We start from the raw sequence: 72,089 nt of genomic DNA, 5'->3' as shown, positions 1-72,089 counted from the left end.
TTTAATAACTACCCACCTCACTAGTTATCAGTGTTAGTGTTCCTATAAGGTCTTCAATGGACTTAAAAAAAAGAAAACCATTAACACTTGTTTGTAGTCAGTGTGTGTTCCATGATGTGTGGAGGACAATTTGTGGGAGTTGGTTCTCTCCTACCATATGGATTCAGAGGTAAAGCTCAGGTTGTCAGGTTTCATGACAAGTACCCTTACCCTCTGAGCCAATTCACTGACCCCAAAATGTATTCTCATTTTTCAGACTAACAAGTTAGCAAATGGGAAAAGGTATTTACTGTATTTCATAACTAACGTGTGCCAGGGTAGTGGTCACCTCCAAATCTGCCCTAGTATAGGGTTCTCCTTCTGTCCAAGTGAACTTCAGCAAAGGTTTTGCTCTAGGCCCTCATAATCTGGTTCCTGAAATGGCAGGCTCAGTCTATTGTTTTGTTTTGTTTTGTTTTGTTTTGTTTTCAATGGCCTTGTTCTAAACCAGGGGACAATGATCTATGGTGGTCACCCTTTCAGTTCTGAATGAGTGATCTTACTGAGTATATAGCAAGCCAAATGGGAAGTGGCAGATAAAGGCAGCAGATAGTAAAACATCATCACATTGAGTGCTCAAAACACCCAGCAGAAACCAAGTAGGGATGTCCCATTCGCCGTCAAATGGGTATCTTGATAGTGTCCTGGGCAAAATTCCCTCAGATGAACCATCCAAACAAAAGAACTGATACCAACAAAGATGACATTAAATCAGGTGCTTGCAACATGCCGCAGAAGCCGACCAAAGTAGCTGAGGCAGTTAGCTGGAGTTTCTAATACACTTTCTATTCACAGAGGAGCATCTCCTGACTGAGTTTCTAGCGTCTCTTTTCCCACTGTAGACACAATTTCATCCTGAAATAAGTAATCTCTGCAGGAAATGGCTTGCCTTCTGGTCATCTGCAGGACACAATGCCTTACCCTTTTTCTTCCCTCCCTGTCATAGGGTCAGGGGGTTCAGCCTATCCCTTGACCAGGGGCCTTGGAAGACACTTTGAGACAAATATGCTTAGGTTTGAAGAGGGAGGAGAGACAATATGACTTTCAAAGTCAGCTTCTTCTCAGTGAGCTCAAATGACATGCCACATATTGCAGAGTCTTTCATCTGTTAGCTAAAATTATTGCATTCTTTCATGACTGGTATTTCCACATGAATTCTCCATGTAAAAAAATGAATATCGTTTTCAATTGCAGCCTCTCACCCATAAAAAGGTGACTGGTAGGCATTATTACAAATCTTAGAACCTACTTCAGTAACTTTCTGATTTCCATCTTTAAATGTTGTTCCATCTTTATCCACTCAAAAACATCAAGATTTTTTTTTCTAATAAGATTGGAAAAAAATCAGTAGCATAGCATTGTTGGAATACCATCATTGCTCTTGGCACACAGTCTTTCACAAAGAATTATATTATGCCCTTTCTGTGCATTGTTCAGTTTAATTCTTGTCATGATTATGGGGAAAATATTATTACTGCTACATTATTGGAACACAGAGTTTTAAAAAAACTTAAATTACTTTTCTGTAGTCTGCTGAAAGTACAGAGTGTATCACGGAAGTACACATCCTGGCTACTCGTGGAGGGACTTCTTTCAATTAATGAAGAAATGTGAAAAGCAAAAATAGGATTTCTATGAAATTAAATTTGAGTTTTTATTCATTGACTTATACAGATAGAAACTTAATAGTCGACCCTACCTACGTGTGGTGCAAACAAGTACCTTTCATTGATGAAATGATGGTGACACTGGGAGAGTCAGTAAATCTCAATCTTTCAAAATGTGATTGGCCCACAAAATCATATTTTATGAGAATAAATGTGGAGTGAAAAAATAATACATTTCTGGACCAGTGTATGGTGCAGGCTCTTATTACCAACCCTGACAACCTGAGTTTGATCTCTGAACCCATATGGTAGGAGAGAAGAAACTCGTAATATGTCTGAGAGCCACTGCCACCCAGGAGCATGAAATGGCCACACAGGTGCCTGGTGGCTGTGAGAACGGCATGTATGCCCTTTGTGAATTTGTTGCCAATTGAGGACAGCCATGTTCTACCTTCAGAGCCTGACTCAGTGGCCAGAGGGAAAGAAGGGAGTTTTCTGCCACCCCTTTACCTAGTCACTTCTTTCATTTGTTACAAGGAAGAAACAGAAGCTGAGTCATGGCAAAGGGAATAAGGCCAAAGCAAGTTCAACTAGGTAACCAGGAACCAAGAACCTGTCCAGTAATAACAATCACTACAGCCTACACTCTAGATTTATGCAAATAATAGAGCAGTAATCATTCAAGAACACCTCCATGTTCACATGCATCAAGAGGGGCCTTTGCAAATCCCCCAGAAGGGAAAAAAGAAAACAGCAACAAAAAAGTAAAAAGGGAAAAAGAAGGCTTGTTACTAGATTTAATGTTCTTCCCTTCAAAGTATTATAATGTCCACAAGATGTTAAAGCATAAAATGTCAAATTTATGCTAGCAACATAATTTTTAAAAAAAAAACCCAAGAGCAATTTTACTGGAGTTTGAGAGAAAAATAACAGGACAGGAAGCTGTAAATAAATATCAGCAACTGCCAGGAAGAAGGAGATGGATAAGAGGAAGAGAGAAAGTCAAGCTCTCTGAACCAGAAGTGAAGGAAGCAGGCAAGGTCATCACTGAACACCTGATGATGAGGAGGGTAAGAGAGTAAGAATTTAAGCAGAGAGTGTTTTTTCCCATATATGAAAAAAAACTTGAGATACTAGGAAGGATCTGCAGAGCTTTTCATTTGTTAAATGTACTCATGAAGATTTTACTAACTCGATCAGTATGAAGGATTAAATATACCCCAGTAAACCACCTCTGCATTCTCAGATGGCATGTAAGTATCCAAATAAGTAGTTTTCACTTCTCATGTGGATTCTTGGGGAAAATGGCAACGGCTATATACCTGAACTTATTAAAATTAAAATAACAAATTGCAGAGTTATTTACAAAATGGCTGCTAGATTGTGGGGCTTTTAATTCCTGAGGGCCAAACTATAGTTTACATCCTGATCAAATCAAAGTCATTAATAATGTATCAATATATAATGCAAATGAACATCTGTATTCACAGTCTGTATCCTAGTAAACAGAGACTCCCAAGACAAACCAAACTATCACTGGATGTCTTAGTGAGGGTTTTACTGCTGTGAACAGACACCATGACCAAGGCAACTCTTGTAAAGTCAACATTTAATTGGAGCTGCCTTATAGGCTCAGAGGTTCAGTCTATTATCAAGGCAGGAGCATGGCAATGTCCAGGCAAGTGTGGTACAGGAGAAACTAAGATTTCTACATTTTCATCTGAAGGCAACTAAGAGAAGACTGGCTTCCAGGAAGCTAGGATGAGGATCTGAAAGCATGTGCCCATAGTGACACACCTACTCCAACAAAGCCGCATCTCCAAATAGTGCCATTCTATGGTCCAAGCATATTCAAAACCACAACACTGGATGACCTTTCACAGCTTTAATGTGGCTTGAAAAGGTGCCCACTGTTATGTTATTTTTATTTTACTTTCAAACATTGGTAGCTTTATATACCACCCCCATCTCTCTCTCTTGTGTGTGTCCCTGAGTATCCTACAACTGAAGTGAAAGAAAGGGAAAACAAACCAAAGAGCGTATAAAGTTCATGAAATTTTTAATGTAGTCAGAGTTTTGGCTACTTTATGGATTCCTTTTTCTACCACTCTTTTCTACCTCTACTCTACCTTCCCAATTCCCCAACACTAGGTAGGAGAGAAAGAAGGCTAGAGGAGAAAGGTGGTGGTGGTATTGCTAGATGACTTCCTGCTGATTAGGGGTGTAGAGTACCATGGGGCAAGTATGATCTTTGATGTCAGGATATCCAATTTATTTTCTCATTTCTTTGCTCATGACCACTTGACAAACTAAAACAGCAGCCAGCAGCCAGCAGCCAGCAGCCAGCAGCCAGCAGCCAGCAGCCAGCAGCCAACAGCCAGCAGCAATGGCCACGACCACAGATCCTCCTGGGGCTCTAGCATTTATATACCCTTTCAAAAGTCCCCAAAATTCCAAATGTCATACACTTCTAAAAACTATTTACAGCTGTCAAAATCACACCCATGCTACAGCATGAGGCAAATCATAGTCAGCTGCTGTGGACAATCTAAAGCAACTGGGATCATACCTGGAATTAAAACAAAGCCATATTCCTCTGACATTTCTGTGTTTCCTTTTTTTAAAGAAACCAAAATTCTTACTATAGGTTGAAGCAAAAATAAGAGTGTCCCCATAAGAATAGGAATTGTTTCTCACACTGAAGCCTGCAAAGTTGTCTTCAAAGTGGCAGAAGTCAGAAAGTTATACTCAGCGAAGCTCAGCTAATAAATGGCTTTTCAAAACGTAGGAGCATGTGACAGATTATAACAACACAGATCTCATTTGTTTATTTATTGTTAAATATAAGATTTTTATTATTTGAAAATTTAATGTAGGCCTACAATATATTTTGTTCATACCCCCTCCCAGATCCACTCCCCTTGTTCCTGCTTTTATTTTTCATAACTCTCCAAGTCTAATTCCTGTGGCCCATACATTCCTAGATATGGGGCTTTCCACTGGAGCATGGTTCCCTACCAGGAGCCATATCTATAAATAGAACTCACATAGACACAGTTCTATTTTAACTTCTCATTCCCAGGTATGTTATCAGGATGAAAGAAAAGGCTCTATAGAGTCTGACTGTTGGGAGTCACCGAATAACAAAACTTGGTCACTCAGTATCTTTGGTTTGTTTAATACAGTGCTGGAGATCACATTCGGGACCTTATGCATGCTAGGGAAATGCTTTGTTGACTTTCATTTATTTCTCTTATTTTAAATTTTGAGTGTGAGTGCACATGTGTGCGTGCGTGTGTATGTGCGTGCGTGCATGAGTACAGATCCCCACTAAAGCCAGGCCAGAATGTCAGATCACTTTGAGCTAGAATTATCTGCAGCTGTGCGCTGTTTCATAATAGTGCTGGGAACTGAACTTGGATCCCCTGCAAGAGCATTGTGCTCTCTTCAACTGCCAAGCTATCTGTTCAGCCCTGTTGGCTTTTAAAATTTATACAACTTAACCCACATCACTCACAAAACCCTTTTCTTCTTTTAAAAATGTAAATCCTTTTTTTAAAAAAAGTATACAAAATTAAATGTCAAGAATAGTAAAATTGTTCTTATGAGATAGTTTTAGAGGTGTGTGCTGCTAAGCCTGTGGATCACAGTTCAATCCCTGGGACTCACCAGGTGGAAGGAGAGAAGTGCTCAAATGTTCCAGGATATGTGCACCTTCCATTGTGCATGCGCGCAATACATGCATACCAACATACAAAATAAGCAAATATAGAAAAAAATTAAAAGGAAGTAGACTAAATTAAAGTGTAATTGTGCAAGCTAGAGGAAGGCAGACTTGAGCAGCCTAGAAGGAAAGAGCTCTCTTCATCTGCAAAGGAGGCCAGCTTAGCGTTTTGAGCCATCATTGGAAACTATGGGGAAACATAACATGGTATATTTCTTCATTGATAGCTGCTGTGTCTGATAAATGAGAACTCAAATGGGAGCAAATCCTACAAAAAGAAAAATCAATCTCAATCATTTACAAAGTTTTTGAAATGTCTAGATTGTTCCTTGGCCATTTTCTCAAAACAAAACAAATCTCCATCCCCCCTTTTGTACTTATTATTCCATTTCCCAAAAATCTGAAGGGTTACAAGTTGTGCTGAAGAATTTATTTGCAGCTGAAGAGTGCCCAGAAGAGGGTGCTAATGGCCACAAAGCTCACACAAGTCCTCTAGGCCAGAGACTTCAAGATGTTAACCCCGGATTTGGCAACTCCTTGATGATCAGAGCATCTTAAAACCAATGAAGGAAAAGTAAAAATGTCCCTATCTTAAAAACAATCCAAGGACATAACATCACTAACTAAAAAGAATACATACATACATACATGCATGCATACATGCATACAACTTGTGAGGAGAGATAAAGAGAAAAGTCATGGCTGTTGCTTCCCATTGAATTGTTTCATTTAAACACTTCATATCATGTGCATGGTTTCTTTTAAAGTGCGATTTTAATTCACATCAATTAGTTCTTTTATTAGTGAACATGCCAAAGCTAAGGCCATTTCAATGACATTATGGCTGAAAGAATGTACACAGAAATTTATATTTTGTTCAAAAGTTTATTGGTGTTCTACCTAAAAAATATCATGTTTTATGTATCATAGTCCTTAAGTATATCACTGTTTCAAAACTTTAACATTACTGGGTAGTTACAAATCTTTGGAGAAACATTTTCAGAGACTAGGCATTTTCTTCACCTTCCTGCTTTACCAGACTCTCACTGTTCCTTGTGGCTGTCGTTTTGTAGTACCTCAGAACCACACCAGTTCAACTAAGAAGAAACAAGCTTCCTAGCACTTTCTTCCCCGGGTTGTTCTGCACAGTCATACTGGAGAGAGAGAGAGATCTTTTGTGAAATCCAAAAGTTAGGCATAAAGAAGTCACCCTTGATACCTGCTTTGAGACTCAGTCTTAGTCTACTTTGTGGGGATATCACAGAATCACAGAATACTGGATGATTGGTAACTTATAATAAACAGACACTTATGCACTCATAAGTGCATAAGTACTTTCAAGGCTGGGAAGTCCAAAATCAAATGCCAGCATTTGACAATGGTTTTTTCTTTGTTGCAAGGGGTAGGCACACTCTTCCAACTATCTATCTATCTATCTATCTATCTATCTATCTATCTATCTATCTATCTATCCACCCACATGTGTGTATGTGTGTATATATATATATATATATATATAATTTGTAATTATATATATACATACATACCCACATCTATCTATCTATCTATCTATCTATCTATCTATCTATCTATCTATCTATCTATATATCCATGTGTGTGTGTGTATAATTTTGTCTTTTGAAACAGGGTATCACTATGTAGCCTTGGCTGGTCTGGAGCTTGCTATGTAGACCTGGATAGCTTGGACACCTTCCTCTGTCTCCTGCGTGCTGAGATTAAAGGTGTGCACCATGACGCTTAAGCACACTTTTCCTTTTTTTTTTTTTTTCTTTCAATATGGCATTGATTCTGCCTCCAAAGGTGGATCCCTTGGAGCCCAATTATCTTTTAAAGCTCCTCACTTTTAATATTGTTATCATGGCAATTAAATTTCTGCATGAGTTTTGGAGAAAAAATTCATACCAAAGCAGGTGCCCAGCACAGGGCAATTTACCTTGATTGTTGCTAATCTGCTCCTTAACAACCTGGTGTACCAGGCTTATAGCACTACAGATCTACTGGATTTCCTCTTTAAGATTTCCTGAGTCCTTGGCTAGCTTCTACATTTGTGTGAAGTATGTCCCTCATGATTAATCACTTGTGTCCTAAATCATTTGTGTCACCCTGCCTCTTCCATGCAACTGCCTGTTAACAGCATCGTTTTGTTCTGCTCCTGTACTTGGTACCTGCTTTGGCTTGAATATCTCAGAACTCATGCCAAAACTTAACTGCCATTGTAACAGTATTGAGAGGCTGTGGGACTTAGAAAGTAAAATGCTGTGTATGAATCTCCCAGAAGTTTCCCAATGATGAAAACAAGCCTATGCCAGGTATGGCTTTCTCCCTCTTACCTCCGATTTACCCTTCTTTCTCCTGTTTCATACTATGGAGGGAACTGCAAAATTTGCTTCTCTGGCAATAGAGAATGCTAAAGGGACACTGAATGAAGCTGGAAATCCCAACCTCATTGTGCTCTCTCCTGTGGAGACCAGCATTGCAGGACATCTGGGCTGTTCACTCTTGGAAAGAGTTTTGTCATTTAAGCAGTCTTTCTAAGGAATTTCAGTGCTATTCTGGAGTCAGCATCTTAGTGATGTTTAGCAAGTATTGAGGATGTTCCTCAAGGATGGATGGCATCCCAGCAAGTTGGGTTGGTACTCTAGAGGGCTGCTCATCTGTTTGTCCACCCTACCAGGAACTTTTATATTGCCCAGTGGGTACCATGATCCCCTCAAAGGTTGAATCAGCCCCTGGCAGTGTGAGAACCTGCTTCCAAATGTGTTTCTTGGCTGGCTGAGATGTGGTGCTGCTCTTTCCCTGTGTTATTCGTGAACTTACTAGAGCTTTCTTTCTCCATTTGTGAACATGCTATGCTACTCATTAATATTGCTTATATTAGCCTTCCCCTGAGTGAATTACTGTGTGTTTTCCATCTCCAAGTTGGATGCTGACCAATGTCTTTTGCTTCTAGCTGTTTTTAAACACAACTTAATTTTATTAGTTCAGGACTTTGTTTTAGAAGGAACATAAATTACTTTTAATATGACTTTATAAATAAAGGGATTGCCTGAGCATGGCAATTCAAGAGGCTATTTTGCTTTCTCTGACCACACACAAGGCTATTTCTCAAACTGGGATCGTGGATCCCTGTGAGCAGTCTCAGAAAAAAATGGTGGCTGCGTAATGAACCCCCCTCCACAAATTCAATCGTTGACACAATGACTATTATTTCTCATGGGACAAGAAGACTCCAAAGTTGCATCAGAAATGATGTGGACTCCCGTGGGGGAGGGCCCAGGAGTGGCAGGACCCCTGTGCCTGACACACTGCAGGAACCTGAAGGAACAGACCGGATAAACAGTTCTCTGCACCCAAATCCCGTGGGAGGGAGAGGTAAACCTTCAGAGAGGCAGACACGCCTGGGAAACCAGAAGAGACTGCACTCTGCACACATCTCAGATGCCAGAGGAAAACACCAAACGCCATCTGGAACCCTGGTGCATGGAAGCTCCCGGAAACGGCGGCGCAGATCTTCCTGGTTGCTGCCGCCGCAGAGAGCTCGTGGGCAGCACCCCACGAGCAAACTTGAGCCTCGGGACCACAGGTAAGACCAACTTTTCTGCTTCAAGAGACCTGCCTGGTGAACTCAGGACACACAGAGGCAGAATTCCTCTAGGACCGGGCACTTCCTGTGTTTACCGGGAGTCCCACACCCGTGGATCCCGGCCCGCAGCAGCTCTCTGCTCCCAGAACCTGTGGGAGAGATACCTTACCGCCTGGTCAGGTGGGCACTCCTGAGGCTGCAGAGCGGAAGAGACCACCAACACTGCCCACCCCTGCCCACATCCCTGGCCCAAGAGGGAACTGTATAAGGCCTCCTGGGTTCCCGTGGGGGGCCCAGGAGCAGCAGGACCCCTGCGCCTGAGACACCTTCGGATCCTGAAGGAACAGACCGGATAAACAGTTCTCTGCACACAAATCCCGTGAGAGGGAGAGCTAAACCTTCAGAGAGGCAGACATGCCTGCGAAACCAGAAGAGACTGCACTCTGCACACATCTACTGATGCCAGAGGAAAACACCAAACGCCATCTGGAACCCTGCTGCACTGAAGCTCCCTGAAACGGCGGCGCAGATCTTCCTGGTTGCTGCCGCCGCAGAGAGCTCGTGGGCAGCACCCCACGAGCAAACTTGAGCCTCGGGACCACAGGTAAGACCAACTTTTCTGCTGCAAGTGACCGGCCCGGTGAACTCAAGACACAGGCCCACAGGAACAGCTGAAGACCTGTAGAGAGGAAAAACTACACGCCCAAAAGCAAAACACTCTGTCCCCATAACTGGCTGAAAGTAAACAGGAAAACAGGTCTACAGCACTCCTGGACACAGGCTTATAGGACAGTCTAGCCACTGTCAGAAATAGCAGAACAAAGTAACACTAGAGATAATCTGTTGGCTAGAGGCAAGCATGAGGAACCCAAGCAACAGAATCCAAGACTACATGGCACCATCGGAGCCCAATTCTCCCATCAAAACAAACATGGAATATGCAAACACACCAGAAAAGCAAGATCTAGTTTCAAAAACATATTTGATCATGATGCTGGAGGACTTCAAGAAAGACGTGAAGAACTCCCTTAGAGAAACACAGGAAAACATAAATAAACAAGTAGAAGCCTACAGAGAGGAATCACAAAAATGCCTGAAAGAATTCCAGGAAAACATAAATAAACAAGTAGAAGCCCATAGAGAGGAGACACAAAAATCCCTGAAAGAATTCCAGGAAAACACAATCAAACACTTGAAGGAATTAAAAATGGAAATAGAAGCAATCAAGAAAGAACACATGGAAACAACCCTGGATATAGAAAACCAAAAGAAGAGACAGGGAGCTGTAGATACAAGCTTCACCAACAGAATACAAGATATGGAAGAGAGAATCTCAGGAGCAGAAGATTCCATAGAAATCATTGACTCAACTGTCAAAGATAATGTAAAGCAGAAAAAGCTACTGGTCCAAAACATACAGGAAATCCAGGACTCAATGAGAAGATCAAACCAAAGGAAAATAGGTATAGAAGAGAGTGAAGACTCCCAGCTCAAAGGACCATTAAATATCTTCAACAAAATCATAGAAGAAAACTTCCCTAACCTAAAAAAAGAGATACCCATAGGCATACAAGAAGCCTACAGAACTCCAAATAGATTGGACCAGAAAAGAAACACCTCCCGTCACATAATAGTCAAAACACCAAACGCAAAAAATAAAGAAAGAATATGAAAAGCAGTAAGGGAAAAAGGTCAAGTAACATATAAAGGCAGACCTATCAGAATCACACCAGACTTTTCACCAGAAACTATGAAGGCCAGAAGATCCTGGACTGATGTCATACAGACACTAAGAGAACACAAATGCCAGCCCAGGTTACTGTATCCTGCAAAACTCTCAAATAACATAGATGGAGAAACCAAGATATTCCATGACAAAACCAAATTTACACAATATCTTTCTACAAATCCAGCACTACAAAGGATAATAAATGGTAAAGCCCAACATACGGAGGTAAGCTATACCCTAGAAGAAGCAAGAAACTAATCGTCTTGGCAACAAAAAAAAGAGAAGAAAAGCACACAAACATGACCTCATATCCAAATATGAATATAACAGGAAGCAATAATCACTATTCCTTAATATCTCTCAACATCAATGGCCTCAACTCCCCAATAAAAAGACATAGATTAACAAACTGGATATGCAACGAAGACCCTGCATTCTGCTGCCTACAGGAAACACACCTCAGAGAAAAAGACAGACACTACCTCAGAGTGAAAGGCTGGAAAACAACTTTCCAAGCAAATGGTCGGAAGAAGCAAGCTGGAGTAGCCATTCTAATATCAAATAAAATCAATTTTCAACTAAAAGTCATCAAAAAAGATAAGGAAGAACACTTCATATTCATCAAAGGAAAAATCCACCAAGTTGAACTCTCAATCCTAAATATCTATGCCCCAAATACAAGGGCGCCTACATACGTAAAAAAAACCTTACTAAAGCTCAAAACACACATTGCACCTCACACAGTAATAGTAGGAGATTTCAAAACCACACTCTCATCAATGGACAGATCATGGAAACAGAAATTAAACAGAGACGTAGACAGACTAAGAGAAGTCATGAGCCAAATGGACTTAACAGATATTTATAGAACATTCTATCCTAAAGCAAAAGGATATACCTTCTTCTCAGCTCCTCATGGTAATTTCTCCAAAATTGACCATATAATTGGTCAAAAAACGGGCCTCAACAGGTACAGAAAGATAGAAATAATCCCAAGCATGCTATCAGACCACCATAGCCTAAAACTGGTGTTCAATAACAATAAGGGAAGAATGCCCACATATACGTGGAAATTGAACAATGCTCTACTCAGTGATAACCTGGTCAAGGAAGAAATAAAGAGAGAAATTAAAAACTTTTTAGAATTTAATGAAAATGAAGGTACAACATACCCAAACTTATGGGACACAATGAAAGCTGTGCTAAGAGGAAAATTCATAGCGCTGAGTGCCTGCAGAAAGAAACAGGAAAGAGCATATGTCAGCAGCTTGACAGCACACCTAAAAGCTCTAGAACAAAAAAGCAAATACACCCAGGAGGAGTAGAAGGCAGGAAATAATCAAACTCAGAGCTGAAATCAACCAAGTAGAAACAAAAAGGACCATAGAAAGAATCAACAGAACCAAAAGTTGGTTCTTTGAGAAAATCAACAAGATAGATAAACCCTTAGCCAGACTAACGAGAGGACACAGAGAGTGTGTCCAAATTAACAAAATCAGAAATGAAAAGGAGACATAACTACAGATTCAGAGGAAATTCAAAAAATCATCAGATCTTACTATAAAAGCCTATATTCAACAAAACTTGAAAATCTGGAGGAAATGGACAATTTCCTAGACAGATACCAGGTACCGAAGTTAAATCAGGAACAGATAAACCAGTTAAACAACCCCATAACTCCTAAGGAAATAGAAGCAGTCATTAAAGGTCTCCCAACCAAAAAGAGCCCAGGTCCAGACGGGTTTAGTGTAGAATTCTATCAGACCTTCATAGAAGACCTCATACCAATATTATCCAAACTATTCCACAAAATTGAAACAGATGGAGCACTACCAAATTCCTTCTATGAAGCCACAATTACTCTTATACCTAAAGCACACAAAGACCCAACAAAGAAAAAGAACTTCAGACCAATTTCCCTTATGAATATCGACGTAAAAATACTCAATAAAATTCTGGCAAACCGAATCCAAGAGCACATCAAAACAATCATCCACCATGATCAAGTAGGCTTCATCCCAGGCATGCAGGGATGGTTTAATATACGGAAAACCATCAATGTGATCCATTATATAAACAAACTGAAAGAACAAAACCACATGATCATTTCATTAGATGCTGAGAAAGCATTTGACAAAATTCAACACCCCTTCATGATAAAAGTCCTGGAAAGAATAGGAATTCAAGGCCCATACCTAAACATAGTAAAAGCCATATACAGCAAACCAGTGGCTAACATTAAACTAAATGGAGAGAAACTTGAAGCAATCCGACTAAAATCAGGGACTAGAGAAGGCTGCCCACTCTCTCCCTACTTATTCAATATAGTTCTTGAAGTTCTAGCCAGAGCAATCAGACAACAAAAGGAGGTCAAGGGGATACAGATTGGAAAAGAAGAAGTCAAAATATCACTATTTGCAGATGATATGATAGTATATTTAAGTGATCACAAAAGTTCCACCAGAGAACTACTAAAGCTGATAAACAACTTCAGCAAAGTGGCTGGGTATAAAATTAACTCAAATAAATCAGTAGCCTTCCTCTACACAAAAGAGAAAGAAACTGAGAAATGAATTAGGGAAACGACACCCTTCATAATAGACCCAAATAATATAAAGTACCTCGGTGTGACTTTAACCAAGCAAGTAAAAGATTTGTACAATAAGAACTTCAAGACACTGAAGAAAGAAATTGAAGAAGACCTCAGAAGATGGAAATATCTCCCATGCTCATGGATTGGCAGGATTAATATAGTAAAAATGGCCATTTTACCAAAAGCGATCTACAGATTCAATGCAATCCCCATCAAAATACCAACCCAATTCTTCAAAGAGTTAGACAGAACAATTTGCAAATTCATCTGGAATAACAAAAAACCCAGGATAGCTAAAACTATCCTCAACAATAAAAGGACTTCAGGGGAATCACTATCCCTGAACTCAAGCAGTATTACAGAGCAATAGTGATAAAAACTGCATGGTATTGGTACAGAGACAGACAGATAGACCAATGGAATAGAATTGAAGACCCAAAATGAACCCACACACCTATGGTCACTTGATTTTTTGACAAAGGAGGCAAATCCATCCAATGGAAAAAAGATAGCATTTTCAGCAAATGGTGCTGGTTCAACTGGGGGTCAACATGTAGAAGAATGCAGATCGATCCATGCTTATCACCCTGTACAAAGCTTAAGTCCAAGTGGATCAAGGACCTCCACATCAAACCAGACACACTCAAACTAATAGAAGAAAAACTAGGAAGCATCTGGAACACATGGGCACTGGAAAAATTTCCTGAACAAAAACACCAATGGCTTATGCTCTAAGATCAAGAATCGACAAATGGGATCTCATAAAACTGCAAAGCTTCTGTAAGGCAAAGGACACTGTGGTTAGGACAAAACGGCAACCAACAGATTGGGAAAAGATCTTTACCAATCCTACAACAGATAGAGGCCTTAAATCCAAAATATACAAAGAACTCAAGAAGTTAGACCGCAGGGAAACAAATAACCCTATTAAAAAATGGGGTTCAGAGCTAAACAAAGAATTCACAGCTGAGGAATGCTGAATGGCTGATAAACACCTAAAGAAATGTTCAACATCTTTAGTCATAAGGGAAATGCAAATCAAAACAACCCTTAGATTTCACCTCACACCAGTGAGAATGGCTAAGATCAAAAACTCAGGTGACAGCAAATGCTGGCGAGGATGCAGAGAAAGAGGAACACTCCTCCATTGTTGGTGGGGTTGCAGACTGATACAACCATTCTGGAAATCAGTCTGGAGGTTCCTCAGAAAATTGGACATTGAACTGCCTGAGGATCCAGCTATACCTCTCTTGGGCGTATACCCAAAAGATGCCCCAACATATAAAAAAGACACGTGCTCCACTATGTTCATCGCAGCCTTATTTATAATAGCCAGAAGCTGGAAAGAACCCAGATGCCCTTCAACAGAGGAATGGATACAGAAAATGTGGTACATCTACACAATGGAATATTACTCAGCTATCAAAAACAATGACTTTATGAAATTCGTAGGCAAATGGTTGGAACTGGAAAATATCATCCTGAGTGAGCTAACCCAATCACAGAAAGACATACATGGTATGCACTCATTGATAAGTGGCTATTAGCCCAAATGCTTGAATTACCCTAGATGCCTAGAACAAATGAAACTCCAAGACGGATGATCAAAATGTGAATGCTTCCCACTCCTTCTTTAAATGGGAACAAGAATACCCTTGGCAGGGGAAGAGAGAGGCAAAGATTAAAACAGAGACTGAAGGAACACCCATTCAGAGCCTGCCCCACATGTGGCTCATACATATACAGCCACCCAATTAGACAAGATAGATGAAGCAAAGAAGTGCAGACTGACAGGAGCCGGATGTAGATCTCTCCTGAGAGACACAGCCAGAATACAGCAAATACAGAGGCGAATGCCAGCAGCAAACCACTGAACTGAGAATGGGACCCCCGTTGAAGGAATCAGAGAAAGAACTGGAAGAGCTTGAAGGGCTTGAGACCCCCATAACAAAATGCCAAGCAAACAGAGCTTCCAGGGACTAAGCCACTACCAAAGACTATACATGGACTGACCCTGGACTCTGACCTCATAGGTAGCAATGAATATCCTAGTAAGAGCACCAGTGGAAGGGGAAGCCCTGGGTCCTGCTAAGACTGAACCCCCAGTGAACTAGACTGTTGGGGGGAGGGCGGCAATGGGGGAGGGGTGGGGAGGAACACCCATAAGGAAGGGAGGGGGAGAGGATGTTTGCCCGGAAACAGGAAAAGGGACTAACACTGGAAATGTATATAAGAAATACTCAAGTTAATAAAAAAAAAAAAAAGAAAAGAAAAAAAGAAATGATGTGGACATAGGAAGGAGTGTAAAATTGGGAGCTCAACCTCCTGTACCAAGGTTTAAACACATAATAAGGTTCAACCTTAGTTAAATTTTTCTGTTTTCCTCTCTGTGAGAATATATTGCCATCATAGCACTTCAGTGTCTGTATTCATACAGGTTCTCACAAAGGATGACCTTTAGTGTGTTCAGTTTTATTTATTTATTTGGTCATATGTGTACTTGTTAATTACTTGTGCTATTGAATCACTTCTAACTTGTTCAGTGTGTTACAATGATTATCTGCCAACACATATCACTGTTATCTTTCACAGGTTTTGATAGCCATAGACAAACAGAAAGGTCTATAAGCTGAAGTACACTAACTGCTATTATAGGAGCTGAGTGCCTGGTATTGCATAAGAATTTCCTCTGTGATAAAACCATCTGTCTGGGAAGGAAACTCATTAAAACAAAATTTTCCAGAGGAAGCGAAAGACTCTATCCAGCTAGAAAGCTTGCTATCACTCAGGAAGTACTCAATTCAAAAACTTCAGGATGTTCCCAAAACTGACCAGATTTTCAAGGTCCCTCTCTCCCCAATCTTATATACACTGTAAAGACTCTGAAAGAAACTCTCTAACCAACAGGGCTGCCTTTTGCAGAAATCAGCTGAGTGACTGAGAAGAGACTCAGACCACTGGAGCTGCCTAAAAGAGAGAGTCTACAAACCAATGAGTTGTCTGTAAGCTATATAGTAAACACATGTTTCCAGCTTTTGGATGCTGCCACTCACATTGGGGTGGGCTTTGGTTGATGCAGCTGTCTTTGAGTTATTTCTGCTCCTGTATATCTTCTCACTTATATTCCTGTAAGTAACCCCAGTGGTTGGCCTTTGGTGGTTTCCATTTTTTGATCTGTTATGAACATGTAGGTTCACATGTCAAGAGAAATGGCACCACACAAACCTGGCATTTAAGGGAGACTTTATCAAGCTAGCATCTGCTGAGACAATCTTTAGCTCCATCCACTCAGGGAGGGGAAATGTATGAAGCATATAAGAACTCATTATCTTGAGTCCTTTGATCACAAAACTCAGAGGACCCAGCCAGATGAAACCTGGAGATTGTACCTGCTTCTTCTAAGGAGAGATAGGACCATAGGAGTCCACTCAGGATGTTGCTGGAAAGCCAGGTACTGCAGATCCTCTTTGAAATAGAAAGCTATCAGCTCCTACGGTGTTCCACAGTGTATAATGTATAATGATTTTAAAGTCATCTATATTGCTATGGCATTAACTATCTTGAAAATGACATCAGGGGTTAGGGATTATAGCTCAATTGCTAGAGTGCTTGCTTAGCCTGTACACTATCATGGGTTGAATTCCCAGCACTATATAGCCCAGGCATGATGGTAAGTGCCAACAGTCTTAGAATTCAGGGGGTGGAGGCAGTGGGATCAGAAGTACAGTGTAATCTTTGAGCTACAAAGATTGTTGATGAGCTACAAAGCTCAGTTGATGTAGTATAGGGAAGATTCAGTCTGCTGGAAGTGATTGTAACATGCATAGCTAAATTTAGACCCATGCCAGACATATTTACCACCAATTTCCTGGTCTATTGAACACAGAGGAAACAGGTACAATAGTTATATTCATTGTTCAAACTGTATAAGGTTGTCCTTGAAGGGTGGTCAAGAAGAAATAGTACAATAACCACAGATGATTTGACAGGCCTTAGAGACATAATCATGTCCAGAAAAGGATTGTATGTACAGGTGCTCTTCATATTTTAAATTTTAAAAACATTTTAACTTTGTGAACAGCTTTAGACTTATAGAAAAGTTCCAAAGTAGCGTTCCAAGTTTGGCTCATTTATTATCATGTTATTTTATTTATTTGATGATCTTTGTCACAGCTCAGGATGCAACATTATCTATCAATGAGAGTATATTCCCTGGGTCTCCTTAGATTTTTATTATCCAGAATCTCACCAAAGGAATGATGTTACATTTAGGTTATACCTTTGTAGACCAAAAGTTTCTCCTCCCAGACTTTCTTTGGTTTTAATAACCTTAGTGGTTTTGACAAATACTGGTCAGGAATTTTGTAGAATGTCATTAAGGGTTTCTATAATTTTTGCATTTTCATTATTTCAAGAGTCTTATGATTATTAACTTTTTCAAACATCTCCCTTCAAAACATATGACTAGAAAATATGCTATAACATGTCCTTATGAGTCTGCAGCCTTTATCAGAGCAAACTGGGAATCACGGTTATAAACGTGCTATCATCTGTTCAAACTTAAATTTTAGGAGCCAGGAAGGGGGTGGAGGGAGGTTAGAAGGGAGGGAAGGAAGGAGGGAAAGAGGGAAGAAGGAAGGAGGGAAGGAGAAAAGGAGAGGGAGGGGAGAGGGGAGGGAGGAAACTCCCACAGAATTTAGATAATAATCTCAGTATGTCTCTGAAAAGGAGCCAGTCATCAACCACACACACTCATCCCTCAACTCTGACTTAAGGAAGCCAATAGTTCTTTCCCCAAGACAGTCAGCATTGATTACTACTAAGTTTTCCCATGGAAATAACCTTAAAAGTATAAGCCTGAACATTAATCAAACTTCCAATGAAACATGTTTTCTTTCCTTTTTTCCAAAAGAGTAATGTCCAAATTCAGAAACAGAAAGAATTGTGTTGGTCTATAATGTCTGGTACCACAGGAGTGTTATAGAAGAGCTGTGGTAGACTTGAGTAAATCAGACTCTACAAGAAAGAGTTAATCAAAACACCATTTAGAAGCCTGCTCTATTGTTATAGCAAGAACGGAAGTTCCTAAGCCCTTAAGTACTAAAAACTGCGGAATGCTCAACAATACCAGCAGCAATTGAAATAGTACAATATTTAGCTCGAAAGAAAAGACAATACTCAGTATATCCCTTGGAGCTTAATATTAAAATATTGGTATTGGAATTCAGACAGGTCAGAAAATGTGTTCAGTGAACAGAGAAGTACTCACGGTACTAGCCAGCTCTAGATAGCTTCCACCTGTAGAAGTGCCAAAACTCGGGGACTGCGTGAGAAGCTTGTGGAGCACAGCCTGCTGAGGCAAAGAGCTTTCACCATACTCCAGCAGCTTCTGGAGGGGCAGCTGGCTCTGCAAGTCGGGGCTCTGGAGATCCCTGGCACCTGAATCATACTCCCAGCTCTCCCTGGTTGCTGACAAAGCACCTAGTCCAAGAGATGCAGGGAAAATAAAAAGACATTTCTTTCATTAGCCTGGGGGTGGTCAGGAAGCGATGATTTGAAGCTTCTGAGTCTTCCAGGTGCCAGCATCTCAGAACACATGTGGCTCTCAGGCTGCCTGCTGAGCACTTTCCCTTTCAAATTGACACAAGGGCAGCCTGAAGGTAAAAGCAATTTAAGTAAAGAATTCAGAAATAACTGTGCAGTGAATACGCATGCCCTCCCCAATACAAAAACTTATGGGGGGTAGGGGAAGCACAGGAAAGCCAAGTAAGAAAAGAAATGCAAACTAAAGCCACATCTGTCTGTGATTTATGCTTGGTTATTATGTTGACTTAGTGCTTGCTGGTGATTCTGAGGAAGAAGGACACAAGGTATAGACTTAACCAGGACTTCCTGATACCTCTCGCTTGGAGGAAGCTGGGCTCTGTTGGTATTAGATGCAGCCACACAGTTGAGTGGCAACAGACTAAGGACAAACTGACAAGTCTCACATCCAGGTCTTCACATTAAGCCCCTCAGTGTGATTACCCCATGCCCCTTTGCCTTCTGGTAGAATCCAGGTGGGATCAGCACTTGGAAAGTCACATAGTTCCTATGGTAGAGCCAAAAGATGAAAGATGCCTAGATCCCTAAATCATCTCTCATGGGGAGTGGGCTGCTCATGCTAACTGCCCCGTGTTTTTACTTTATGTGAATAGGAATGTAGCTTCTATTACAGTGGTTCTCTACCTTCATAATGTTGTGACCCTTTAATACAGTTCCTCATGTTATGGTAACCCCCCATATAATTATTTTGTTGTTATTTCATAACTGTAAGTTTGCTACTGTCATGAATTATGATATAAATATCTTTGTTTCTGATGGTCTCGGGCAACCCCTTAGTAACCACTTGTTTGATTCCCAAAGGGTCTGAGAACCACTGTGTTTGATACAATTCTTTGTGTATTGGTTAGAAGACTTTGGTGTTACCCATTACAACAGATTAAAATCTAATGGTACTAATGATTGTAATGCAATACAAATGTGTAATGAAACTCGGATCTAGAAGAGGAGCTAAAACCCTAGGCTTCCATTGTTGCCTTTGGTAGAAAAACTAGACTAGGAGAAAATCCTACTGCCTTGGATTGTACTTCAGAACAGAAGTCTCTTTTAAGTACATGTGATAAGTGGGACCTCTATCTTAGTTAAAAGAGGGCTGGAAAAGTTTTATAGAAAGGTAGGACTTTGTTAGGTAAATCATTTTTTAAAAGATTTATTTATTTATGTATTTATTAATGTATTTACTTATTTAATGATTTATGAATGTGAGTACACTGTCATTGTCTTCAGACAAACCAGAAGAGGCCATCAGATCCCATTACAGGTGGTTGTGAGTCACTATGTGGTTGCCGAGAACTAAATTCAGGACCCCTGGAAGAGCAGTCAATGCTCTCAACTGCTGAGCCATCTCTTAAGCCATTTTAAAATAAAGGAGGCATGTTCACAAATGTTGGGTGGCAGATACATGATCAAGATCAACAGGCACAGTGCTAAGTACTGGGTACTCAGTAAGAAGCATGCTAAATTGTAGCTCCTGACTGCGGAGTTTTGCAATTTTTTTATATATAGGACTTTCAGTTATAACAAAATATTGTATTGTGAAATGAGAATATAAGCAAACTATTTTGTGATTCGAGTACAGTGACTTATGGCAAACTACAAATTGTGGAATGGTGGTTCAGACATGAATATACAATCTCCATTTTGTGGATTATTGCTGAAGCTAATCATTGTGATTTGGAAAATTGTCTTCATACGTTTTACCACTACTATTCTCTAATTATCTTAAGTTTGGCCCAGAAGTTTCATACTGTGCTATATGACTAGATATACCAGTCATTTTTTTTTTTATCAAAGAATACAGAACTGTTGCCATGTTTGTTCAGGGTCTGTTTCACCTTGCCTTTGTTTAAAGTAATGGTGGTACTATGCTTGCTAAAACATACAGCCTTAAGTGCTAAGCCAACAGTCCAGCATTGAGATATGTCTCCAGACCTCAATGTCTCTTTTAGTAAACAGCCTATCATTTATTAATTTTTATGTATATGAATATGATGTCATCAGACACAACAGAAAGGGGCATCTGATCCCATTACAGATGGTTGTAAGTCACCATGTGACTGCTTGGAATTATACTCAGGACTTTTGGAAGAGCAGTCAGTGCTCTTAACCGCTGAGCCATCTCTCCAGCCTTCAATTATTAATTTTTAAAGAGTTTATTTATGTTATGTATTTGCATGTAGACATGATTGCAGATGCCTTCACAGGCCGGGAGAGGGCAGCAGGGGGAAGTGAGTGCTCAGAACCAAATTCTGGTGATCAGCTGGAGTAACAGTTGCTCATAACCATGGGCTATCTCTCTAGACCCGTTATTTTTATAAGGAAGGCTTTATTTTGATGTGGGTTCAAATTATCTGTCCTTCCCCTCCCTGTTCTTCTCCATGCTTTGCTAGTTGTCTGATTACCTCAGGGGTTTTTGCCATGGCCCCAGCATTATGAGACAGGAAACTGAATGAGATCAGAGTTGAACAGTAGATCTCATCTACTAGAGTGAATCTCTAGATGGCCTTCACACACAACACAAGTACACACCAAGGTCTTCTTTCTTCCTACATCCATACTATCCCTAGCACTGCACACAGGTCTGTGATATATGAGACCTTCAATAAACATTTAGTGAACATATTGCTGAATTATGCATAGTTTTAGTGCCCCAAGGTTTCATTCTTTAATCTGGAAAAGCAAATGTGTACTACTTTAAAATATCAAAATAAATAACACACACATTTTTTCTTTATGGCAACTGAAAGCCTGACTTGCAAATAAAATGTAATAGTACTGGGATGAGCCAGTCAAACGAAGCATAAAGTATGCCATGCTCATAGGTCCTGGCCCAGTTGCAAGCAGCTCTATCCAACTGCTTCATATTTATCAGCACACAAAGGCCTTACTCATTGGTTCATACTCCTGCTGAAATGATCCTGAGCAACTGGAACACCCTGCTAAGGAACAAGTCAGTCAATATGCATCCATACAACATAAAAAAGGAAATATAGTAGTATGCTCTTTTTGTCTATGTTCTCAGCAGATTTTCTTGGAGAGGAAGCACCATTCTCAAGACAAAACCTAATCAGGCAGGTGGAATTATTTAACTGAAAAAAACTTCAAAAGCAAAGGTGTGATGATCATCTTTCTGGACTTTATGTGCATGGTAGCTCCTGGTGGCTTGAGCCTCTTGCCAGTCTCTCTGCTCAGCTCCTTTTTAATTTCTGCTGGTTCCTGAGCATCAAGAAAGAAAAGACTGAAGACTCTTTCTCCCTTTCCTCATGGTTGTCTTTCTCCCTTCCTCCCATCCTTTCTGCTTGCCTGTCCTTCAACAGATACAAGAAGCAGTAACATGCTAATTCAATTAAAAATAGAAATCTTCAAGTTCCTCCAGAGAATTACTAAGCCTGAAAAGCAACTTCAGCAAAATGGCTGGGTATAAATTTACTCAAACAAATCCATAACCTTCCTCTACTTGAAGGATAAACAGGCTGAGAAAGAAATTAGAGAAATGACACCCTTCACAATAGTCACAAATATCATAAAATACTTCAGTGTGACTTTCTTTAATCAAGCAAGTGAAATATCTGTATGACAAGAACTTCAAGTCTCTGAAGAAAGAAATTGAGGAAGATCTCAGAAGACAGAAAGATCTCCCATGCTCATGGATCATCAGGATCAATATAGTAAAGATGGCCATTTTGCCAAAAGCAATCTACAGATTCAATGTAATCCCCATCAAAATTCCAACTTAATTCTTCATAGAGTTAGAAGGAGTAATTTGCAAATTCATTTGGAATAACAAAAATCTCAGGATATCAAAAACTATCCTCAACAATAAAAGGGCTTCTGGGGGAATCAACATCCCTGACCTAAAGCAATATTACAGAGCAATAGTGAAAAAAGTGTATGGTATTGGTACAAAGACAGGCAGGTAGATCAGTGAAATAGAATCAAAGACACAGAAATGAACCTACACACCTATGGTCACTTGATTTTTGACAAAGGAGCCAAAACCATCCAATGGAAAAAAGATAGCATTTTCAGCAAATGGTGCTGGTTCAACTGGAGGTCAGTATGTAGAAGAATGCAAATTGACGCATTCTTATCACCATGTACAAAGCTTAAATCTAACTGGATTAAGGACCTCCACATCAAACCAAATGCATTCAAACTAATAGAAGAAAAAGTGGGGAAGAGCCTCAAACACATGGGCACTGGCGAAATTTTCCTTAACAAACTAGCAATGACTTATGCTCTAAGATCAAGAACCTATAAATGGTACCTCATAAAACTGCAAAGCTTCTGTAAGGAAAAGGACACTGTCATTAGGACAAATCAGCAACTAACAGATTGGGAAAAGATCTTTACCAATCCTACATCTGATAGAGGGATAATACCCAAAATATACAAAGAACTCAAGAAGTTAGACTCCAGAGAGCCAAATAACCCTATTAAAAAAGGGGTACAGAGCGAAACAAAGAATTCTCAGCTGAGGAGTATCAAATGGCTGAGAAGTACTTAAAGAAATGTTCAACATCATTAGTCATCAGAGAAATGTAAATCAAAACAACCCTGAGATTCCACCTCACACCAGTCAGAATGTCTAAGATAAAAAACTCAGGAGACAACAGATGCTGGTGAGGATGTAGAGAAAGAGGAACACTCCTCCATTGTTGGTGGGATTGCAAGCTTTGAAATAAGTCTGGAGGTTCTTGTACATTGGACATTGTACTACCTGAAGACCCAGCTATACTACCCCTGGTCATATACCCAAATGGTGCTCTAATATACAACAAGGACACATGCTCCACTATGTTCATAGCAGCTTTATTTATAATAGCCAGAAGCTGGAAAGAACCCAGATGCCCTTCAACAGAGGAATGAATACAGAGAATGTGGTATATCTACACAATGGAGTACTACTCAGCTATCAAAAACAATGACTTCATGAAATTCATAGGCAAATGGATTGAACTAGAAAATAACATCCTGAGTGAGGTAACCCAATCACAAAACAAAACAAAACAAAACAAAACAAAACAAAACAAAACACATGGTATACATTCACTGATGAGTGGATATTAGCCCAAAAGATCGAATTACCCAAGATACAATCCACAGGCCACATGAAGCTCAAGAAGAAGGATGACCAAAGTATGGATGCTTTAGCCCTTCTTAAAAGGGCGAACAAAAATATTCATAGGAGGGGATATGGAGACAAAGTTTGGAGTAGAGACTGAAGGAATGGCCAGTTAGAGTCTGCCCCACCTGGGTATACGGTCCATATATATATACAGCCACCAAAACTAGATAATATTGATAAAGCCAAGAAGTGCATCTGACAGGAGCCTGATATATCTGTCTGCTGAGAGGCTCAGCCAGAGCATGTCAAATACAGAGGCGAATGCTAGCAGGAAACCATGGAACTGAGAATGCAGTCCCCATTGGAGGAGTTAGAGAAAGGATTGAAGGAGCTGAAGGGGGCTTGCAACCCCATAAGGACAACAATACCAACCAAACAGAGATCCCAGGGACTAAATCACCACCCAAAGAATATATCTGGACAGACCCATGGCTCCAGCTGCATATGTGGCAGAGGATGGCCTTGTTGGGCACCAATGGGAGGAGAAGCCCTTGGTCCTGCCAAGGCTAGACCACCCCCAGTACAGGGAAATATCAGGTGGAGTGGGAAGGGGAGATGGTTGAGGCAGGGTAATACCCTTATAGAAGTGGGAGGGGGATGGAAAGTGGGCTTATGACCAGGAAACCGGGAAAGGAAATAACATTTGAAATGTAAATAAAAAATATCCAATAAAAATAGAAATCTTCATTTTAAAGAGCTTGACTTGTGATGAAAGGCTGGAATAGGTTTGAAGACATATCTGGGGCATTGGGAGTACTTCCTTTCTCACTGTAGCACTGAGGAAGGAGGTTTATTAGTCCTCTCTTTAACAATACTTTGTCATTCACTCTACAGTGCCAGGAGAAGAATTCTTTATTCTCTCTGTAATTCCATTTTCTGTATTAACATGAATGTTCTTTCTCCACAGCAGTTGCTCCTTGAGAGAAGGAATTTGGTGAATGTACCATTAGGCTACAACTCTCCCAGTTGTTGATATGTTAATATTTACCAGAACTGTTAAGTCAAAGAAATATTGAGCGATTTTAAACTGGATGGCATCCAATTGAGTTGTTGGACTTAGAGGTCCCATGGAAATCCCCAAACAAATCAGGCTGTTGCTCTTCCCAAACTGACAGGAAAGCCCCATTGCTGAAGACGACAACCATACAATTCATTGAAGATGGAGAGGTCAAGCTGGTGCCAACATAGAGTCTTCATTCCTATGTTCTGGTGTCTTTGGTATGGGGAGGGACTCTGTAGATTACCAACCCAGCCACAACTCTTTGATGTACAATGCTGCTGGCTGGAAAATATGCAAAGGAATGTCAGACAAAGCTTGTGGAAGCAGTCAACTAAAGTCCGATTGGGTTTAAGGCCTTAAGATCGATACCTAACACTGCTTGGGTGACCAAAAACCTAAGACTAGATAGCTCAGGGACATAAGGTAAAACCAAATACTACTACTCAAAAATAAAGAGAAATAAAATGACTCCTAATCATATTCTGCCAAACTTATAGATCAGTGCTTTATTCAGCTTTCATCAGAGACCCTTTTTCCTGAAGCAGATCTGAACAAATCCAGAGACCCACAGCCAGACATTACACCCACAGCACCTTGGAGCACATTTTTCAATGGGATGCCTCAATCAGCCATTCCCCTCCAAACTCCTACGGGAGGCAGAAAGAGTGTAAGAGTCAAAAGGAATGTACAACGTGGATACCAGAAAACAAGGCCTTCTAAAGCAACCGAATTAAAGCACATATGAACTCACAAACATGGAGGCATCATGCACTGGGCTTGCGTGTGTCTGTACCAAGTCCTTAGCATGCATTATGGCTTGCAGTTCAGTGGGTTTTTTTTTTTTTTGAGTACATAAAAGGCTTCCTGAGTGTATACAAGCATGGGCCTCTAGTTCTTGTGCTTTCTCTTGGACTCTTTTCCTTCTTTTGGCTTGATTTGTCCAACTTCAGTGAGCTGGGTTTTGTTTTATCATAGTATATTTTATTTTGTTCTGTTCTGTTGCTATCTCTTAGAAGCCTGTTCTTTTCCGAGAGGCAGAAATGGAGTGGACCCTGATGGGATGGTAGGAGGTGGGGAGGAACTGGTAGGAGTAGAGAGAGGAGAACCTAAAATCAGGATATAATATAAGAGAGATAGAAAACCTATTTTCAACAAAAGGGGGATAAAGTGTGATTCCCATATGATATGGATTGTGTTCAACATTTGTACATCGGTAAACTCAGGAAGAGAATGATCCATGGACAAATGAGCATTCTTGCATAAAATGGCACATACCCCACTGGCCTAATGTAGCTCAATGGGCCCACTCAACCCTGATGGGATCCACATTACTCTGTCTTTACTACATGCCCAGAAGGTGAGAACCAGAAATATTTAATGAATGCGTATGAAGTGTCAATGTTTATTGCTGCTTAGATTTTTTTTAATGTTGTCTCAAGTGTGATAGCATCTGAAGATTCTGAGTCTTTTCTTTTTTTCTGTGTGTTGGGATCAAATCCAGGGTCTTACACTTGCTAAATCAGTGCCCTATCACTGAACCACACACTACCTCTCCCTTCTGTTTTTTTTATAACATCTTTTATCACTAGGACATGTATAATGAATAGATGGACATCCTTGGTTGGTTGAAGCAGAAATGGTCAGCATTCTTCTGTTCACTTGTGAATATGTTCTGTCTATAACAACCACTAAGCAGCTGCTCTCAGAGTAGGAATCTGACTGTCTGGCATCCCTAGACTGAGGTTCAGTGCCATCCCTACATATACAAAGCCAAACAAAGCCATCTTACCAGCCATTGCATCTCTGCCGGGCTCTCCGGTGATAGACCTATGTGTCTTTACAATAGTAAGATTGAATACTGAGTGTTAAAGGCAGGCAGTAGAAAGTATAAACATTTTGTTAGTCAGAATAGCACAGGGATGGATATGTAGCTAAGGTAGTAAAGTGGGAGCTTAGCTATTGAACCCTGGGTTCAGTCATGAAGGGCTCGTTCCCTCAGAAAACAAAGGAAAAGCAAAGAACACGTGTCAGTTTGGCTTGTTTATAAAATGCAGCTGGGAAAGTCCCGCTCTGGGAGAAAGCTGGAACAGAAAGAATGCCGAGCATGGCAATTCTTGCACTGTAGGTACTTGGCAGCTACAGGCTGGTACTCTAATCTCATCTTCCAAATGCCACCCAGGTTGGGCTCCAAGGCCTGCAATTACTGTGCTTATTCACTAAAGGTGTTCTGCCATCTTCCCAGAACACCTCCTTTGGTGTACTTGAATTCACCTTAAAGGCAATAACAGAACTCCTGACTATAGGCAAAGCAATGTGTGTGTGTGTGTGTGTGTGTGTGTGTGTGTGTGTGTGTGTGTGTATGTGTGTATTACTCTGTACTACAGTCTATGTAGTCTATGAATAGCAATTATTTTTTTCAATTTTTAAAACAAGATATTTTTCTTTAATCTTAATTTTAGGAATATTGCTTTCTTATTTTTTCTTGGAATCATAATTAAAGAATAATTGGGATTTTTGTCAGGTGTGGTGACCAATGACTGTAATACCAGCACTCAGGAGGCAGAAGTGGCTGGGTCTCTGAGTTCAAGAACAGCCTGGTCAACATAGTGAGTTCCAGGACAGTAGGGGTTATATAGAGATATCCTGTCTGAAGGAAGGAGAAAAGAGGAAGGGAGGGGAAAAGATGGAATTAGTGCTTTCTAGTTATATAGCTTAAAGTCAAATGAGAGCTTTATCAGGTCATTCAACCTTCATGACAGTCGCCTTGCTTTTAAAATGAGGGTGGACAGAAATCAAATGAAAACATGAGGAGAACCTAAGACAATATCTGTAAATGTTAACAGTTATGTGGTCACATTTATTCCAGTCCATTTTAGGCACAGTGAGCAGAGACGCAGGAGACAGGAACTTGCTCAGCTCCTGCAAAGTAGGTGCTATGATTAGTAATTCTTATAAAACAAAACCTTGGACACATAACTAATGCCTGAAATATCAAACTTAATAAATAGAATGTAAACAAAGTGAAAAAAAAACAGTATGCCAATGCCAAAAGTTACTTTACTCTGATTATGAACTATTCCATTAATGTGCCCTGAGGCTGGTGAGATGGCTCAGCAGGTAAGGGTACTTGTCATCTAGCCTAATGACATGAGTTCAGTCCCTGGGTATCACATATAGAAAGAGCTGATACTTACAAGTTGGCCTCTGACTCATACATACCCATACATTTCCACACACACACACACACACACACACACACACACACACACACACACACACACACACACACTCATACACAAGACAAAATAAATAAAAATAAAAACAGTCTTTGGTTCTGGGTTGGATATACTTTGCTTCCTTGTTCTACTTGGGCAACTCTTAGGAAAGTCACCTTTCCTAAAGCAGAGGCTAGCTCAGTGCGGAACATGCCCATCTCTATGATGGTGGCAGTTTAGAAGCTGGGAAGTTATGACAGATATAATGGACCCATTCAGTGGCCAGGATCCCTCTACCTTTCTTCCTGTTCATCCTTTATGTGAAGAATGGCTTCTCTCATCCCAGTGCAGGAAGAAGACAGTACAGTGTCTTAAGGACCTGGTGCCTCTATTAATAGTACCTTGTGATGCTGAGTACAGGTAATGGTAGTTTATCTTTCAATTATGTGGATGGTTCAAAGAATATTGCTTCATTTATGACCTTCAGTGGCAAGAAAGGAAATTCTCTTTTCCAAGTTCCAGAAGCATCTATCCCTCTAAATCCAGAGCTAACACAAGAGGAAGAATTACAGGAGAACATGAACAAATTGCCTTCCATGTGTCAGAGTTTCCTGTCACAACATGCTTACTGTGTCTCAATAGTACTGTGACAACAGAAGCAGCAGGAAGGTAGTTTGTCCCCTAAAGGATCAACACAGAGGTTGCTCATTTATTAAATTCAACCAATGCTTAGCACCAAATTCGGGATCCTGGTTCCCACAAAGGACACAGACCTCTCTGACTTCAAATCTGATAGCAAATACAGGCCAATTATCTAAACATCTGTGCCTGAGATAGGGGAGAGATCAATGCTGCTTATTCATTCTTTACCAGAAAACATAGACATAAAGCACTTGCTTTGTTAAGGGGACCTTAACAACTTTACCTCTTCGGTGATAAGTTAGTTGTGTTTGCCCTAGGCTAGCTTTATACTGGTACTTATTGGTATCTTATTCTAGCTGTGTTTTGTCTTATGTATTCTTGCTAGGGGCAATGTCCTGAGTGTCAATGTAACCATCAAAATAGAGCGAGAGATGCATTATTAGGAGCTTCAATCTCTCTCCCTTCATCTCCCTCATACTGCTAATGGGAAAGAAAAAGAAGCCAGGAAGTGCATTTTTCACACTGAAGTGGGTTTATTGCACCATCACCATTAGTGGATATTTTTAAACACCCTGCTGTGCACCAGCAAGTTCAACAGTCCTTGATGTAATTTTCCACAGGCTGGGGGAATAAACACTTTATAATTCTCTTCCAGCTCTAGTTTCTATTGTTCTCCTCTGCACCAAATTTAATATAAAAGGCGAAGCGTGTGCCCTTTGGCAGTTAATAATTTAGTTAGGGAAGCACAGCTGAGGCTAGCATCTTTAACCTTCTACAAAACAATTAAAATAATACTTGGCAGCTTATTATCTTGGCTTGTCTAAACTAGATGAAGGGAATAAGCAAGGAGGTTGATTGAGGGCTAAAGAATTCAGAGGAAACTTTAGGGAAGAGCGTTACAAAGAAGAGCCTAAAATAGGAAGAACTGTTATCTAAATTTTATTGAACTGGACAGAAGGCTTGGTCCCTTAGGCTCCTGAACTGGTTTGGGATATTACATTGCAATTTCCCTCTCTTACAAGGAATATGGAAGACCTAGATATTAGACAATCCTGGGTGTCATTCTTTTAGCTACCATTGACGGGAGGGTGTGGACAGGGACATGGCTCACCCAGACTCACTCGCTGTGAAGAGAAGCACGCCACACAAGCACTGGCTGGCATGCCCAGAGGACCTGCCCTATTTCTTGGCTGAAACTCAGCCTAATCCTAATGGCAACTGCCAGGGAGGAAAATATGTAAATAGAAATAAAATGATTCCAAGTCTAGCTTTATAGCAAAAAAAGAACTATTATACTTTATTCCTAAAAGGTTGGGATTTTTACCCCTCATTTGCTTTTTTAATGGGGTGGACTATATCACTTAAGTATATGATAATGTAAATGTTAACCCACTTTTCATTTCTAACTAGAAATGCATGGCATGTTCTGTATACACGGCTGTTTATGACTCACTAGTATTGGTTTATAATTTTTGTATCTTGGTTGAAAAGTATAGTTGCTTTGTAATTTCACTCTCTGTGTCCTTGTGGGGATTGAGTCCTGTCCTTTCCTTTCCTTTCCTTTCCTTTCCTTTCCTTTCCTTTCCTTTCCTTTCCTTTCCTTTCCTTTCCTTTCCTTTCCTTGTCTTTTCTTTCATTTCATTTCCTATTTCTATCTTCCTTCTTTCTTCCTTTGTTTCTTTCTTCTTTCCTTCTTTCTTTCTATTGTTTTTTTTTTGGGGGAGGGTTTTGTTTATTGTGGGGTTTTTTGTTTGTTTTTTTTTTCCTTGAGGCAGTATCTCATGATGGAGTTCTAGTTTCCTGAAACTTTCTACATAGACCAGGCTGACCTCAAACTCAACGGAGATACTCTGCCTCTTTCTCTAAGTGCTGGGATTAAAGGCATGCACCCTGTGATGTTTTTGGTATTAAGATGTGTGTGAGTCTACACAGAAGTGCAATTACTTGCTCATTTTGTCTTAGGTAGCTTTTAGGATTGAAGCTATCTGGGCCTATTGGGAAGATTCTTTTTAAATCGTTGTTACAATTTTATTTGTTGTCATAGAATCCCCCAGATTTTATATTCTTTAATGAATCACTTTTATACTATTTTTTCTGATAAACATGCCTGTCTCTTCTAAAATTTTAACAATATTTTCAGAAAGCTACTCCCAATGTTTCCTTTGTGGTTTTATGACTGTAGCACACATAGCAGCATCTCCCCTTGCCTCCTGATACTGGCTAGAGAAACCCCTCTCTTGGCCCGATGGCTTGTATACTTGGCTAGCTGGCATACAGCTGATTCAGTTATACATATGTGAAGTGGTAGTGTTGATATCTGTGCTGTCATATTGCACATGACCTTTCACTAGCCCGGTGTACTTCCAACCAAAAGTTCCAGACATGTCTAACAACAGTGTCTAGCAGCTGTGCTGTCCTGGTATGAAAAACAGCCACTGGGGGAGCCCTGTTTTCTCCTCCAAGCATCCACCTGGAGTATATTCCTGGACTTCATTCGGTAACGGATTGCCTGTTCATCAGGGAAACATTTACGTTCAGCTGTCTATTCTGGCTGTCTAACAGACACCACCCCACCTCCACCTGCCTTTAATAATGATTTGTGCTAGGTGACATAGCCTACAACTACAGTATCAGATGCCTGGGAACCTGAATAATTAGACCCCCTGCCCCCCCCCAAGAAAAACCCAAAAAACAAGAAATTTGTGTCTTTTCTTTTTTAACTTTAGCATTTTTCCCAGAGAGTTGGCAATTTTAATCAATTATTTTTTATTTGAATCTTTAATTGCATGTGCGATATGACAAGGATAGAAGGCACCTATGGGCTTTTTTCTTTTTGTGAGGTACCAGGGACTGAGGGATGCCGCAGCTTCATGCACAATGAACATAAATTATCCCACTGAGCTCTTTTCCTAGAGGAAAACACAAAAGCCTGTCAGGCTCAAGTCTTCCTGTGTCTAGTTCCTAACAGGCCTCCTTCCTTCCCATCTTTCTCAATGCAAGGTTATTCCCCAGATCTACCTATATGATCATCCAAAAAGGAAGATTAAAAGAGAATCTTTTTAAATATTCACTGTGTATGTGTGGAGGTTGTGGAAGTCAGAAAACAACACGTGGGGTTCAGGGATTGAATTGGGTGGGGCTTCAGGCTTGGTGGCAAGCATTCTTTTTTTTTTTTTCATCTTTATTAACTTGGGTATTTCTTATTTACATTTCAATTGTTATTCCCTTTAGGGATTTCTGGGCCAAAACCCCTTAACCCCTCCCCTTCCACTTCTCTATGGTCATTCCCCTCCCCATCCTCCCCCCATTACCGCCCTCCCCCCAACACTGGGGGTTCAGTCTTGGCAGGACCAAGGGCTTCCTCTTTCACTGGTGCTCTTACTAGGCTATTCATTGCTACCTATGCGGTTGGACCCCAGGGTGAGTCCATGTATGGACTTTGGGTAGTGGCTTAGTCCCTAGAAACTGGTTGGTTGGCATTGCTGTTCATATGGGATCTCAAGCCCCTTCAAGCTCTTTCAGTCCTTTCTAAGATTCCTTCAACAGGGGTTGCGTTCTCAGTTCAGTGGTTTTAATGATGGCATTCGCCTATGTATTTGCTGTAATCTGGCTGTGTCTCTCGAGAGATATACATCCGGTTCCTGTTGGCCTGCACTTCTTTGCTTCATCCATCTTATCTAGTTTGGTGGCTGTATATGTATGGGCCACATATGGGGTAGGCTCTGAATGGGTGTTCCTTTTGCCTCTGTTCTAAACTTTGTCTAACTATTTTCTCCCAAGGGTGTTATTGTTCCCCTTTTAAAGAAGGAGTGAGGCATTCGCATTTTGGTTGTCCTTCTTGAGTTTCATGTGTACTTTGGATCTAGGGTAATTTGAGCATTTGGGCTAATTGCCACTTATCAATGAGTGCATACTATGTGTGTTTTTCTGTGATTAGGTTACCTCACTCAGGATGATATTTTCCAGTTCCATCCATTTGCCTATGAATTTCATAAAGTCATTGTTTTGATAGCTGAGTAATATTCCATTGTGTAGATGTACCACCTTTTCTGTATCCATTCCTCTGTTAAAGGGCATCTGGGTTCTTTCCAGCTTCTGGCTATTATAAATAAGGCTGCTATGAACATAGTGGAGCACATGTCTTTGTTATATGTTGGGACATCTTTTGGGTATATGCCCAGGAGTGATATAGTTGGGTTCTCACGTAGTACTATGTCCAATTTTCTGAGGAACATCCGGACTGATTTCCAGCTGTGGTTGAAGCAGTTTGCAATTCCACCAACAATGGAGGAGTGTTCCTCTTTTTCCACAACCTGGCCAGCATCTGCTGTCACCTGAGTTTTTGATCTTAGCCATTCTCACTGGTGTGAGGTAGAATCTCAGGGTTGTTTTGATTTGTATTTCCCTTATGACTAAAGATGTTGAACATTTCTTTAGGAGTTTCTCAGCCATTCGGCATTCCTCAGTTGTGAATTCTTTGTTTAGCTCTGAACTCCATTTTTTTTTCGGAGCTGAGGACCGAACCCAGGGCCTTGAGATTGCTAGGCAAGTGCTCTACCACTGAGCTAAATCCCCAACTGAACCCCATTTTCAATCGGGTTGTTTGTCTCCCTGCAGTCTAACTTCTTAAGTTCTTTGTATATTTTGGATATAAGCCCTCTATCAGTTGTAGGGTTGGTAACGATCTTTTCCCAATCTGTTGGTTGCCATTTTGTCCTAACAACGGTGTCCTTTGCCTTACAGAAGCTTTGCAGTTTTATGAGATCCTGTTTGTCGATTCTTGATCTTAGAGCATAAGCCATTGGTGTTTTGTTCAGGAAATTTTCTCCAGTGCTCATGTGTTCAAGGTCCTTCCCCACTTTTTCTTCTACCAGTATGAGTATATCTGGTTTGATGTGGAGGTCCTTCATCCACTTGGGCTTAAGCTTTGTACAGGGTGATAAGCATGGATCGATCTGCATTCTTCTACATGTTGACCTCCAGTTGAACCAGCAACATTTGCTGAAAATGCTATCTTTTTTCCATTGGATGGTTTGGGCTCCTTTGTCAAAAATCAAATGACCATATGGTGTGTGGATTCATTTCTGGGTCTTCAATTCTATTCCACTGGTCTATCTGTCTGTCTCTGTACCAATACCATGCAGTTTTTATCACTATTGCTCTGTAATACTGCTTGAATACAGGGATAGTGATTCCCCCGGAAGTCCTTTATTGTTGAGAATAGTTTTAGCTCTCCTGGGTTTTTTGTTATTCCAGATGAATTTGCAAATTGTTCTGTCTAACTCTCTGAAGATTTGGATTTGTATTTTGATGGGGATTGCATTGAATCTGTAGATCACTTTTGAAAAAAGGGCCATTTTTACTATATTAATCCTTCCAATCCATGAGCATGGGAGATCTTTCCATCTTCTGAGATCTTCAAGTTCTTTCTTCAGAGGTTTGAAGTTCTTATCATACAGATCTTTCACTTGTTTGGTTAAAGTCACACCGAGGTATTTTATATTATTTGGGACTATTATGAAGGGTGTTGTTTCCCTAATTTCTTTCTTGGCTTATTTCTCTTTTGTGTAGAGGAAAGAGACTGACTTATTTGAGTTAATTTTAGACCTAGCCACTTCACTAAAGGTGTTTATCAGGTTTAGTAGTTCTCTGGTAGAACTTTGGGATCACTTAAATATACTATTATATCATCTGCAAATAGTGATATTTTGACTTCTTCTTTTCCAATCTGTATCCCTTTGATCTCCTTTTGTTGTCTGATTGCTCTGGCTAGAACTTCAAGAACTATATTGAATAAGTAGGGAGAGAGTGGGTAGCCTTGTCTAGTCCCTGATTTTAGTGGGACTGCTTCAAGTTTCTCTCCATTTAGTTTAATGTTAGCCACTGGTTTGCTGTATATGGCTTTTACTATGTTTAGGTATGGGCCTTGAATTCCTATTCTTTCCAGAACTTTTATCATGAAGGGGTGTTGAATTTTGTCAAATGATTTCTCAGCATCTAATGAAATGATCATGTGGTTTTTATCTTTCAGATTGTTTATACAGTGGATTACATTGATGGTTCTCCATATATTAAAACATCCCTGCATGCCTGGGATGAAGCCTACTTGATCAGGATGGATGATTGTTTTGATGTGCTCTTGGATTTAGTTTGCAGGACTTTTATTGAGTTCTTTTGCGTCGATATTATTCATAAGGGAAATTGGTCTGAAGTTCTCTTTCTTTGTTAGGTCTTTGTGTGGTATAGGGATAAGGGTAATTGTGGCTTCATAGAAGGAATTCGGTAGCACTCCATCTGTTTCAATTTTGTGGAACACTTTGGATAGTATTGGTATGAGGTGTTCTATGAAGGTCTGATAGAATTCTGCACTGAACTCATCTGGACTTGGGTTCTTTTTGGTTGGGAGACCTTTAATGACTGCTTCTATTTCTTTAGGAGTTATAGGGTTGTTTAAATGATTTATCTGCTTCTAATTTAACTTTGGTACCTGGTATCTGTCTAGGAAATTGTCCATTTCCTCCAGATTTTCAAGTTTTGTTGAATATTAGCTTTTGTAGTAGGATCTGATGATTTTTTGAATTTCCTCTGTAGTTATGTCTCTGTTTTCATTTCTGATTTTGTTAATTTGGACACACTCTCTGTGTCCTCTGGTTAGTCTGGCTAAGGGTTTATCTATCTTGTTGATTTTCTCAAAGAACCAGCTTTTGGTTCTGTTGATTCTTTGTATAGTCGTATTTGTTTCACTTGGTTGATTTCAGCTCTGATTTGGAATATTTCCTGCCTTCTACTACTCCAGGTTGTATTTATTTCTTTTTGTTCAAGAGCTTGTAGGTGTGCTGGCAAGCTGCTGATATATGCTCTCTCCTGTTTCTTTCTGCAGGCACTCACAGCTATGAGTTTTCCTCTTAGCACAGCTTTCATTGTGTACCATAAGTTTGGATATGTTGTAACTTCATTTTCATTAAATTCTAAGACGTCTTTAATATTTCTCTTTATTTCTTCCTTGACCAGGTTATCATTGAGTAGAGCATTGTTCAACTTCCATGTATATGTGGGCGTTCTTCCCTTATTGTTATTGAAGACCAGGTATAGCCTGTGGTGGTCTGATAGGATGCATGGGATTATTTCTATCTCTCTGTATCTGTCGAGGCCTGTTTTATGACCAATTATATAGTCAATTTTGGAGAAAGTACCATGTGGTGGTGAACAGAAGGTATATCCTTTTGTTTTAGGATAGAATGTTCTATAAATATCTATTAAGTCCATTTGGTTCATGACTTCTCTTAGTCTGTCTACATCTCTGTTTAATTTCTGTTTCCATGGCCTGTCCATTGATAAGAGTGGGGTGTTGAAATCTCCTACTATTATTGTGTGAGGTACAATGTGTGCTTTGAGCTTTAGCAAGGTTTCTTTTATGTATGTAGGTGCTCTTGTATTTGGAGCATGGATATTTAGGATTGAGAGCTCATCTTGGTGGATTTTTCCTTTGATGAATATGAAGTGTCCTTCCTTATCTTTTTTGATGACTTTTCACTGAAAATCGATTTTATTCGATATTAGAATGGCTACTCCATCTTGCTTCTTCAGACCATTTGCTTGGAAAGTTTTTTTTTCCAGGCTTTCATTCTGAGGTAGTGTCTGTCTTTTTCTCTGAAATGTGTTTCTTGTAGGTGGCAGAATGCAGGGTCCCCATTGGGTATCCAGTTTGTTGATCTGAGTCTTTTTATTGGGGAATTGAGTCCATTCATGTTGAGAGATATTAAGGAATAGTGATTGTTGCTTCCTGTTATATTCGTATTTGGAAGTGAGATTATGTCTGTGTGCTTTTCTTCTCTTTGTTTTGTTGCCAAGACGATTAGATTCTTGCTTTTTCTAGGGTGTAGCTTGCCTCCTCATGTTGTGCTTTACCATTTATTATCCTTTGTAGCGCTGGATTTGTAGAAAGATATTGTGTAAATTTGGTTTTGTCATGGAATATCTTGGTTTCTCCATCTATGTTAATTGAGAGTTTTGCAGGATACAATAGGCTGGGCTGGCATTTGTGTTCTCTTATGGTCTTTATGACATCTGTCCAGGATCTTCTGGCTGTCATAGTCTCTGGTCAGAAGTCTGGTGTGATTCTGATAGGTCTGCCTTTATATGTTACTTGACCCTTTTTCCTTACTGCCTTTAATATTCTTTCTTTGTTTTGTGCATTTGTTGTTTTGACTATTATGTGACAGGAGGAGCTTCTCTTCTGGTCCAATCTATTTGGAGTTCTGTAGGCTTCTTGTATATTTATGGGCATCTCTTTCTTTATGTTAGGGAAATTTTCTTTTATGATTTTGTTGAAGATATTTACTGGTCCTTTGAGTTGGGAGTCTTCATTCTCTTCTATACCTATTATCCTTAAGTTTGATCTTCTCATTGAGTCCTGGATTTCCTGTATGTTTTTGACCAGTAGCTTTTTCCATTTTACATTATCTTTAACAGTTGTGTCTATGGAATCTTCTGCTCCTGAGATTCTCTCTTCTATCTCTTGTATTCTGTCGGTGATGCTTGTATCTGCGGCTCCTTGTCTCTTCCTTTGGTTTTCTATATCCAGGGTTGTCTCCCTTTGTGCTTTCTTTATTGCTTCTATTTCCATTTTTAATTCCTTCACCTTTTTGATTGTGTTTTCATGTAATTCTTTCAGGGGTTTTTGTGATTCCTCTCTATAGGCTTCTACTTGTTTATTTATGTTTTCCTGCATTTCTGTATGGGAGTTTTTTTATGTCTTTCTTAAAGTCCTCCATCATCATGATCAAATGTGATTTAAAATCAAGATCTTGCTTTTCTGGTGTGTTTGGATATTCAGTGTTTGCTTTGGTGGGAGAATTGGCCTCCTATGATGCCATGTATTCTTGGTTTCTGTTGGGTGGGTTCCAGTGCTTGCCTCTCACCATCAGGTTGTCTCTGGTGTTACCTTGTTCTGCTATTTCTGACAGTGTTTAGACCTTCTTATAGGCTTGTGTGTTAGGAGTGCTGTAGACCTGTTTTCCTGTTTTCTTTCAGCCAGTTATGGGAACAGAGTGTTTTGCTTTCAGGCGTGCAGTCTTTCCTGCCTACTGGTCTTCAGCTGTTCCTGTGGGCATGAGTCCTGAGTCCACCAGGCAGGTCACTTGGAGCAGAAAAGTTGGTCTTACCTCTGATACTGGGGCTGAAGTTGCTCCTGGGTAGCTGCATTTGAGCCCCGCCTTTTCTCTGAACCCTTATGCACAGGGGTCCCAGATGGTGTTAGGTGTTTTCCTCTGGAGTCAGAACTGTGGGCAGAGTGTAGTCTCTTCTGGCTTCCCAGGCATGTCTGCCCCTTTGAAGGTTAACTCTCCCTCCCATGGGATTTGGGTGCAGGAAGCTATTGACTAGGTCCCTTCAGATCCGGGTGGTATCTCTTTATCAATTTTTTAAGTAACCATCTTTACTCGTTTTTATATCTGATAATTTATTTTTCTAACCTTCATTATATTTTATTACCTTTTGTGTTTATTTTGCTGTCAACTCTTTTTTTGGAATGGATACTTAACACTTTCTTTTGCTTTTGAATATACACTAAGACTCAGGAAGCTTTTTACTTCAGAAATGCTTAAGTGACATTTCACCTGATATTTTAAAAATCATGGGACTTTGAGCTACAATTTTTAATTTGTTACATCTTTGTCAAAAACGTATACCTTTATCATTTTGAAATTATCCTATTTCTAATAGGATTTTTATTATTATGTATATGTCTCTCATATATATATATACATATATATATATAATGGAATATATTTAACACATATAGGGATTATATGCAATATATAATATAATATATATTAATATTATATGTGAATATATGTAAGACCTCTGGCCAGCCCAGTGTGCTTTAGTCCCTTATCCTGCTGCTCCTCCTTCTGGAAGACATTCCCATGTTTATTTATATTGTTTCCTCTGCACACTCCCTGGCATTATGAGAAATGGCTTTTCTTACTGTTCTTTTCTTCATGAATGTCTGTTGGGCTATTTTGTGTGAAGTTGTCCTTCCTAACCTACCTGAGGCATTCTCTTATTGGCTTTAATAAAAATCTTATGGCCAATTACTTCAGCAGGAGGTGTTAGCTGGGGCTTCCTGGAAGGGAGAAAGGGGCTCTCGGAAGAAGGAAGAGGAAGGCCTTTTTCTAGAAGACATGATAGGAGGGCTTGACTATGGGTCTGGAAGGTATGGCTGGATGAAACTAGGTGCCTAAGTTAATTTAGCTGAGCTAGTTTTGAGTCTGCCCAGCTAAGACGTAAGCTTTGAAATGTTAAAAGGTCTCTGTGTCATTATTTGGGGGAAATAGCTGATTATGGAATAATTGCTGCCATATTGATTTCCAGCATTAGTGTATACAGAATATTAATAATCATTTTTTTAAACAAATGTAATCTTTCTTAGCATATACTAACTCAGGGTGTTTTGTGTGTTCTTTTTGGGAGTCTCTGTGCTCTTTTCTACTTTGTTTTCTCATCTTAGAGGAATTTAGCAGCTCTAAAATGATAGTTCTGTGTGTGTGTGTGTGTGTGTGTTTATGTACATGTGCATATATGTCACAGTGCACATATGGACATTGGAAGGACAACTTAGAGTAGATGATTCTCTTTTTCTACCATGTGAATTCTAGAAATTAAACTGATGTTATCAGGATGATTGACAAGAGGCTTTACTTACTGAGCAGTAGTTTTTCCTCAACTGTGCTAGGTAGTTTTATGTCCACTCAACGTAAGCTAGAGTTATTTGAAAGGAAGGAACCTCGATTGAGAAAATGCCTATATAAGATCAGGGCTATAGGCAAGCCTGTAGGGCATTTTCTTGTGGGTTGATGTCATTATACAGATGAAGGCAGGTACAGGATAGAATAAGGCCTGTCATTAGATGAGAAGAAAGGATGGGCAGGAGAAAAGTTTTAGAGAGGAGAGGAGGCCAGAGTGAGGAGGAGGCACCTGAAAGAACATGATCAGACGTTAAGATTCCTCTATGCACACATTACAGATTGTTATGACTATTCTTAAGGGATGAATGTACAGGATTTTGTGTTGACTAGATGGGCAAATTCTATCTTATCAATTGGATCAGAGGATATTGTGTGATGTGTTCTTTCATGTGGCAACTTAATTGAGTTCAAGAGAGTGTATGGTGGCTGGATGCACTGGAACCTCACCACAAAATTGGGATGTGTATGCCTGGTGTGGTGGAAACCAGCCAAGAGAGTTGTGAGTGAGGGAAGGGTGGCCTGACAGGATGCTGTGTTGGAATGGCTCTTGGACAGCAGATCAGAAAGTAGATGGGGGCAGGGTGGAGCCCCTGAGATTAATTAGTGCTAGCTCCAATGGCTCGTAGGAGCCAGACCTATCGACCTCCAGGGTATGTGCAGGAACTGGTTCCACCATTTTTTATTTTTACTGCAACATTTTCTTAATTACTGATTGATGAAAAACAGCTCAGCCATCTCTGGGATTGTGGTCTGGGATTCCATAAGAAAGCAGGCTGAACAAACCAATGAAGCAAGCCAGCAGCAGCACCCCTCCATGGCCTCAGCATCAGCTTCTGCCTCCAGATTGTGCTTTGTTTGAGTTCCTATCCTGACCTCCTTCAATGGTGAACAGTGATGGAAGTGTAAGCTGAATAAATCATTTCCTCCTCAAGTTGCTTTGGCCATGGTGTTTCACTGTAGCAATAGCAACCTTAACTAAGACATCAACTTAACAATTATATTTTTAAATGATTATCAAATCATCTGTTTCTATGTAGTTTTTCTATATATTCTTGGTTTCAGGTGACACTCCCTGCACACCTTATCTGTCCCTGCCACTGTTTACCCCTTTCTTCTAGTATTTTCCCCACTCAACTTTCATGTCACATGTAGTTTACCATGTCCTTCTTCAGGCCTCTTCTTCCTCGTTCAATCTACCATGGTCCTTTCTTATTTTCTGGCCTCTATGAAGACTCAATACAGCTTAAGCACAGGAATCACACAACTTGGAGGTAGGGTTTGCAAATAGGAGAGGCTACATAGGCATGTGTCTTGCTGGGCCTGCTACCTCACTCACTATAACACTTCAGAATTTCCCCTATCTTTGTAAAATTTCACTTTCCTTAAGCACTGAGTTCATACATTAGCTGAAAACCCTCTGGGCTGATTCTATTTCTTAACTCTTATGAATACAATAGCAGTGGGCATAGATGTGCAGATGGGATACACAGGCTGACATCTTGACTTTAGACTCCCCAGCTTCCAGAAGAGTAAGAAATAAATTTCAATTGTTCATAAACTACCCAAGCTGTGGTATTTTTATATCAGCCCAGATCACAACGAAGTAAAAAATAAACAAAATAAAAACAATAAAATAGAATTACAAATATTTTTAATGTTATTTCGTTATTAAAGCAACCAAATAGGTAAATCTCAGACTGCACTGACTCTTTAGGAGTCTCAGGTAGCATTTCTCCAAACAAAGGTCACACACACACACACACACACACACACACACACACACACACACACCAAGTAATTTTAAAGCCCTCAGTTCTAGGGTTTTCTTCATAGAGCAGAGAACATGGGGAGAAAGAACACAATGGTGTGCTAGGAGGAAGACATCCATAGTAGAAGCCCAAGTCCTATTTCTGTTCTTGTCCTGTCCCTGACTCCAACTATGACCTAGAAATTCATGTTTGGGCCTCTACACTATCCATAGGCTGAAATCCAAAGGATTCACAGAACCTCTGAAATGTAATCTTGTAATCAAGGCAAACATTTAACAAGCTCTGAAGTCATAGACATCAAAGGTGGCTCTATAAACCAAGAAAGAAACCTGTCATGCTAATTTTTTGCATGGGAAAAAAAGTTTTAGAACTGAAAGATACGCATCTCTGAAATGAGACCTTCGTGCACATGCAAGGCGCCAGATTCTGACACTTAACTACAAGCAAAAATGGTTTTCTTGTATGTGGCATATGAAAATGGATCGATTGGAAGCCATACAAAATTCTTCGAAAACAGCTATGTAAATTTCACTGACTTAAACAGTCACCTACTAATGCTTTTTCTTCTGTGTTCTCCAAAGAATCTGCAGTCCTCTTTTGGGAGATAAGAAGGAAGCAAAATAAAACCTTCCTGAGGCTTAGCGATTATATGGTGATTGGCAGATTCTCCAGAAGAAACAATGGACAATGGAACAGTCAAGCCAAACCAAACAGTTTCTGTGAGCAGACCCAGCCTTTATCTCAGCCAGCAATCACTTTTCTTCCATGAAAAGCATCTAACATTGTGCCAAGTTGTATCACTGCCACTGAAATTGGAACAGCTCCAGCAACCCATTTAGTGACACTTAATGAATTGCTTCAGTTAAACCATGATGGAGAGAGAAAAGAGGTGAATGGTTTTATTGTGTTCCTTTGTGGTTCAAAAGGTCTCATCAACACAGATAATCACTGGTGGTGCCCTTCATGCCAGATCCACACCTGAGATAAACACACCTGGGTTCTCAGGAACCTTTTCTCTTCTGCTGCCCAAAGCAAAGGCCACTGGGAAGCAGCTTTAAAAAAAAAAAAAAAGGAATCAAAAGGCAAGTAAGCAGAAAGCAATGAGAAGGAGGCCGGAAAAAGGCAGAATGAGAGAGTTGTGGTACGGGTTTGTACTATTTGACACACCATTTTAAAAGAATTTAGACGGCTACAGATAACATTAAATCGCACAGGAAGGTAATCTACAAGATAAATGTAAAATATTCACCATCTTAAGGAATAGCTCAGACTTCAGTGACCTCATAGTGCTGTCTCAGAAGTTTAGAAAGAGATCTATTCTTTCTTTGTCTATATTGCCCTATATTTTCCCCATTCTGCAGTGAACACAAAATGTAAAGATATCCAGTATACCACCAATGAAATTGGAGGTCATAAATATGGAGTCTAGAGCTCACACTAGGAAATGCTATTATTATTATATTATTAAAAATAAATATTGACTGAAAATATTGAAGACAAGCTTTTCATTAATTCTGATAAGTAGCATACACTTGACTCTCAATGTCCTTACTTAGCTGAGGTTAGAGTTGCCTATTGGCTTTACATTCACTAGATGATTTTTGCTTACATTTTAGTATGTGGGTCCTAGAATCTGAAAACCCACAGTGCTTTACATATCTAATGAAGCTAAGTTAGTGGGCCAGGAGTGAGAAGGTGTCAGAATTATTTGCTTCTCTTCACAAGATCTCTTAGTTTCTCTTCAAGACATGACTTAACCTAAGTCTAAATACATTTCCTAGTCTAGTACTCCATATTTTCATTTAATCTGAAAATAAAAATATCCCGTTTAAATGGATGCTGCTGGTCTCGCAGGTTACAAAACACTATTTATTAAGGATATTGTCATTAAACCTTTAATTATGCTCATAACTTGAAAGCAAGGTTTGCCACTCATGTAAACTACCTCTGGATAGTCTTGATTTCCCTGTGTTAATGAATTTGCACGTCAGAATTGCTTCTCTCTATATGTTGAGATGGGGCACACATGCGTACACACATACACACACACACACACACACACACACACACACACACACACACACACACACACTCACATGACTGCAACAGCTAATCCAAAAACAAAACAAAACAAGCACCAAACAATCAACCAAAGCACCTTTGCTGGAAATCTTAGCAGTGTTCAGGCAGCCTAAAGTTCTTTTTCCTTCTTGACTCAGATGGGTTTTCAAAGTCATTGCCTGATACCAAAGCAATGGGAGCTCTAACGTCAAGATGCCCAAAAGGTCAGCAGCAGTAACAAAGCAGAAGAGACATAAGCTTTGAGCTTCATGCTTTTCAGGGGTCCCTTCAACACAGTGCATCTTAATCTTTTCCACTAAAGCCCACCAAAGGCAGAAGAGAGTCATGAAGTCTAGGAAATAAATACAATCACCTCCAAGCTCGATATTTCTTTTGAAGTCTCTTACTTTATCTTGAAAATTCACTTGCATTCTCAATTCTCCCTATATATCAGCATTTGCTTTAATCCATTTTTTTTGCAAGCAAAATACCAATGTGCACAGTTTCCAACCAAATAATCAGTTAACTCAATGCTCGAGAAAATGAACATTTTCATCTTGGGGCTTTTAGAATTCTTCATCCTTACACGCTGCCAGCAGCTCCTAGATGGTCACAGGCTTTTGTATGAAGAAAAGAAACTTAATTTGATGATAAGCTACATATTCTAGTAAGTGCTTCGCAGTCTTTGCTGCTTCCTGGGGACATCCCTTCATCTCTACATCCTTAAGTTTTTTTTCAGTTACTTCCTGATATTCTTCATTTTGACGTCATGTCTTCCCATGGTTATTTTCCTTTTCTTCTTTGGCATATTTTCTTGACATTACCCATTTTCCATTGGATGACTTTTAATGCTTTATTAGCTGTAGTCATAATTTTGTCTTGTTTCCTTCTAATTTCACAAACTTCTAAAGGATAATTCTCATGCACATCACATTTACTGTTCCATTACAAGCCACTATAAAACTCAGTGACTTAAAAGAACAAATAAGCATGCTGGAGAAGAAGCTAAGAGTCTTCCATCTCTACAGCTTAGGCAACAGAAAAAGAAAAGGCTAGGCCTGCCTTGAGCATTTGAAACCCCAAAGCTCAGGGCCAGTGACACACTTCCTCATCATCCCATACCTCATAATTTCCACTCAAGTAGTACCAGTCCCTGATGACTAGGTCCTATTCAACTCACCACAGTTGCCATCCCTGAGACTAGGTGTTGTGAATATCAAACTTGTTTACTGATATTCTCATTTATTGATTAATTAGTCACTGACCACTTATCACATGCAAGGCTCTTTGCTATTTGCCAGGAATTCATAATCTACAAGCTAAGAGAGAAATAGAAGTGAATAATGGAAGACAACAGGAGTCAAGACTACAATGCATGCCCAGGATAGAACAAAAGCACACACACCCTTAAGATGTCCACTTGTTCAGTAGAAAACTTAGTATTTTGCTTTATGACATGCAAAACAGGTATCTTCAGGTTTCCAATTACATATGCATATACATCAATGCTATTCATCTTTATTATAGTATTTTGAGGATAAGGGGAACACATATACAAAGAGGAGAAGGAAGCAAGATTTACAAGACCAGTGGTGGGCATGTTTTATTTCTGCCTGCTCAGCACCCATTCTCCATCAAGTTGTGCCAAGACCTTGACTTCCAGGTCCTTCTTTGCAACTCTCAGTCCATATGATAACAGGACATCACCCCACCAAAATTCAACAACTTGATCATGTGATCTAAAGCCTGGCCGATCACTTAACAACTGTATTCTGGCTACAGTGAAAATTTCAAATATATAGGTGGACCTAGTATCCGCTACTTTTATGATAATGGACTAGAAGAAAAAAAATCACTTTTTTATGTTACTCTAAAATGAGTGTAAGCTTGAGCTCATTAGAGGCCATAATAAGAAAGCCAATTCTGAAGGAAGAGGTAAGTCACCCATGTGAAAGATGGATGGTATGTGAGACTCTGGATATAGCGCTGTGGGGGTCCAGTTGCCTGGTCATCTCTGCTAATTGTTAATTGCTCACTCAGTGCTCAAAGGGGATGTAAATCACTTTGATTTGTAGCCAGAATTTTACATTCTAGGCCAATCCAATTAGAATGAAAAAAATTTCATTCAAGTATTAAACTGTTTTAAGAATTAGAAAATAATTCATGTGCACAGAAAAAGATGTAGAATAAATGTTAAGAGTAACATTCATCTGGAAACCTGTGTCAGGACCTGGTGGATATTTGTGGGGGTGGGTGATGGGTGATTTGGGTTGTCAACTTGAGTACATCTGGAATCAAATAAAACCCAAGCACCTGGGCATGCCTATTACAGATTTTCTTTTATTGGATCCTTCTAGTTGGGAAGACTCAGCCTAAATCTGGGAGAGACAATTCAGTGACACCTATAGCTAACTAAAGGCTCCTCTGGTAGTATGGGGACCAAAGAAAGCCAATGGTAAATAATGATTGAGAAGCTAATGTAAAATAAAATGGTGCCAGGTACCACAAGAGTAACAGAACTGTGCTGTTTTTTTATTTTACTTTTGTTTTTTCTAATGGAGTGTGTTGTATGTCTCTAGAAATTTGTTCAAATGACTGAAGAACCTGGAAAAGCAATTCCTGCTTAACATACTGCTATTATTCTCTCTCTCTCTCTCTCTCTCTCTCTCTCTCTCTCTCTATATATATATATATATATATATATATATATATATAAAATTTGAACTTTTGGAAACTTTAGCTGTGCTTTCAACTTTGGAAAAAAGCATCCCAGTTTACTGAGTTGAGTTGGCACTGTACAGAATGTACAGAAATTAACAGCCATATTGGTCTAGAAATGTTGAACTTAATTTTTTCCCATTCATACAGGGGTAACATACTATATTAAATATGTAAGGTCTTATCTACATGGGTTTAATTACAAAAACTAATAAAGTATTCTCTAAATAAACATATTTGAAGGGTTTATGGGGAACCAGGAATTTTGTGACTCTGTACATAAAACTTTTGACTTTGGGTAAAAATAAGGACAGTGACAAGCTAGCTGACTGTTTCTAGAAGCTCTGGATAAAAGGAAAAGTGTGAATGAAGTAATCCAGACTCAAAAGGACATGCATGGAATGTACTCACTGATAGCTGGATATTAGCCACAACTTACAGACTGTATGAAACAAGAAGAAAAGCCCAAGGGTAGATACTTCAGTCCCACTTAGAAGGGAAAATAAAATAATCACAGGAGATAGATTGAGAGGGGGACTTGGGTAGGAGAGAGGAGAAGGAGGGGAAAGGGGGCAACATCAGGCAACATCACATGATCAAGCTGTCGAATTTTGGTGGGGTGATGTCCTGTTATCATATGGACTGAGAGTTGCAGAGAAGGACCTGGAAGTCAAGGTCTTGGCACTACTTGATGGAGAATGGGTGCTGAGCAGGCAGAAATAACACATGCCCACCATTATTAGTCTTGTAAATCTTGCTCCCTTCTCCTCTTTGTATATGTGTGCCCCAATCCTCAAAATATTATAATAAAGATGAATAGCATTGATGTATATGCATATGTAATTGGGAACCTGAAGATACCTGTTTTGCATGTCATAAAGCAAAATACTAAGTTTTCTACTGAACAAGTGGACATCTTAAGGGTGTGTGTGCTTTTGTTCTATCCTGGGCATGCATTGTAGTCTTGACTCCTGTTGTCTTCCATTATTCACTTCTATTTCTCTCTTAGCTTGTAGATTATGAATTCCTGGCAAATAGCAAAGAGCCTTGCATGTGATAAGTGGTCAGTGACATCAGGTATGTGGGGGGAGACAAGATTGAATCCCACAGGGCTAGGAGAATAAATGGGAACATGCAGCCGTGTATTTTTGTGTGTGTGGGGTGACCTCTAGAAAGTCATAGAGATCTGGGATGTGAGAGGCTCCCAGGAATCAATGGGGATGACATTAGTGGAAATGTCCAATAGTGGGGAGATGGAACCTGAAGAGACCACCTCCAGTAAATAGCCAGGGCCCCCAGTTGAGGCATGGGACCACCCACCGATCCTCAAAATGTTTGACCACAATTGTTCCTGTATAAAGGAAATGCAGGAACAGAAATGGAGAAGAGATTGAAGGAAAGGAGATCAAGTGACTGCCCTACTTGGGATGTGCAGGATCCAAACCCTGATGACATGTTGTGCTTGCAGACAGGAGTCCAGCATGGCTGTCCACGATGCTGGCAGGCATGAGGAGTGTGGGTGGGAGAGTGGGGGAGCACGTTCTCAGAAGCAAATGGGGGGATAGGGTGAAGAATTCTGGAAGGCGAGATGCTGCTGCTCGACTGATGTGTTAAACACAGTGGGTTTAATTAGGCCCCAAAGTAGCAGGGGCTAGGTGGGTAGCAGCAGAGATGAGTAGCCCAGGGCAAAGGCAAGGTTAGTTAGCATTATAGACTGCACAGGTAAAGGAATTTTTACAATGGCATTGCTTGTGTGGCCCTTTGGTATTGGTTAACCACTCATGATCTTTTCAGGAATGAAATAGTCAAGAAGCCTACTAAGTTTTTGTTTGATCTCTGTAAGCAGAAATTTTCATAAATAAATTCTTAAAGGCTCCCTTGAATTGTCATGATAAGAATCTTAGTCTGTGAAACAATGTCCAGGCTTGAGCCAGTTTTCAAATCCTGAACCCCTTGAATAAAGGGATTCCTCTGAGGGACTTTCCTAAAATACCTAAGATTTTTACTTTCAGCCTTTCTTCAGTTCTTCCCTAGAAGGTTCTACAGCCTGTAACTGTATACTAAGGAGAAGAAATCCAAGCAGTTACGGAACACTCAGTTGTTTTCATATAGCAGAGTAGTCACTTGGCTGATGAATAAATGGGTGTGTGCTAACATGAGTTGACTTCCTATCTTTCTTCAAGACCCTGGAGACCATGTGCTTGCAATTTCTTGGAACGATCCTTCTAATTTGACCAGACAATAGTGCTCATTTTAACTTGTATCCTGGTTATCTAAAGTCTTATGTTAGAATTACTTGGAACTGGGGATGGCAAGACACACTTATTACACCAACATTCATGGGCAAAAGTAGGAGGATCAAAAGTTTACTCTCTGTGACCTGGTGAGCTCACTGATACCTTGAGCTACATGAGTTGCCACTCTTAAACTGAAGTTGCTAGGGACCCAAAGAATCATCTCTTTCAACATTTCAATGTTCTTCACACTTTGCTTGGCTTAGAGCCTCTTTCCTCCTCTAAGGGAGAAGGAGCCTACTATTAACTTGTCAGTACAGTGATAATCATTATGGGAACTATCACTTATTGAAAGCCTACTATCAGTAAGTGCTGCATAGGTGCTTCACAGGTGGTAGCTTATTAGATCTTCCCAACCATACTATAATATAAAAGTTTATACTCTAACTTTAGACTTAAGGAAGTAAAATGAAAATCAGAATAATTAGGCACCTACCCTGAGTCAAATAGGAACTCAGTGATGACCTGGTATCTTTCAAGCACATAATACAAGTCAATTGCCTAAAAGTCATCTAGTGCACACAGTAAATATTAGTAAATTTAACCATTTGTTATTGCCATGGCTTTAATTACCAAACTATACAGCTGATGTCTGTTGGTAAAGATATTACTTTTACGATGACTTTAAATGAATATGAAAATGTAGTAATTCCTAGTTGTGCTGGTTCACTATTTTTTCCCCCAAACTATATTCGAGCCAAGAATGCTCTGTGAGTAAAGATCTATGGTCAATTAAGCAAGGGAACTGTGATGTATTTTATTCCTCTCCAGGAGAGTCCCAAGAAGCATTAGCGCATTAAAAACATTCTGGAACATCTTGCAGAAAAAAAACCCTATTAATCTGCTTTAACCCAAACTTTTCAGATTCTTTGACAAAGGAATCCTTTCTTCTCACAATATTTATGATCTTCCCTTGAAATAACCATTCCACAGGAAACACTTGGGATAAATGAATCTATTGAAATCCCTCTTCCAAGTTGAGCATGTAATGTTTTGACAGTTCTTTTTCTGCCAACTCGACTCCCTGCTATGCATGTGCTGTGAAATGTCAGAGCCAACAATAATGTTTCTCTGACAGTTAATCATAAAACTCAAGGTTTTTTAGGCTTTTCTCATGACAGCTCGACATTCTTTTTATTTTTCTCTATCTTAGAGAAAAATCCCTACATTTTATAGCCACAGGTAAAATCCCTACATTTTCTTAAAGTTCATGTTCACAGTATTTTCAACTCTGGTTACAGACTATATAAGTGCAGTGTCTCATATTTTGTAATCTGAGTGTCACTGCCAGGACTGACATAGCTCAGCAGTACTTGCCTAGAATGTGTAGGAGACTGAGTTCAAGTTGCAGCTCTGTAATTGAATTTCTCATGCTATTCTTTCCTCTGCAATTAAACTGTTAATTTGTTAATGTCTGAAACTTTGCACTGCACTTCTGTGCATCCCTAAAGGTCCATGCTCACGATGTAGTCCACACACATTCATTTATCATCTCCTCATCAAACATCTCCCAAAAGTCAGGAACTCTTCTAAATGCCTTACTAGTTCCTTTTCTTATTGTTGTGACAAAGTACCTAAAAAAAAAAATTAAGGAAAGCAGGGTTTACTTTTGGCTCACAACTTGAGGATGCAGCCTATCCTGGCAGGAATTTGAGGCATGACAGCCTCTGCAGTCAGGCAGCGAGAGAGATGAATGCTGTGGTCTCAGCTCATTTTATCTTTTTTATTCAGAGCAGATCTCCAAGTCATGGGATGGTTCTAACCACATTCAGCCTTGTAGAAAGTCTTCCATAGACACACCCAGAGGTTTGCCTCCTAAAGAATTCTAGATACTATTACATGGACAACCATTACTAAATGCTACAATGCTGGAGTGTTGGAGCAAAAGAGAAAGTAAAGGCCATCAGTACTCTCATAGAAGCTTTCTTGTATGGGGGCGAAGGGGGTAGATCCATACTGTAGTGTCAGGGAAGGCCATGTGATATGCAATTAGTGGGCAAGAAAGCTTGAAAATGTAAATGAAGGGAGGGAGCTTTAGCTTGAGAAAGGCTGTCCTGAGAGCCTATCAGTAAGTTGAATCTGAGTAACAGGGAAAAAACCAATCCTACTATGAGAAGGTTGCAGAAAACATAGTTTTAAATCAGAGGAGCTGGCTGAATTTGCTGAATTGGAATAATAGCAGGAAAGCCAGAGCAGAATATACAGTGTAAGTCACCGAGATCAACTCAGAATAGTAAGCATGGGCCAGACTTTGGATTTGTGGAGATAAGGAGCATGCAGAATATTAAAGACATGGACCTAGTCTTAACATGTTTTCACAGAGTTAAAAGACAAACATGACTTCAGAGCAGAGAACACAATGTTGGGAGTAGGAAAGAAGTAGAAATGCACTTTAAGTTATCTTTATAGGCACCTACAGATATAGTAGTCATTTAGACAACATGGTGCAGGAGAGCAAAGTTCTGGGTCTACTTGGCAAAAGACTCAGTGGATGGCTGGAAAGTTGGCACAGTGATCAAGAGAATGTGTGGTTCTTACAAAGGATCCAGGTTTGATTCCCAGCATCCACATGAAGAGTCACCATCTCTCTGGGCACCAGACACACATGTGGTGTACAGATGTACATGCATGTAAAACACTTATACATATAAAATGATAAAAATAAAAACTAAAAAGACAGGAGGAGTCAGAGTCATCAATGGGACTTTTAAGCTTGAGAAAAGAAGTAGACAGGGACATTTCTTAGACTTGAATATTTCCCAAATCATGATAGCTTTGGGAGGAATGGGCTTTAGAGAAAGCATATAGAAGGAAATGAAGTTATTATATTTAATTGCATTCAGGTTGGGATGTTTATGAGTGATGCAGGAATACATATGACTTTTAACTTATTCTAGACCCCATGGAAATATATATACAAATCACTGGCACTAAAATGCACATGTTTATAACCATGAGGCCAAATGAAAACACCTAAGAACATTCCCAGATGCAGGCACTCAAACCTTAAGAACTGTGATCTAAATAAACTTTCTTTATAAAGCTGTCTTGTCTCAGTATTTCATCAAAAGTAATGCACAATGGCCCAATATGCTTGCACTCAGTTCTCAGTATGAACTGGCCATTGCTAGTTGTACCTGTGTACTAACTCATTCTCTGCAAATAATATTTGTCCCTATTCTACACTTGAGAAAGTAGAGACACAGAGAGTTGAAGTGATTTGTAGAGTGTTATGTTGGCACTACAAGTGACAAAAAGATTCACACTCAGACTGAAGCATCAAGGACCAGAATAAACTGGTAGGGGGTTTCACAGCTTCTGTCTGGTTTGTTTAATTATTTGTTTTGTTTTTCTCAATTCATGATATGTGTTGTAATTATCTCTTTTCACTCACTTCTTCTCTTTCAAGAGCATGAATTTATATCAAAAGCTGAAAGACAATTATTTTTCAGCCTTTTCTCTGTTGAGGCAATTTTGTGGGATTAAACCAATGTGATGTTACCATCAATTTTTTTCGAAATTCCCTTTTAGGATTTGTATAAGCTTCAATTACATAAAAATTAGAAAAATGTTAGTTTGCTGTGGTGGTATACACCCATAACCCCAGCACTGGGCAGGCAGAGTCAGGAGGATTACTGTATGTTTAAAGCCAGCCTGGTATACATAGTGAGTTCTAGGTGAGCCAAGGCTACACGGTGAGATTCTGTCTTAGAAAATAGAACAGAACCAAACAAAAAGGCCTTGCAACAGTCACATCCATATTGAAAATGCATTTGCCCATTGTTTTAATGACTCTATAGCATTAAACTATTGAGATATTTCATGGTTTAACTCCCACAACACATACATTTAGAGTGTGTAAACACGCACTTGTATTTATACAAGAAATCTGTGTTCTGAAAAGAAAGAGAAAGAAGGAAAGAAAGAAAGAAAGAAAGAAAGAAAGAAAGAAAGAAAGCAAGCAAGCAAGCTAGGCAGAATGAAATAATTTCATTCCTTCATTTAATATTTATTCAGTGTCATTTTATGTTAGGCAATCATTGTACACTGTGTCTTCAAATATTATATATAAAACTATGAAGAAGTGAAGGGAAAAGCTTTAAGATACCAAACAAAAGCTCTGGGATCAGTCCTCACTACCCAATAAGTGGGAGGGAAGAAGGAAGGAAGGAAGGAAGGATAGAAGGAAGGAAAGAAGAAAAATAAGCAGAATAAATAAACAAACAAACCACACGCAGAGAGACATAGCCAAGAAGACAGTGCAAGAGACAATGAAAGACAGACAGAAAGACAGACAGACAGAGACAGACAAAGATGGAGAAACAGAAACCACGAAAGACTTCAGAAGCCAACATACCAAATGTATCACTGTTTATTATTCCTATATGGTGATGTTAAAATGACTTTTATTTTATATTGTTTACCTTTCCCAACATAATTTTCTACAATGAACATATATTACTTTAATGTTAAGAAAAATATTTCAAAATAAAACATGTATACAAATTTTGCTGAGAGCACATACATTACTGTAATAGCCTTTGGAGCTACAGAGCAATCCATATTGGTAGTAAGGCCTGGCAGGAATATGACATTTTTATTGTTTCAGTGACTCAATAATAATGCTCTAATGACTCCACTGTGCCCTAGTATGTTTTCTATTGCTATAATAAAGACTATGACCAAAAGCAATTTGGGGAGGAAAGGGCCTCTTTGATGTTAGAGTTTACATTCAGTCCATCATGAAAGGAATTCACAGCAGGGACTCAAGACAGGAACCTGTAGCAGAAGCTGAAGCAGAGGCCTATTGTCTTGCTTCCCCATGGCTTGCTCAGTTTGCTTTCTTATATAGTCCAGGACCAGATGCCCATGCATGGCACTGTCACCAGTGAGGTAGACCCTCCCACATCAATCATTAATCAAAAAAATTCCCCACAGAGGAGCTTATTGGCAATCTGATGGAGGGATTTTCCCTAACTGAGGTTTCTCATATCAGATTACTAGCTTTGGTCAAGTTGAAAAACAAACAATCAAACACAAAAATCAAAAGTTGCCATGACACATTGTCAGGAACATTGGTCTAGGTATCCTCTCCCACACCCATCTGTGTGGTGTGGCACCTACAAAACTTCCTATGAAACAACTGATGGAAAATCAACGTGAACTGACCATTTTTCTTTGACTTGAAAGCATAAAACTGAGAAATGATCTAGGAGAGAGTTTCCAGGTTTAAAAAAATCCCTGAAGGGCTAGGCATGGTGGTACATACTTTTAACTGAAGCATTCAGGCAGTTCAAGACCAACCTGATCTAAAAACAAAATATATGTAGAATACTTATGTTTTCCTTGCCCCTTTGTTCCATCTACTTTTTAAGGCATCTTTTTGCTTTTCAATAGTGTAAGATTTCAAACATTAAAAAAAAAAAAACATAATAGATGGGTCTGGCAAGATGTCTCAGTGGTTAAGAGTGCTGGCTGCTCTTTCAAAGGACCTGCAGTTCAATTCCCAGAACCACATGGCAGCTTATAACTGTCTGTAACTCCAGTTCCATAGTATCTGATCCCTTCACACCAATGCACATAAAATAAAATTAAATAAAATTTAAAAGATATACCTATACTTGAGTACTCTAAAGAATGTGTAAGAAATGTCACTTTTTTATCACCGGTGTTGTTATTATCAAAATTGTTAATAACTTCCTTTTTAATGGCTTGTCTTGTACCAGAAGAAATTATAACATCCGCAAAAGAAGGAAATTATCTATTAAAAAGTAGATGGATTTTAACTAACTCTATACTAAGCAGATCCTAGGACTACTGATAAAGTTAGTCTTTCCCAAGCTTTTGCATTGTCTATCCCTCCCACCCCCTCTCTTGGTCTTGCTGTATCATCTAGACTGGACTCAAACTCACAATCTCCCTGCCTCTGCCCCTCAGTGCTGGGATTACAGACCTTTGGCATCACACATGGTTCTCCAGAGATTTGAATTTAAAAGGACTATTATAGCTGGAAAATGTGAGAATTGATCTGAAAGACAAAAAAGCTAGGAAGCAAAAAGCCAATGGAGATAAGCTGTCACCAGGAGGGAAGTCTCAGATGAGCACAAGGGGACAGGGGCAACCACTTGGATATAATGTTGCAGGGACAAAGGGGCATGATCATACTGACACTTGGCCATACCTACCCAGACTGTTGTCACTTCTCGTAGGCCAGGAAGTGATTCTTTCCCTCAGCTTCTTTTTACCGGACTTGTCTGACTTCATGAACAGGTCTACTTCCTCCTTCCTAATCTCTCTAACAAGCTGCGTGTGGCACCTTGTGAAGTCTTGGAAGGAAATCTTCCCTTTCTCATCTGTGCCCAGTTGGCTCATGATCTCAGCCACTGACTCTTCCATATTCACCTGTCGGCAGACCATTAGCAAGTCATTCCTGTGGGAGTGAACACAGGAGGCCATGTCAGAAGGGCTAGGAAGAGTCAGGAGTGAAAACAAAACAAAACTGTTTCTTAAATGCACTTGCTATAGTATACTGATTTTAAACTTTCCCATTGCTTCCAGAAAATCGGTAGTGTACAAAGTCATGTGACTGAGTGTTTGGGCTCACATCTTTAATCCTGACACTGGAAAGACAGAGGCAGGTGGATCTCTGAGTTCAACTCCAATCTGATCTACATATCCAGTTCCAAGCCAGTAGGAGCTACGTATTGAGACCCTGTCTCCACCAAAACAAGCAAAAATCTGTTTCATCTGGGTTTTCTAGACAAAAATATTTGCCATTTAGAAGGGTGACAGTACTGGTACCCCTTTGTTCTTTTTTCTTCCTATCCTTCTGAACTTGCTATCTTCATTCCTTTCAAATTAAAGACCTTAAAATTTCTTTCTTTCTGTACAGTGCAGCACCATGACTCTCAAAGGCAGTAATTGGAATATAAAAAAGACAGTTCCTTAACAAAAACCCAGGATAGCTAAAACTATCCTCAACAATAAAAGGTCTTCTGGGCGAATCACTATCCCTGAACTCAAGCACCATTAGAGAGCAATAGTGATAAAAACTGCATGGTATTGGTACGGACACAGACAGATAGACCAGTGGAATAGAATTGAAGATTCAGAAATGAACCCACACACCTATGGTCACTTGATTTTTGACAAAGGAGCCAAAACCATCCAATTGAAAAAAGATAGCATTTTCAGCAAATGGTGCTGGTTCAACTGGAGGTCAGCATGTAGAAGAATGCAGATTGATCCATTCTTAACACCACGTACAAAGCTTAAGTCCAAGTGGATCAAGGACCTCCACATCAATCCAGATACACTCAAACTAATAGAAGAAAAAGTGGGGAAGAATCTTGAACACATGGGCACTGGAGAAAATTTCCTGAACAAAACACCAATGGCTTATGCTCTAAGATCAAGAATCAAAAAATGGGATCTCATAAAACTGCAAAGTTTCTGTAAGACAAAGGACACTGTTGTTAGGACAAAATGGCAACCAACAGTTTGGGGAAAGATCTTTACCAATCCTACAATTGATAGAGGGCTTATATCCAAAATATACATTGAACTCATGAAGTTAGACTGCAGGGAGACAAATAACCTTATTAAAAATGGGGTTCAGAGCTAAACAAAGAATTCACAGCTGAGAAATGCCGAATGGCCAAGAAACACTTAAAGAAATGTTAAACATCTTTAGTCATAAGGGAAATGCAAATCAAAACAACCCTGAGATTGCACCTCACACCAGTCAGAATGACTAAGATCAAAAACTCATGTGACAGCAAATGCTGGCAACGATGTGGAGAAAGAAGAACACTCCTCCATTGTTGGTGGAATTGCAAACTGGTACAACCATTCTGGAAATCAGTCTGGAGGTTCCTCAGAAAATTGGACATTGAACTACCTGAGGACCCAGCTATACCTCTCTTGGGCATATACCCAAATATGCCCCAACATATAACACAGACACATGCTCCACTATGTTCATAGCAACCTTACTTATAATAGGCAGAAGCTGGAAAGAACCTAGATGTTCTTCAACAGAGGAATGGATACAGAAAAGGTGGTACATCTACACAATGGAATACTACTCAGCTATCAAAACAATGACTTTATGAAATTCATAGGCAAATGGATGGAACTGGAAAATATGATCCTGAGTGAGGTAACCCAAACACAGAAAAACACACATGGCATGCACTAATTGATAAGTGGCAATTAGCCCAAACGCTTGAATTACCCTAGATGCACAGAACACATGAAACTCAAGAAGGATGACCAAAATGTGAATGCTTCACTCCATCTTCAAAAGGGGAACAAGAATACCCTTGGGAGGGAATAGGGAGGCAAAGTTTAGAACAGAGGCAGAAGGAATACCCATTCAGAGCCTGCCCCACATGTGGCCCATAGATATACAACCACCAAACTAGATAAGATGGATGAAGCAAAGAAGTACAGGCTGACAGGAACCAGATGTAGATCTCTCCTGAGAGACACAGCCAGAATACAGCAAATACATAGGTGAATGCCAGCAGCAAACCACTGAACTGAGAACGGGACCCTCAGGAATCTTAGAAAGGACTGGAAGAGCTTGAAGGGGCTCGAGAGCCCATATGAACAGCAATGCCAACCAACTAGAGCTTCTAGGGACTAAGCTACTACCCAAAGACTATACATGGACTGACCCTGGGCTCCAACCTCATAGGTAGCAATGAATAGCCTAGTAAGAGCACCAGTGGAAGGGGAAGCCCTTGGTCCTGCCAAGACTGAACCCCCAGTGAACGTGATTGTTGGGGGGAGGGTGGTAATGGGGGAGTATGGGGAGGGGAAGCCCATATAGAAGGGGAGGAGGAGGGATTAGGGGGACGTTGGCCCAGAAACTGGAAAGGGAATAACAATCAAAATGTAAATAAGAAATACTCAAGTTAATAAAGATAAAAAAAAAAAAAGACAGTTTTGTCTTTCTGTTTGTCAATAACTATCTGGGCTGTAAAAACAATGAAGTTTTTGACAATCTTGCTTTCCAGTTTCCTGGGCCTGTGCTCAGCTTGGTAATTCTGCAAAATGTTACTTATTCTTGATTTTTACTTACCTCTGCATTTTTTTGATTTTCCACTTCCCATCCCTAATTAGTTATCTCTAAGATTCAAAGCAGGCATCAAAATCCCAGACACCTTTCATATCTGGATGTAATGAGAAAGTATGAAGTGTTTGGACCCAAGATATGAAGGGTGGTGGTCACTGGAAAATTATGACTAGTCTGTAGTCTTACTTTTTGGGTGCTGTTTTTGTCTTTTATTTGTTCTTCTGTTTTTAATATTTGAGACAGTTTCTCTGAGTAACCTTAGCTGTCCTGAAACTCAATCTGCAGATGAGGCTGGCCTCAAAATCAGAGATCCTCCTGCCTCTGCCTCCAGAGTGCTGGGATTAAAGACATGCGCCACCAACTCCTAGCTGAGTCTTTCATTTTTTTTTTTTAAAGAAGAAAAAATAATTTTTAAAGGACAACCAGAAACACTATGCTCACCAAGAACATTTATCTGACAGATGTCAGTTTGATCCTTGACCTTGGAAGACATTTTTCTTTCTAGCAATATTTTTTGGGAAACATCTTCCTAATAATACTCCAACTATAAGTCACACAAAGTCAATGAACTATATTGAAAGATATATTGAACTATATTGAAAGAGTTGAAAGATATTTGAAACCACTCCTTAGGAACAAATACATCCTTCATCTCACTATACCTCTAAGAGTACAATTGTCTTGAAGACCTGACCAATATGATGTTTGCTGATTGATATTTGCCACCTTTTCTCTCCCAGGCCATCCCTTGGTCAATCTCCCATCTTCCGGTCAGTGCCACCATGACTTCTCCAAGCCCTTGAGGCCCCTAGCCCTATCTATGTACATTTTAATCTCTTTCGAATCTATTCTACCTCACTCTTTGTTTCTCCTTGCCCTATTCCCTTTCCCAAGTTTCTACTGTCTAAACACCATCAAATCTCAGTTGAACTTGTCACTGAAATGTCTTTGAACTTTACTCTCCTGTAAAGCCCCCCCCATGCAAATGTAAAAGTAATGAAAGTTTCATGCTTTTCTCTTGTCACTGTTTGTATCATCTCAAAATATCCCAAATGTGCAGATTATCTCAAGTTGAAATCCCCCGAGGAAGTGCAACCTCATAAAAAGCCCACTGGCATATGTTTCCCTGCGTGCCTGTGTGTGTATGTGTGTGTGTGGGTGCGCAAATTACACACTTCGTTTTGGAATGGATTTCTTTCCTATAACAAAGCTGAGAAAGAACCTGGGCCACCAGGGACTGTTAATCTGGACTGCAGCAGACATGAATAACCCTCGCTTACCACTGCCTTCCATACCTAACTCTACCCCTAACGAGTACCTTATTAACACTTTAGAACAGTGGTCCTCAGCCTTCCTAATGCTGTGACCCTTAAATACAGTTTCTCAGGTTGTGGTGTCCCTCAGCTGTAAAATTATTCTGTGACTACTTCATAACTGTAATTTTGCTATAGTTATGAATCATAATGTAAATACTGGATATGCAGGGTATCTGTTATGGGACCTCTGTAAAAGAGTTGTTCGCAACCCATAGTCTGAGAAACACTGCTCTAGAGTTTACTCTGGTAGCCAGGATATCCCTCTAGCCTGACATCCCTTCTCAAGATTTTTTGTTTGTTTTTGTTTTGTTTTGTTTTGTCTAAAAGGCATAAACACACCATACTCTGGAAATGTCTTTGAACTTTACTTTCCTGTAAAGACCCCCCCCAATGCAAATGTAAAAGTAATGAAAGTTTCATGCTTTTCTCTTGTCAATTAGCTCTTGTTTTAATCTGATTTCCTACACCCACTTAAATAAGAATGTGGTTGGTGCTGAAGGGATGTCTCTGTGCTTAAGAACATGAGCTACTCTAAGGAGGATCTGAGTTCAGTTCCCATTGCTCACACTAGGCAGTTCATGGCAACTTGTAACTCCAGCTGCAGGGGTATCTGACACCTTCAGTTGCCACAGTCACTCGTGTGCACATACTCACACACATACACATAATCAAAACTATAGAAACAATCACTCATTTACTCTTTCATTCCCCGACAGTACTTTACTATTTACTGTGTTTTCCTAAGACAGTTTCTACGATCTCATCAGTTTTTGCCATGTTTATGTTGCTAGCTTTCTTAGCAGATCACCCTGCTTCCACATGGCATCACATGTTCTTAAATATTTTTTATACACAGCTATGCATTTTACTTTGATTAGTTTGTATGTGTTTACATGTATCATTCTGTATAGTATACATGCCACAGTGCATATACAATATGTGTTTGTAAGGCAGACAGATTGATGAATAATTATGTATGTGAATGTCGGCACGGTAGATTATTACTCTGAATTTCCCATTTGAAGGTGGCATATAGGGTATACAGATACAGCCTTGCTTAAGCCTCGAAGGCAAGTATGCCTGTGTGCTCTGCCCCCCCCCTTAATTCAGGTTTGATACCTTGCTTGAGTGTTTGCTGCCGTGCTAGTGAACTTATTATGCTTGTACAGTGAGACTTACTTCTTGTGCTTCCTCCATGTATATGAGAAAACACCACAGCAGGAGTAACCCTTTTGTCTGGCCCCAAATAAGTGATATTAGCAGGTGTTCATCAAGACTTATCTACCCCGAGAAAAGCCACTCCAAGTCATTTTAAGATGTATGCTTCAGAATAAATTCTTCTAGCTCACAACAGCCAATGTAACTGCTTTCTTGAGATTTTGTGTTCTACATTGAAATAATGTTCTAAAAAAATCTTTCATGTGCCTGTTCTATTCTTGTCTTTCTCTATACTTCCTGCCTGATATGTGTCTGGATTCATCCAAGATATGAGAATGGTCAGGGTCACAAATGTAGAATAAAGCTGTAAAGGAAAGTTCCAGATATTCTTTGGTTGCATATTTTATTTTCTAGAATAAGGATTTCCTTCTTAGATTTTTAGGCAATAATTTAAAAAAGTAATCCTTAAAAGCTAATCTTGAATTTAGCCCTTTAGATAATCTAGATTTCAGAGGTTCAGAGGGAGATTGTGACATCAATCTTTTCTGGGTAGCCAAAACGCTGTATGTCAAGTATTTTTACAATGAGGGTAATAATAATCTATTTAACAGCTTTGTTCTGAGGTAAATGAGAAACAGCATGCTAAGCACTTACCATGGTGTCTGGTGCATATTAACCTCCCACTGAACAGAAGCCATTATTATAATCTCTCCACAATTATTGATTGTAGGTTTTCTCAATGACCCTGTTTCATGATTAAGGTATTTATAATAAAACAGGAAGTGCTCCAGGAAAAAGAAAGTCTAATCAGTTGAACTGGATTGCTCACCAAGAGCAACGATCTGTCCACAGAAATCCTCATCCTATTGCCTGTGGCCTGCTTATTACACTTGGCACCTGTTGGGAAGCCCAGTTCTATTCAGGCTTCAGAAGCCCTGTTTTAATCAAAGCAGTTCAAAAGGTAGATCTATATTCTAGAAATGCCATGTCAAAGCAATGGATTATATTGAATTGTTATCTGGACCAGTGAGAGGCTGGTACCAAACTTCAACTCTGAGCACATTGCTTCTGTTCTTAAGTCAGAACATAATCTTTAGATGGAAGTGCCTGTATTTAAAAATTAAATTGAGCTAGCATTCTTTCAGTGTAGATTTACAGGATTATGATTATGTCTGCAAGGGAACTACTGTTCCCATTTAAAGGTATGAAGACTGAAAGAGTAACAGGGATTAAGTGACAAGTCCAAGAATATAAACCAAGTCATTTGAAGCCCAAGTCCCTGTCCTTGTATTCCACCTTCCCAGAGTCTTTGATGGGCAGCTCAATCCTCCAGTGTCATTGATTAGCAATATTTATATTGAACTGGAAAGTCCGTATTCCATCTTCTATTTCAAATGTGCATAGAAATATGGTCCTATATTATCATCAGTATTATGGATAGAAAAAATTACAAGGAAAAATTTTCAATTTTTTTATTGGATATTTTAAGTATTTACATTTCAAATGTTATCTCCTTTCCTGGTTCCCCCTTTTCCCATTCCCTCTCCCCCTGCTTCCAGGATGGTGCTCCCCTTCCCACCTACCCACTTCCACATCAAGTAGAGTAAAAGCCTGGAGAGCAGAATTGCAGCTGCTGAGCTGGGCTGTTAAAAACTGCTTCCAGTAAGCTGTGACCGCCCAGTCCCAAGCCTCTCTGCAATGCTTTCCTGTTCCTCCTCCTAATTAGTGCAGGTTATTTACATGCTCTAATCTGAGCTAGCCTGGAAATGTTCTCTGGCTAATGAAATGGGGGTAGCAATAGCACTTTAGTATACTGAACACATGAGCCTTCTCAATTGTTTATCGAAATAAGGTGTTATATAGCCCAGGTTGACCCCAGGTTCTAAATAGCTGAGACTGGCTTTGAACTTGTGGGAGTGCACATCTTTTTTTTTTTTTTTTTTTTTCCTTTTCGAGCTGGGGACCGAACGCAGGGCCTTGAGCTTGCTAGGCAAGCGCTCTACCACTGAGCTAAATCCCCAACCCCTGGCTTTGAACTTGTAATCCACTTGCCACCATCCCCCAAGTTCTAGGGTCTCAGGTGTGCACCACGACACCCAGCGCTGACCACAAGGTCTTAAAGACACATTGTAGGTTCTACCTTCCTCCCGATTCTGTGCCTCAGTATTGGTCCATTCTGCCTTTTTTTTTCTGACAACGTTCAACAACTACACCATTCAGTCACTGACTACATACAGCTTTGTGGCAATTTTGGATTGTTTTATTAAACATTTTCCTTTTAAAAATTGATTTAACGTACAACTTGTATTCCTAGCCTAATCTCCAGCTCACAGAAACCAGTGTTGGCCTGAAATCGGAATCTTCTGAAATGCATGGAGAAGCCAAGGTGCACAGGGTACTCCTCTAACATATTTAATTTCATGAATTTAAGTATAAATACTCAGAAATTAAAAATGCTCACCCTTCTGAAGGCAGCCTCATTTTAATTTTTTCAGATACACGGCTTCTTTTGTTCCAGTAAACTTCATTACATGAGGTGTTTGGTGACTACAAATGACCAATGGGCCCCTTAACCAAACAGAGGGCCCTAAACTTTAGTACACAAGTTGCCTGCTTTGAAAAGAAAGGCAAACCTTTTATACTCCATGCATACATAGTCAAAGCATGACCCATAGTGAGAACTACATAGGTAAACAATCAAGCGAATATTATAGAGGGCAAGGATACACATCAAGACAGCTCCACACGGAGCATCCCTGCTTACACAGTTCATTGTCAGCTGACCTGACCTTAGACACCAAATGATTGCATTCTACAAAACACCCACTCAAGGCAGAACTGTAGACTAGCAAAAGTGAGAAACTAGAGTTACATGAAATCTACTGAGCAATAGCTGCAGAGAACATTTGACATACGCCATTAAATTTTGGGGAAGTGGTTTTCTACTAAGTCACCATTTAGACAATACTGTAAGAGACATCTTGTACTCACATTTACACATATGTACCTTGTCTTCAGACAATGCTGCTATGTTATGACAAAAGAATAGAACCAGGTTTACAGCAAAGGAACTGGCTATACAAGGCATACAGGTTTTAGTTCTGTGGAGAACATCAATCTCCAGGCAGCAGAACTGAAGTATGACTAAAGATCGATGTTTCTAGCTCTAAACCACATGGTTTCACAAAGCACAGCTATTACTTCTCTGTGTGTGAGTCCTTTTTCTCTGGGCTACTTTTCTTCATTTAATGTACAGAGAAGTTGAGGAGGAAGTAGAAATTCAATGAAGCCATTTATCATCCAGGCAAATTTATAGCCCAACATGAGGCAAATGTAAGAGGATGAGCTTTGGTCTCTCAGGCTCAGGGGGAGGAAAAATACAATTCTTTTCCACAATGACAGCAAACTCAGAGCTCAGCTGGAATGCAGGCTGAGCCAAGGCAGCCATTATTTGAATAACAGATCACATGCTTCTCTTCAAATTTCTCAAGTAACTGAGATCCTTAGACCCAGTTAGGAGGCCAGACATCAGCATTTGTAGAATAAACACAAAAATAGGCTAAGAGCTCATAGTGTACTTATTTCTTATGTGTGACAGAAAAACATAACTTAGACCACGCTAATGTCACTGCTACAGACTTCTCAAAATGCAAGAATTAAAAACAGCTTTCATTAAACAAGATTCTGGACTGTGAGTGGTGAGTTCTACAGACAGATGCTGTGAGGAACCAAAGCATTTGTCTTTCATCCTGCTTCCCAGCAAAATGAAGCAAGGCTCAGAGATGAAAGAAGGAAATAAATGGACCCATAGTGAAGACAGCACGTAGTCAGAGGACGTTATTGGGCATAAGAGGCTTCAACATGTTTTAGAGGGATTTAAAAGACACGGGGAGCTCACTGCTCCCAAACCCCGTGGGAGAGAGAGCTCACCGCCCAGACAGGTGGGCACTCCTGAGACTACAGAGCCGAAGAGACCACCAATACTGCCCACCCCTGCCCACATTCCTGGCCCAAGAGGAAACTGTATACGGCCTCTGGGAACCGGAAGATAGGGGCACTGGAGCTGCAGGTCCCCTGCGCCCCAGGCACCGCTGGAACCTGAAGGGATCCGGTCAACAGTTCTCTGCACCAAAATCCCGAGGGAGGGAGAGCTAAACCTTCAGAGAGGCAGACACGCCTGGGAAGCCAAAAGAGACTACACTTTGCCCACATTTCTGACTCCAGAGGAAAACACCAAATGCCATCTGGGACCCTAGTGCATGGAGGCTCCCGGAAAAGGCGGCGCAGGTCCTCCTGGTTGGGGCCCTCACAGAGAGCTCATAAGCAACACCCCACGAGCAAACTTGAGCCTTGGGACCACAGGTAAGACCAACTTTTCTGCTCCAAGTGACCTGTCTGGTGAACTTAGGAGACAGGCCCACAGGAACAGCTGAAGATCTGTAGACAGGAAAAACTACATGACCCAAAGCAGAACACTCTGTTCCCATAACTGGCTGAAAGAAAACAGGAAAACAGGTCTACAGCACTCCTGACACACAGGCCTATAGGACAGTCTAGCCACTGTCAGAAATAGCAGAACAAAATAAGACCAGAGATAATCTGATGGTGAGAGGCAAGCACAGAAACCCAAGCAACAGAAACCAAGACTACATGGCATCATCAGAGCCCAATTCTTGCACCAAAGCAAACACTGAATATCCAAACACACCAGAAAAGCAAGATCTAGATTTAAAACCATATTTGATCATGATGCTGGAGGACTTCAAGAAAGACATAAAGAACTCCCTTAGAGAAATGCAGGAAAACATAAATAAACAAGTAGAAGCCTATAGAGAGGAATCACAAAAATCCCTGAAAGAATTACATGAAAACACAATCAAAAAGGTGAAGGAATTAAAAATTGAAATAGAAGCAATGAAGAAAGAACACAGGGAAACAGCCCTGGATATAGAAAACCAAAGGAAGAAACAAGGAGCCGTACATACAAGCATCACCAACAGAATACAAGACATAGAAGAGAGAATCTCAGGAGCAGAAGATTGCATAGAAATCGACACAACTGTCAAAGATAATGGAAAACGGAAAAAGCTACTGGTCCAAAACATGTGGGAAATCTGGGACTCAATGAGAAGATCAAACCTAAGGATAATAGGTATAGAAGAGAGTGAAGACTCCCAGCTCCAAGGAGTCTATGGTTTCAACAAAATCATAGAAGAAAACTTCCCTAACCTAAAGAAAGAGATGCCCATAAGCATACAAGAAGCCTATAGAACTCCAAATAGATTGGACCAGAAAAGAAAGTCCTCTCGTCACATAATAGTCAAAACACCAAATGCAGAAAACAAAGAAAGAATATTAAAAGCAGTAAGGAAAAAAGTCAAGTAACATATAAAGGCAGACATATCAGAATCAGACCAGACTTCTCGCCAGAGACTATGAAAGCCAGAAGATCCTGGACAGATGCCATAGAGACCCTAAGAGAACACAAATGCCAGCCCAGACCAGCAAAACTCTCAATTAATATAGATGGAGAAACCAAGATATTCCATGTCAAAACCAAATTTACACAATATCTTTCTAGAAATCCAGCGCTACAAAGGATAATAAATGGTAAAGCCCAACATAAGGAGGCAAGCTACACCCTAGAAAAAGCAAGAAACTAATCGTCTTGGCAACAAAACAAAGAGAAGAAAAGCACACAAACATAATCTCACATCCAAATATGAATATAACAGGAAGCAATAATCACTATTCCTTAATATCTCTCAACATCAGTGGTCTCAACTACCCAATAAAAAGACATAGATTAACAAACTGGATCCACAATGAGGACCCTGCATTCTGCTGCCTACTGGAAACACACCTCAGAGACAAAGACAGTTACTTTCAGAGTGAAAGGCTGGAAAACAACTTTCCAAGCAAATGGTCTGAAGAAGCAAGCTGGAGTACCCATTCTAATATCAAATAAAATCAATTTTCAGCTAAAAGGCATCAAAAAAGATAAGGAAGGATACTTCATATTCATCAAAGGAAAAATCCACCAAGGTGAACTCTCAATCCTAAATATCTATGCTCCAAATACAAGGGCACCTACATACATAAAAGAAACCTTACTAAAGCTCAAAACACACATTGCACCTCACACAATAATAGTAGGAGATATCAACACTCACTCTCATCAATGGACAGGCCATGGAAACAGAAATTAAACAGAGATGTAGACAGACTAAGAGAAGTCATGAACCAAATGGACTTAATAGATATTTACAGAACATTCTATCCTAAAGCAAAAGGATATACATTCTTCTCAGCACCTCATGGTATTTTCTCCAAAATTGACCACATAATTGGTCAAAAAACAATTCTCAACAGATACAGAAAGATAGAAATAATCCCATGCGTCCTATCAGACCACCACAGGCTAAAGCTGGTCTTCAATAACAATAAGGGAAGAACGCCCACATATACATGGAAGGTGAACAATGCTCTACTCAAGGCTGAGAAACACCTAAAGAAATGTTCAACATCTTTAGTCATAAGGGAAATGCAAATCAAAACAACCCTGAGATTTCACTTCACACCAGTCAGAATGGCTAAGATCAAAAACTCATGTGACAGCAAATGCTGGCGAGGATGTGGAGAAAGACGAACATTCCTCCATTGTTGGTAGGATTGCAGACTGGTACAACCATTCTGGAAATCAGTCTGGAGGTTCCTCAGAAAATTGGACATTGAACTACCTGAGGACCCAGCTATACCTCTCTTGGGCATATACCCAAAAGATGTCCCAACATATAACAAAGACACATGCTCCACTATGTTCATAGCAGACTTATTTCTAATAGCCAGAAACTGGAAAGAACCCAGATGCCCTTCAACAGAGGAATGGATACAGAAAATGTGGTACATCTACACAATGGAATATTACTCAGCTATCAAAAACAATGCCTTTATGAAATTCATAGGCAAATGGATGGAACTGAAAAATACCATCCTGAGTGAGGTAACCCAATCACAGAAAAACACACATGGTATGCACTAATTGATAAGTGGCAATTAGCCCAAACGCTTGAATTACCCTAGATGCACAGAACACATGAAACTCAAGAAGGATGACCAAAATGCAAATGTTCCACTCCTTCTTTAAAAGGGGAACAAGAATACCCTTGGGAGGGAATAGGGAGGCAAAGTTTAGAACAGAGGCAGAAAGAACACCCATTCAGAGCTTGCCCCACCTGTGGCCCATACATATACAGCCACCAAACTAGATAAGATGGATGAAGCAAAGAAGTGCAGGCTGACAGGAACCAGATGTAGATCTCTCCTGAGAGACACAGCCAGAATACACCAAATACATAGGTGAATGCCAGCAGCAAACCACTGAACTGAGAACGGGACCCCCGTTGAAGGAATCAGAGAAAGGACTAGAAGAACTTGAAGGGGCTCGAGAGCCCATATGAACAATAATGCCAACCAACCAGAGCTTCCAGGGACTAAGCCACTACCCAAAGACTACACATGGACTGACCCTGGGCTCCAACCTCATAGGTAGCAATGAATAGCCTAGTAAGAGCACCAGTGGAAGGGGAAGCCCTTGGTCCTGCCAAGACTGAACCCCCAGTGAACGGGATTGTTGGGGGGAGGGCAGTAATGGGGGGAAGATGGGGAGGGGAACACCCAAATAGAAGGGGAGGGGAGGGGTTAGGGGGATGTTGTCCTGGAAACCGGGAAAGGGAATAACAATCGAAATGTAAATAAGAAATAAGTTAATAAAGAAAAAAAAAGTCTAAATTACAAGAAAGAATTTGCCAACTGCATAATTTTAGAAATCTGTTGTATTATAAAGAAAAATTTATGGTATAAAATTAAGAGAGCTGATCAATAGTTTCTAGATTAATAGTTTCTAGTGTCTTGCTTTTCTAAGCAAGAATCCAAGATAATGGGATTAAGTATAATCGTTTCACAAAATGACATCCATTAACAATGGCTCCTAACTTTTTATGTTTGTACTTTTATAAACTAGCTCATTCTTCAAATCTGTCACTCCACAAAAGAGTATTTAATGCATCAATGTAGAGTAAGAAGTTACAATGTACCACAAAGAAATTTACTATCATGCTATGAATCACCCCCTAATAAAAAAAAAAAGAGACATGGGAACATGTTGACAGACAGTTCTGATGGTCCATGCTTAGACTATTGAACCAGGAGCTTATAAGGAGTGACAGAAACAACCCAGGTACTGGTGAGTGATCAAACTGCTGTGATTGGCAGTGAGAACTGAAGTGGAACTTAAGCTACCTTCCCATTCACAACCCAGAGCAAAGAGATTTTGTTCAAATCTTGGATTTGGAGATGTGAGCATTAAAAAAGAAAAGGGCAAGCAATGTGATTAGCCAACCCGATGGAAAGCTGAGTGGTGGATAAGCATGTGAAAACATGATCAGTCTTACAGATGTGAGGAAAATGCAGAAGAAACCAATTTTAAAAATCAGGTTCTATTTCAATATACATAACACTCTTCAGGTAGTGTCCTCAGAATTACTAAATGCTGGCAAAGGAGTACGGGCTGGCACCCGGCATGGCAGAAAGAAAAGCAGTCACCACATCTCTGGAGAGGAGTTTTGCAATGATACCATAAACACCATCTCTGGTGGTTAATCTTGAGTGTCAAACTGAAGGGATTTAGAATCACCATAGAAACAAATTTCTGTCCACTTCTATGTTGGATTAACCAGATTAAATTAATTGAGGAACACACACACACACACACACACACACACACACACACACACACACACACACACATATTTAGGGTAGTTCTAATCCATGGGCTGGAGTCCTGGCTGAATTTAAAAGGAAAAGGAGAAAGGTCCGTAAAGACAAGCATCCATCTCTCTATGCTCCCTGACCCCTGATGCACCATGACCAGCTGCCTCTTCCTCCCTAATATGATGGACTATAGCCCGGAACCCTAGGCAAAGTAAACCCTTCATCCCTGAAGTTCAAGTACTTTAGTCACAGCAAGAAGAGGAGTGACTAACACACTCACTAATCAAATAATAACCTTCTGTTTACATGTGCTAAAGAATCTCATGTAACTGTGTAACACTTCTCTGTGTGTCCTTAGAGACCAGCACAATAACAAAGATCTGGAACAGCTGAATCCTAATGTGAACCATCATACTGACAAAAATAGCTGATGCATATTAGATGTTTAGTATGTCAGGGCCCGAGCCCCGAATTTATGTATGTGTATGTATATGGTGTATATATTACATATTATACACACACATTAATCTCATTCTCACAATCTCCATATAAGACTGGTACTACTGTTATCTTTATTTTTCAAGCAAGGAAGCTAAGAAACAGAGGTGGTGTGCACAGATGCCTATCACGGAGAAATTTGTGTGTTGATGTATATGTGTAAACTGAGACACAATCTGGCATAGGAATACAACAGAATAGAACTTTTGAAAGACATAATTCTATAATGGATTTCCCAGACAATAGTGAGTAGTGAGAATATATCAAATTGAGAAATGACACAAGCACTATCCTAACCCTGTTCTATCAACACCCAGACTGATACACACTGCATATGGATTTATAGGGTTTCTGTATAAGTAATAAGATAAGGCCATCAAGCATAAATATCTTCCATACACCAACAGAGCCAACTAACCTCAACCCTTGGGGCTCTCAGAGTCAGAACCACCAACCAAAGAACATACACAGGCTAGACCTAGGTCCCCTGTACATATGTAGCAGATGTGCAGTTTGGTTTTCATGTGGGTCCCGAAAAACTGGAGTCAGGGCTATCCCAAAAGCTGTTGCCTGTAAGTGGGATATGTTCTTCTAGCTGGGCTTTGTCTGGCCTCAGTGAGAGAGGAGCACCTAGCCTCGCAGAGATTTGAAGTATCGGGGCATAGAGATATCCAGGGGAGACCCACCTTCTCAGAGGAGAGGAGACATATGGGAGGATTGTGGGAAGGGGTGACAATGACCTGGAAGGAGACATTGAGTGGGATGAAGAGTGAATGAGTCAAAAGTAAAATAAAATTTAAAAACACAAAAACTAAAAGTAGTCGATTTTAAAAATACTGACATTTTTTCCCTAAAAATTATTTCCCTTATCATAGAATATGCCCTTTGTTTTTAAAATGATCTTAAAAATCTCAGTGGTGGTAGATCTCTGTGAGGGGGGACCTGGAGGAGATGTGGCATTCTATATAAATAAATTGATTAATTTTAAAATGTGAAGAAGAGGAAGGGAATTGATTAAATGTGCAAACAGAGTATACTAAACATTTGTAACTTTTTGGAGACAGGGCTTTATGGACCCCTAGGCTGACCTGGGGCTCCTCATTCAGTTGAGAGTGACCTTGAACTCCAGATCCTCCTACCTTCACCTCAAAGTGTTAGGATTGCCGGTGTGCACCACCATATCTGGTCCCCATTTGTAATGTTATGTTAAAATTACAGGCGATCTACTTTCCACTAGGTGACTACATGTCAACACCATGTATTTAAATCAAATCCAAAGTCTTTCATAAATGCATTCATTCTTCCTGTCTACACAAATGATAGCATCTTATTGCATTGGCTAGTCATCTAGAAGCTTCCTTCAGAGTCTTCCCCATACCTAATCAGTTGGCAAGAACTGGTCATTCCATTTCTGATATTACTCTTTCTGCTTCACCTTGATTGTCCTTACTGGCCATACTTTAAAAAGAAGTTATGACATTCTTTATTATTTAATTAATTTGTGTTATGAGTGTTTTGTCTACATGTATGTTTGTACACTACATTTGTGCCTGATGCTTGTGGAGTTCAGAAAAGGGAATCAAATCTTTTGGAACTAGCATTACAGATGGCTGTAACCTGCCACATAGGTGCTGGAAATTGAACCCAGGTCCTCTGGAAGACTGAGTCATCTCTCCTGGTCATTTTTAACACCAGCACTGCTTTCTACTTAGTGGACTGTGAAATTTTCAGTATAGGGTATTCTCTTTCTGGTGGGGAACTAACAAAATGTGATGTGCCTGCCCATTCACAATCTGTTATTTGCGTTCCTATGACCCTGAGACTTTCAGTAGAATATCAGTGTGTTCTGCTTCATAGCTGTGGCCCATTGAAGTTTGCCTGGCCTTGCCTCACTAGCCTCATTTCGATGCTAAAGTCGCCTTTACTAGAGACGCACTGGATTCCTCTTTGATTGCATAATAGGCACCTTTCTTTACATGTGTTTGCTTTGTACACTGTCCCTCTGGTTAGGTCACCTCTTCTCTCTCTTTCTCCAATCTCTAGTCTCTGTTTCACAGCTGACATGGACACCTTCAGAAATCCTCCCTGTGTTCCTCATGTACTTTCCAGGCTAATTTGATGTCCTTTTGCTAATTCGTGAAAGCACCTGGGCTCTGATTGCTCACTTACTCTATAACATTCATTGATCTATTAATTAATTGGTCTCTTCTAATAGATCAGAGATTGTCCCACGCGCGACTTCCAAGAAGCACACGGGACATAGAAATTCACTATGAGTGACTTTATTCCTCTCTCATGGTGGAAGCCCCTTGCGCCGCCAGGCGCACCTATTTATCCCCCGTGTGCGCACCCACACCTGATTGGTTGCTTACTCATGACCTCATCAGGCATGCCCCGGAAATGCGCAAAGACCTTGCACGAAGGCACTCTTGCACATCGCACACAGTTAATCTTCCGATAGGGAGTTGGCTTGCGCGGCAAAGGCTAGCGCCATCTTGACTGACTTTTCCTTCAATGTGGGGCGCAGTGGAAGCCAGCGCCATCTAGTGGTGGCAAAGTTATTGCACCCTCTACATCTCACCCTTTTAATTTATATAAATTTTATAGCAGTCATGATCACCCTATCGCGTTCAATGAGGAAACCTCAGCGATGTGCATGGGCTGATCAAAGGAAATCACTGAGTCTCTCTCAATCCCAGTGCAAATGGACCCACAGATCCATGGGGTGCAAGAGCAGAGAACTCAGAATACAGAGAGAGACCCTCTCCTCCCAGTGCAAATGGACCCACAG

General features: G+C 40.0%; 1 protein-coding gene across 1 annotated transcript; it reads right to left on the bottom strand.

Annotated features, from left to right (window-relative positions):
- Nucleotides 1-15,613: 15,613 nt before the first annotated feature.
- On the bottom strand, nucleotides 15,614-55,333 carry Mcc (MCC regulator of WNT signaling pathway). The gene is made up of 2 exons (XM_032895014.1): nucleotides 54,658-55,333; nucleotides 15,614-18,777 (listed from the first exon to the last, which is right to left on the bottom strand). The coding sequence occupies exons 1-2, from the start codon at nucleotides 54,926-54,928 to the stop codon at nucleotides 18,530-18,532; spliced, it is 519 nt and encodes a 172-aa protein (XP_032750905.1). The 5' UTR covers nucleotides 54,929-55,333; the 3' UTR covers nucleotides 15,614-18,529.
- Nucleotides 55,334-72,089: the final 16,756 nt, after the last annotated feature.

The sequence above is a fragment of the Rattus rattus genome, chromosome 2 (assembly GCF_011064425.1).
Source record: "Rattus rattus isolate New Zealand chromosome 2, Rrattus_CSIRO_v1, whole genome shotgun sequence".
Lineage (NCBI taxonomy): Eukaryota > Metazoa > Chordata > Mammalia > Rodentia > Muridae > Rattus > Rattus rattus.
The sequence above is the reverse complement of the archived record's forward strand: the minus strand, read 5'-3'. Positions and strand labels throughout refer to the sequence as shown.

Coding starts and splice junctions, on each gene's coding strand:
- Mcc (XM_032895014.1), bottom strand. CDS start 54,928: ATGGCCTCCTGTGTTCACTCCCACAGGAATGACTTGCTAATGGTCTGC. Junction 18,778..54,657: donor GAGAAGTGACAACAGTCTGG/GTAGGTATGGCC, acceptor CTCTTGGACTAG/GTGCTTTGTCAGCAACCAGG.